The following is a 69995-nucleotide window of genomic DNA, read 5'->3' as shown; positions in this document are numbered from 1 at the left end:
AAACTCATAAAAAGATTGATTCAATAGTTTGAACTTTGTGCCCTCCTGCAATTACATCGTACATGTATAACATGAAAGTGATATGGTGCACTCATTTGCATCTACAGGCCGAAGGTACCGTACACGACTGAAGAGGAACCTGCTCATGGACCGACAATGGTGCTGTTGACGGTCTTCTCCTTTCTGGACGCAATCCTCATGCACTTGGCTGGCCTTTCCTCCTCATTTTTAATGACATCTTCCTGTTTGACATATGTAAAGTAGTTCCTGGTTTGCTGCTGTGCCATGGCTCAAGTGCACCAATGATCTGATGATGACATCATCGCCTCCTCAGATTGACCCCCTCGCAGTCTGGCCTTTTTCAGCTGGACTGTAGTTTTTATTCCTCTATGCTGGAAGTTTGCCGAGTATCACCGCTGCTTAATTCCATCCTAGCAAGTCAGTCTCCATCTCATGTACCCTAAAAATATAGGCTTTGGTAAGCATCGACGAAACTTCCCCTCAATCACTGGTGGTCTGCTTTCCTTTGATGGCACTGTACTCACAGAAAATTTAGTACGACAGTTGGACAGGCAAGATTGCACAAGTACGTATCTGGACGAATACAGGGAAAAGTGAATAAACCTCACAGCGACACAGGATTTCCATGAACAAACACTTTGGTTTTTATTGAAGTATCCAGCGCAGGTACATGTACACATTATACATCACTGAGTGCAGAGCAAAATGTTCTTGTACCTCATGTGTTGTATCTCACTACACATCCACGTTGGATACAGAAAGCTCTTTCCATGTATTTTAGGGGGGTTCGATGCTTGTAAAAAGCAGTCTCGTTCCAATCACTTTTTAATGTTGTTACTCTGTTACGTGTCAGTTTGTTCACAATCCAGTTCCTTTGTGTTCAATAAAGGCTTGATTAAATTTCACTGTATAAGTTACTTGTGGTTTCATCGCTGAGTGACTAACACTTTTTATTCCAATAGGGATAAAAGGTAGATCGTGTATGTACATGTATGTCATTTTGCATCTACACTTCACAATGTTAGACTCTGAGCTAAACACTCTAAACCAATCAAATGAAGTGATTATACATGTGACTCATTAATTCATGCACTGAATCCCAAAAGCTGATTTACATGCAAACAAAAGCAAATGGCATGATTTGAACAAAAATTCATGCCGAACGGGAATGTAAGACCCATAGTCTTTACCATCACCGTATGTAATGAAGGGGTCACAGGAGGGCATTAATTTGCCGTTACACATGTGTGAACAGTGGTTTAAAAAATCAGATGAAAAAAATGGGGAATAAATAATTCTCCTGCCATTTTCTAAAAAAAAGATTTCCATGTAAATTAGTTACTAAAAAAAATCATTTGCTCTAAAGAGCAATTTAAATTGGTGATTTTTATGGCCAAGCCCCGCAAGCTGGTACATATACAAATATGGCTTGTACTTGCCATTAACTTGGTGTACACTGACGACAGTTTTCCAACACTTCTTGTCCTTTTATGGTCATTCCCCAGCCATTCAGATAAGCAAATTACGAGAGAAAGCCTAAAGAAAACTGGACTTCTGCGCTACGGCAATTTACCCCATTACTTATGGAAAGACCCAGGTGCACAAGCAAACAGCAATCTCAGCTTTGGCCAACACTTGGGGCTATGTTTAATACTTCAAATATTATGACTGGCAAAAAATGACATGGACCTTGTACACAAAGTGCCAACAATTAAGACCACTGTGCCAAAATGCCTGATCACTTTCACACAGTTAAGTTCTGCGGATACATACCCTCTCACAAAAACGTAAAACAGCTTGAGAAATTGTTTTCACGGCCCTCCATCTTGATTTCCAAAAGCAAAAGTACCAGGTCCATGTGACATTAAAATGTATCCAACACTGTTTCAAAGTTGGACAAACTTTTCTACTAACCTGTCAGATCAAAGGTCTGGGGCTCTGAAGACGAGAGGCCATAGTGTGCTGGATCAAGCTCAGGTGTTGGCCTGGGGTGAAGGAAAATACAAAAGTATGTAACCAAACAGTTGAATATGCATTTCATTGACTTTCGCACTTCCAACTATTCAGTTTTAAAAACAAATATTTTGAATATGTTATACACATCTGGCCAGTCCGTGTGTTTTATGACATACCTCAACACTCTTTCAGACTTTTAACTGTTTTAATTCAACTTGCAATAGCACTTCCAAAACTGCCAAAAAATGGAAGGTTCATTTTAGTGTCCCTCTCTGCAGTCTAATTTTGAGTTGCTGTATACAACTAGGAAACGAAATCTTCCTGTGTTTCAATTGTACCAATTCAACATTTCACTCAACACCAATTCAAAATTTGCAAAAATGGAAGGCTCATGTTAGTTTTCATAGATGCCGTCTAATTTGAGTGATTGTATGCAACTAGGAAAAGACACCTTCTAGACTTTTAACTCATGAGGATGCAACAACTAGTCAAAAATTTTCAAGACTAGTACATGTATCTGATTAGGCACAGTCTCTGGAACTGATGCGCACGCAATGTCTAGGTGTGTGTCGAGTCACGCTGAGGCCAAATTCATGTACTAGCCCATATTAGTGAACCACACGTGACAGTATTTCAGCCAACCAGGATAAAGAACCAGGAAGGTCTGTTATAAACTGTAATAATCATTCAAATTTCCGAGTATTCAAGTATTCAACACAGCTGTAGTGCTGGACTAACGGGGGCTGTGGCACCATGGTGACTGAGAAGATGTATTTACGCCTCTGGAGAAGTCCCAGTCGCTGTATCAACACTCTTGAGGATTAATTTGTGTAAATTCTGTGCCTACACGCAACTGTTCTGCAAAGTACATTCACAGGACATTGCATAGATACAAGTCAAATTCACAACTCCTGTAACTGATCTGAAGCTTTATACTGTATGTACGGTTTTTAGGACTGTTCGCTCTTGTTCAATCTAAACTGACATCAACGCTGCCTGTATTTCAAGGGCATGGTAGTGAGTGCTGAACTATCTATCAATAATTTGATGTGAAAAAAGGGTGATTGTGAACTCACTTGGGCCTCTGCATGTCTAACGCATCCACTTTGGCCTTCTTGTGGCCATAGTAGCGGTAAGCCTCCACCAACTGGACCAGAGCAGCACTGTGGACACGATTTCTCTGGACATCTGGGCAGACTAGGTAGGAAACAGAGGGTGTGGAAAAGAAAAATAGGCTTCGCTCTAGCTTGTAACAAACTATGATTTGAATTTAAATATCCCATTCAGTAGTCTGGCGATGCACACATATGACCTATGGTACTGGTAGTAACCTGGTAAAGGTACCAGGATGTATAGAAATACATACAGTTTATAGTGCAGGGTGTGTTTGACACAATCCACCTCGAGCAGAAGCACCCCCTCATCGGTTAAAAAGAGCCATATTGGTCGGGAGTGTTCATTTTGTTGGTAACGACGCATCCGTAATGCGTGTATGTGACAGTTGTTCGTGAACCAGCGAAGTTCAGTTCTGACTTAAGGAGCCTCTGTTGCTAAGAAAATTGCGCCCTCTCTTGGTTCAGCTGGAGGCTCATACCCTTCTGTAGGCTTGTAGTGGCTACTGTTATGTAGGCAGTACATTTAGCTGTTGCCGGAAAATCCAACAAACGATATTTTGCCGGGCACATGTGCAGTGACTTTTTTTTTTCACACTTAAAAATGTTTTACCAGTACCACGAGAAATCTTAGTCTGGTTCTGGGCCAATATAGCAATTGTGACTTCACATTCATGAGGTGGGAGATGAATCAGACTAAATTACAATTGTAGACTTTTCCGCCAGAGGAAATATCCTCCCGAGCCATGAATGAGAAAAAAAAATATTAACAAAGAAAGAAATTTTTCATTTTGGGGGACGAAAAAGAAAGGAAGACAGCTGGGAATGGAACCCAGCTGGGAGTATATCTTGTAATCTTAAGATGTACGTGCTGTCCGACCCAACATGTCCCTGGAATGAGTTGGGAATTCAATCATTTTCATAGGTGTACACACACGCACAGATAAATGCATTAAAGAGGGTGCTTTCTTCTTTTAGCGAGTTACGTGTAAGTACCATTTATTTAAATTTGCTGGCAACAGCTACAATATAATCAGTCAGTTTCTTTCTTTTATAATAATTATAATAATTTATTCATTTATAAAGCGCATATTTCATATAGATTGGGCCGGGAATCGAACCCAGGACCACAGAGGTGGAAGGGGAGGAAAGAACTACCAAGCCACCTTGACTTGCCAACCTGACTCCCCAATACATTTCTCTTTTTAAACAGGTTTTAGAGCCTATTTTCAGGCTACAGGGAGCTCTATATCAATATGACATCCAACCTCCCCATACATATATACATCCCTATTATACCTGAGGTTTCTGCAGTGCAGTTTTGCATCCAGGCCGACGGTCTGTAGCCGTACACTCCATGATCTTCATGGTAGCGGGCAATGACCACACATCTCGCTGGCCAGCAGTGACGAGCACCAGCAGGCAAGCAACCAATGATGCGAGTCAGCATGCTTCACGCTGAATGTGAGAATCCACAGAAAAAAAATTGGAATGCTGTAAATTGAAGTGGAACTTGGGAACATTAATCCTAATTCTCAAGGCTACTTTTGGCTAGAAACCCTGTATAAAACCACTTTTTTGATGTACATGTAATTTTGTTCAGAAGTATTTTTTAAGAATGCAGTTAACTTTTGAAAGAAGTTAAATGAATGAACCTTATTGGCACAGAAAATGCAATTCCGACTTTTAATGACCGTCTGATTGCATGTGATCTTCTTATTAAACAGCAACCACATGTACATGTACATGTACTCTACACGTACTTGGTCTTGTCGGTGTTGATGTTCTCCACAATTTTTATTTTGCTGCACTACCATTTTCTGCTTAATTCAATGGCATTGAGGACATTTCATTTAAAGTAAAATAATCCTTTCAGTTCCTTTGTAAATTTCATTGTTTTGTTCACTTTTACTCATAATCCTTTCACTTTCATTGTACTTTTCATTTTATTTTTGTTTATTATTCATGTATGTAAATTACATGTACAGGTATGTGTGCCTCCAGATAATCTATTTGTAGCAGGTATTCGGCATGACCAACAAATTCATCACTTGCTGAAAAGAATTCCAGGGTATAGTTATCAATGAAAAATGAAATGAAAAATATACTGGTAAGTACAACGTACATGTACAGGTAGTGCTCACTAATACGCAACCATTTGGCATAGTGTTCAACAAGAAAAATGCTGATATTGCTGCACACAAGAACCTGCCATGGTAGGATTTGGTACAGATGATTAATCCCAAATGGTGTCACAATGCACAGGGTACAAGTGTGGCATCAAGGTGATCAGTTTTAGCCCTTAAGAAAACTTGAAAACCAGATGAATCTAACAGCTACCGGACGCATGTACATGTACACATGACTGTGTATGTTTGATCATGCGTCTAGACAACGTAGTCCAGACAGTCCAGTCCAGAGCCTGGCGTTCAGAAATTTTCAAGATTGCTTTTTTGGCTAAGAAGATGTACATACACATGTACATGTAGGACGATGTTTGTTTCATGTACAACATGTACAATGTACCACAACAAACATACGCTTACCCCTAGAACGGGGGGGTTCAACGTCTGCTGTGCTCCCATACAGGAGCGCAGCGGATGACCAACCACACAATTCTGGCGTTACAGTACATGCACACTGTACGCTAAGGTGGCGCAGCTTACTTTGATTTGTTGCCTCTAATGCACCTTGAAATTTCACAGCAGGCTGAAGTGAAATTTCATTCGGTTCTTACATTTCCCAAAAGCTTGAGTTAACCAGTACATCCTGTTACCCACCCAGGATTAGCAGCTAACCCCAATCGGCATATGTCCTTGTGGTGCGCCCCCTGGGATTCCTAACCTCCAGCAATGCCTGAAGCTGGTGACAGGGCTGGTAACTACTACAATTTGTTCCAGTTTTTAAAATTTTGGCCTGATTTTCCAACTTGCCTTTCAAAGTGCACAAACTGCAACCAAAAAAGGAAAACAAGGTATTTTTAGAAAAAAATTCCACAGAAGCTACCTACAGTGCACGTGTACAGGTACGTAACACCCCGAGCACAAACCCTTGCTAAGTTTAGTTCATTTTTCCTACTGGTACATGTACATTTATACTTTTCAGCACCATCGTGGATTGTACAAGTGTTGAGAATCAGACAAAGTGAAGAGGGGATCATTAAAAAGCAATATTTATAAAGTTGCTATGTATTGAGCCCCTTTTCATGTTTCTAAATGAATATCTCAATATTTTGATTTTTAAATTTGATGGTAATAATTCCATACAGAAATTACTAATTTTGGGAAGAGTTACCCATATAATACAGACAACCCTTCAGGCCTTGTGCACAAACTTCTGAGACTTGTCTGAAAACTTAAGTGTTAACTTTTTAGAGCATGTTATTACTTTCTGTCAACTGTGATAACATTTAAAGGGAAAATTAGTGTTGGTTGTCCGTGTATGGAACGCTTTCCCTTATTTTCCCCTTGCAGTGTTTTTTACCATCAGAAAATGATGACAATGTCCTGAAAAAAAGTCAAATTTAGCAGGAGGAAATACTGAAGGCAAGCATTTACTTGATACTTAGACATGTTAGAAAACACCATTTTTTCAGACCAGTTCTCATGGGGTTTGTGCAGGATATGCCAAGTGATGATTTGCTAATGAAGGATTTTCAGAAAATTTGTTCGAAGTGTGCCACACATGTTATTATGGGAAAATTTCCGGAAAAAATGTTGCATCCTGACTCATCATATATCATCTCAATAAAAAATCAGTCAATACAGAAATGCTGGAAAGACACGAATTCTGGACTGAGAAACATTTACCGATGTTGTTGGGAAATACTTCGAAAATTTTCTTCACTCCCCATAGACTTTGTACACAACTGCAGAAGTGAAGTCAGGATGCAACATTTTTTCAAAATTTCCTTGCTCAATGGGAAGACTGATTTGCAGTTTATAGGACGTCAGTCTTCATTCATGTAGTCTTTGTAAGCCTAGGCTACAGCTACATGGCAAGGCCAAAAGTATAGCCTGTGTTATGTGTACATTGCCTTCATGAACTTCATAATGCAACTTCATTCTGTTACAATACAAATAAATGTACTAAATAACAATACCAGTAAATGTACTACATGTACATGTACTTGGCACCTAGTACTACCAGTGCGTTTAAGGTCAGGTAGTCCACAGTGGGCTAGAACTCAGTTGCATGTGCCCAATTTCCGGACGCAACCGCTCATATTCCACTTTCGGACTAATTTTCATGACACTGCAATCGTTCCCAAAGGTTCAACAGCATGTACATGTTTTATAAAGTAACAGTGTTCAACTGAAAAGTTCGAAGTTTTTTACACAAATAGGTTTGGCAACACTGCGTGAGCATGATGAGAAAAGTCCAACTTCGAAGTAGGCCTAGGCCTACATGTACTGTACATGTACAGTACATGTACATTCCGACCCTCGCGCTCAATGTCAACGGGTACACGCCTTAAACAGAACTTACGCTGAAAACGTTTATTGCAGACTAACAGTTACTTCTGAGGATGCCAATTAGAGCAACATAGGAGTCTTACTTCACGTGAAATGCATGAAATGGTTTCAATGGTCTCGTCTATTCGTCCGTAGTCCGAGTTTTTCCTTTCTCCTTACACTCGGCACGTCTACATTGCTTGTATGATACGAGGTGTTTTGAATGAACCTCGTGCGTACCGTGTGGGTCACTTTTCATAAATTTGGTCGTGGCTTTAACGAGATTGCCGTTGTGACTCGACTGCAGCCCCTTCCCTTAGCGCCGTGTGTAGTTTCAAGCCGTACCCAAGAAATTCGGACACCGCCTACGGCTCTTTCATTGATCTCAGCCTTTGATGCAGAGCATTAATATTGACTGCTTCGAGGGCCTATAGTAAAACTGGCCATCCGAGGTGATCCATGGAGCATTCTCTTTTCCCGAGGCAAAGCTGAAGGAAAATAAAGAGCTCCATGGATCACTGAGGGAGGATAGGTTTATTGTACCGTGACATAAAGCAGTCAATATTTGTTTCATAATACCTCCCCACAGATTCTGCAAAATTTAAGCTAAAAATCAATAATGAAACACTAAACTGGAATATACATTCATCAAATTCATTTCAAGAATTCCAAGGGAACATGACAACGACGCTTGAAAAAATTCATTGACCAATGTTGTTCACTATGAGCCGAAATACACACCTATGCTTTCGTTGCTACGGATATAGTTCTTTGGTTGCTACAGGTAAGTTCTTTTTCAGAATGAGGCCTGCTGCATGGTATAGTCTTTTTGAAGCAGTGGTATAAAAAAGTAAAATTAGCAAGCGCCACATGACACACTTTCGGCCAATCAAGATACAGAATCTGTGGGTGAGGCGTTATAATGGTTTCTACAAATAATTACAGGCTCGGCCCTTACACCGACGTACATGTATTCATAAACACTGCATCAGAGGCGGATAAAGGAATTTTTCCGGGGGGGGGGACCGGAGTCAGGCAGGTTTTTTTAATGTCTCATTTTTGCAGAAAGAGGAAACAATGATGAAACATTGCATGATTTACATTGTTTACAATGGTTTTGGTGCACTCACGGCTGAGTTTCGTAGCTCGAAGCCTTAAAAACTACAATGACCATCTTCTGCCATCTCCAGTTAAAACGCATTTTGGAGGAACCATTTTACAAAAATACCAAGCCGCACCGAAAAGAAGGTATTGATTTCAGCCACGATGGAGCCCAGTGGTCGGAGAAGCTCTAGATCCTCCATCCCCGCTGAAACACAGTTTATACGCAGGCCGCTCGGCAAGTCTCCTCCACGCACGCCCTGGACCGGCGTAGAACTTCACCACAGCTGCACGAGCCCACGTGCGGCATATCTGACAGCGGTTCCCCCTTTGACGAGCATACATGGGTACAATTCCTGATCTCATCAGCTGTCTCTTGTTCATGGGTGGTTTTTTTTTCAGGATGACGTTCAGCAAGATTGAACACATAAGTTCATTTGTAGAAAAAATGTGAACTCCTCTGTTTCCAAGACTAGCCTCGGCGACCATAAAAAATGTTACTCAAGACTAGGAGTTGCTTGCGGCTTCACACATGTAAACATTTAAATTGAAAACAAACGCTCCATAAAAACCACCAAGCAACCATCAGATTGGCCAATGAACACAGATTCAGCAAACACAATAGAAACACCTGCAACAAAGAAAAGATTCATTTTATTTCTTAGAGTTCATGTGGTATGTTAAACTTTCTGTTTACTCTGTACGCACAATGACTGCCTCATCAGACGCACTTGAGAAGCAAAACGTCTTGCATGGAGGTAAAACAATCCGTGCATGTGACGGTATATACATGTATGCTTACCAGAAACAAGGACAGAATATTATTGATACTAGAAATGGATATGGTTTGATCATAAGTGTACAGGATTGGCCACTTTAAAGCACCAGTTTCTAGAAAATTTTCCAGGTGGGGGTATCAAGAATGTCAGATTTTTTCTATGTCCGACTGTTGCGACCGACGGTCACATACATCAGGGAGGCAGGAAAACATAGGGAACACGTTACACTATAACTAACGCACTTTATACCTGCAGTAGGATATGATTTTTTTTTCTTATTACTATTACTATTATTTATTTTTTTAAAATTATTTTTTTGGCGCCAGAGTGGGGGGGAGAGGGATATGACCCAACCAACTCTATCTGGATCTGCACCTGCTATCTGAGAACACATCAATTCATTATGTCAATGCATGCTGCTGTATATGACATTACATATACCATGCATTAGTTTTCGAATTGCTTCACAATATTGAAATATATTTAATGTACAATAATTCTTGGACACAGAGACGGTTTATGGTATTAAATATTTTCTGGCGAAAGACATTCAAGCAAAGTTGTTAAGACCTCAACAGGGCAGACCATTTCAGTTATTGTCGAAGATATTCAGAAATGGAAACAATACATGTACATGAACCATTACACCGTATGCTGTAATGAGAAAACACAGATGATACACGCACAGGACTGGACTTGTGACTGTCATCAGAAGTGATGTAGTTCAGACCTTTTGACTTTTTCCCCAATTACTAAACTTATTGGAACCAAAATAAGCAGTGGCATATCCAGGTCTTGGATGGGGGGGGGTTGATGAATATTTCTACAAAAATGACTCTTCAAATTTTTTCAACATAAGAAAAAATCCACATATCCACCCCTCCCCGTCCAAGGTGGTAGTAACATTTCTGAATTGCTGGCATTTTCAATTCAAAGGCAATGCATCAACAATATACAACTGAAGTTAAGCTCCGAAAGAACCATTTTGGGGGTCAACATTAACTTCCAATAAAAACAGTTTTCACTGACGTTTTACTGTTCTCGTTTCCAGTGAAGGATCTCAACCAATCCTAATAAACATTTGAGAAGCAAGTCTCTCGTAAACTGTTTTGAAACCCCCTTAAATTTAAATCATCAAATACATTGTAACAGCACTTAGAATACATTGTATTTGCATGGTCATAGTAGAGGTGACCAGTAACTGACGTTATATAACTACATATACATATGCAAATTAGCCATGCCAAAAATCAAAACTTAGATTCTCAGATGCCTTAACAGTAAGTCATTTCAATTTCCACAATGGTCTTCTAGAATAGTACTCAGTTTGTACATGAATCATTTGAAACTTACAGCATTAACCTTTGGCAAAAGCAGACCTTCTTGAATCATGAAAAGTTGTTAACTGTGCACTGCAGGCTACTGGTGATATCGGGCTTTGGAAGCTACAGAGGCTGGGTTTTTTACCTTCCTCACATCAACGAAAATTCTCCAAATTCTCTGGGTGTATTTTTAGGGATTTGCAAGGTTCAATGAATGGTTCATTGGTTCAATGAATGGAACATCAGTGTAAGTGAATTTCAGTCCACTGTGATATGCTGCAATCTCGTCAAACCACATGAAAATGGCACTGAAAACTTCATCTGTGACCGTTTTATTGCCAGACATATTTTAAATATTCATAATTTTGTGATACACTTCTCCATTCTGTTCGACACACGGTTTTCCAGTCGCATATTGAGTTAAATTAATAAAATTTCATGTTTATTTTTTTCATGCTACGCACATGTAAAGTTCAATCCTTTAATATTCACACCTGCTATTTGGAAAGTGGATCTCAATCACCCACAGTGCAGATTAGAGACAGTACGAGCAATACTGTAGGCTCTTTGTAGGGTATTAATGTAATGCAGAGATGTTTTCACCTGACAGGTGCATTTACACTTGCTTGATGGGGGCATGTCGAGGTCCCACTTTTGACATGTTTATGACTCATGATACAGAGGTTACAATAATACAATTTGATATGCAAGATGCACACCATGAACTTAGATTGGGGGTGCTGACACAAGTGACCCGGTAGACAGAGGTGCACAGTATTTACGTAGAAGATAGGCAAGGCTTCAAATGGCAAAAGGTGTGAGTGAAATGAAGAGCCAGACCCCACTGTGGCACCGGCAGATAACAACAATTGCACGTGGCACAAGTGTGAATCACATTGCCAGTTGATGGAGAGTTCACTATTATTTAACTTGAAAATAAGCTTCACTGTCTACATACATGTACATGTACATGTAGTTTACATGTACAACCCAGGAAATATGGTTGCAAACTTGTGTGTGCTTCTCCAGTGGTGGCCAACCTTGGAGAACTTGTGTGGTCATGTGGTATACTTTGGTGTCTTTTGACAAGACCCTCTGGCATGACTCTTTTCGTCGGAATTTGTACAAATTAGTTGCTTCTCGGTGGGAGCATTGGACGGAAAGTGAGCAACGGTGCTCCCTTATGTCTTCGCCTGGGCCTGATTTACATGTACATGTGCATGGCTCTGCCAGGAAATAACACATGCCCTTATGCAAGCCACATCCACATAGATGTTTCGTACTCCTGGCTGAAGCCAACTGGTTCAGATATGATCTCTTTGTCACAAGCAGTGGGCAGTTGTGCTCCAAGTCCATCTTCAGCACAATGTTTTACAGCATTCACAGATCATCAAAATTCATCATCATCTTCTTCGTCATCATCCAGAGGGTTACCATCCAAATCGGCAAAATCGTCAAAGTCGGGCTCATCACTGCTCAGAGACGACAGCAAATCCTCGTCATCCTCATCATCATCCAAGAAGTCCCAGTCGTCATCTTCCATGTCCTCTATGTCCTCCACGTCACCCAACCCAAACCCAAAGAATCTACGGAAGGCAGGCCCGCCCACGCGATGCTGGAGGATTTCCAGGAATTCGTCCACCTCACTGCTGTCACTGTCGAAGGAGTCATCAAAATCGTCATCGTCGGGGTCCAGATCATCCAGAGAGTGGTTGGCTAGGTTGCCCCATGTGCGGCCCCCTTGCTGCAGCTCCTTTTCCTGGTCTGCATTCAGAACAAGAAGTTTACACAGACAAAAAGAGTTGTGTACGTCACTGATTTTTTGCACAAAGTCTGGCAGGATTTCAGTGCTTCAGTGGGACACAAATAAATTACATGCAACAATGCATAAAGAACCAAGTACTAAAAACGGACCTAATTCCAGGTGAATTTTTTTCCTTTTCTGCTGAATTTGTTAAGTTTGTGACGTTGTCTTCAAAGACTTTGTCATGTGCATAAACTATAAGAATTTTTTGTTTCTAAGAGAAAGAATATTTTGTGGTTTCACACATAACTTGGACAAGAAAGGTTTCAATGTGGATACTTGGTATTGGCGACAGCTCAACAGGAAATTGTTATCACGGAACTTGCTTTAACACATTTGTAAATTGAGAACAATCAATACTATAGACAGTCTAGCATGAAAAATTAATTTTTGAAACACCACATACTTTTAATGCATGTATAAGTTCCCCACTGGAATACGTACATCCCTACATCATCTTACCAGCACCTGTTCTTATTCTCAGGGATAGACCCATAAGTAATCTAATAAAATCAAACTTATATGGCACTCAATATAATTGCACATTGTTTGAGCACGATTCATCACTGAAACCTAATTAAAGCATAACATGCTGTCTGTTCTGTAAAAAACCAAGAGAAATAAAGTGCCTTCAGTTCTGATGGGTTTGGGGCCATCAGGGTTCAACAATGGGCCTCGTACGAGTAACCAAATGGCTAGCTTCACCTTGTCTGTTCCTGACAGTCTCAGCTCGCTTCTTTTCTGCCTCCCGGCCCACCAGCCGGACAAACTTGGCCAGGAAGGTGTCCAGCTTGGGGAGGGGGTTTCGGGAAGAGATATTGGCTCGGCATATGGGGCAGCGGTCAGTCCGCCTCTTCCACTGGGTGATGCAGAAGCTGCAGAAGGTGTGCGAGCAGTTCAGCACCACTGCCTACATTCACAAGAAGAAATGTGGTTAAACAAATCTTCAAACATGTCCCCTTGTGCGAAACAAAAACACATGTACACAGAAGATGTTTTACCACTTGCAGCCGGGTGGTTTGAAAAATGCACACCCGACCCATTTGTGAGCGTCAATGTCTCGTAATGATTCAACTGGAAGTTTTACAACTCACTGATATAAAGAGTTCTGAGCAGATGCTGCATCGAAGCTCACTGTCCAGCAGTTGATACAACTCTGTCAGGGTCTTCTGCTTGGTTTCTCTGTATACGGTTGCTCCACTGGGTGGGCTCTGTAAAGTGAGAAGAGTTAAAGCACAGTGCATACGCTTTGTCAAAAGGTACACTTGTCCAAACATTTTTTTGTTTTATACTGGTATTTTAATACCTCCTTTGGGGTTTTTCACGCGATTGTTTACAACCTACATGTACCATACAGGCAGATGCGGACTGCACATTATAATGCACAGCAATACGTTCATGTGTGTACACGTACATGTATTGTACATGTACATTTATGAATCAATTTTGGAAAACTAGCAAAACAGCATCTCACTTCCAATTGATATAGCTTTCATACCATGCATAATGGCGTTTTCACAGTGCATTTCTTAAAATGCTCCCCACAAAGTTTTGTCAAATGCTTTTCTTTTTTTTAATGCTCTGGGCCAAAAACATGTACATGTGTGCCTAGTGACCAACATTTGAATACATGAAGAACTCAATGAATACCCTGGAAAGTATGCTGTTACATGTATTTCTGAATCTTTGTCAACTCAAACATAATCCCTGCAGTCTCCTGACAATGAACAGAGCATACAGACCAAAACATGGAGTCTCCTACAGTTTTTCAGAACAACACATGTACATGGTCACAAAAAAGATATTTACATGGTGCTACTAGAAATTGTTACCAGTATTTATCCTGAAGGATTCTTTTCTGGGTCTATTACTGCGTAGTAAAGAATCCATCATCAAAGTATATGTAAATGTACTTACCTGTGTATTTACACGTGCACCATCTTGCTTGTTGGAGGCTTCTGGCCCTTTCTTATTTATCTTCCGAGTTACACAATAAATGTTTGCCTTCTGTCGTGGGGCCTGACGTAGACTGTACTTGTGCTTCCCAGCTGCGGTTCTCCAGGTCACTCCGTTCCACTGTAGGCCGTTTCTGGCCATTTCCATCTCCAGTCTGTCTCTCACCTCTTGAACTCGATGGAGCTGGGCAGTCCAGTCCTTCTGCAGCTGCCCCAGTAGTTGTCTCTTCTCCGCCTCGTAGGCCCGCGCCTGCTCCCGTAAGGTTAGCCGGGCCCGCCGCACATCTCCCTTTCGGCACCGGAACTGCTCCCTCCACTCCTGAGCCAGCCGGGTCCTCATGGCTAGCCGCTCGCCCTCTGCCTGGCGCCTGCCGGCTGCCAGCCGCCTCCGGATGCGATGGTCCTCAGCCCGCAGACGCCTTCGGTCCTCCGACTGGACCTTCTCCCGCAGCTTGGCAAGCTCCTTGTGGATGCGGATCCGGCGGCAGCTCAGCGAGGCCCGGGCAGAGCTCTGGTTGCGGGCCAATTCCTCCCGCAGCCCCTGCACTCTGGCCTGCTCCTCCAGTATGCGCCGTCGCATCAGGCTAATCCTGGCTTTGATCGTCTCATGGTTGTTTGAAAAGGCCAGTGCATCATCTCCGCTGTCCTTGTGAGGTGTGGCAGGGATGTTGGACACAGACGTTCTTTCAGCTGTCTCACTGCTTGCCCTATGTAGCGTTTCCTGAGTAGACAAACATGTGCATGTGTCTTCTGCTGGAATGTCTCTCTTGTTCCTCTTCTTGGACTTGACTGGTACACGTCTTCCCGAACACTTTCTGGTTTTGGAGTGTCTCAAACTTTTGCTCGAAGCTTTTCTGTGCTTCAAATCTTTCCCAGTATGGCACTCTTTGGGGTAGAAAATGCCCGAAAATGACGCTTGGTCAACAAGTGCTGGGCCTCTGTTGTAAATTCGGTTTGACTTCATTTTGTTCTCGGGGCCACGATTGATTTGGAGTTGTACGTTTTCCTTTGACCTGAGCGCAGTCTGAGATCGCGTGCACCTTCCTGTGTCACTTTGGCCCGACAGTGATAATTTTCCAGTTCTTGATGGTGCTATGTGTAGTTTTGCCTGACTCTTGCCCCGTGTGTCTCCCGAGGGCTGGCTTTCAGACGACCGAAAACTCGCCATTTTGCATGTTCTTCTCGGTGGTGTCATTACGACTGCTGAGAAATCAAATTAAAATATTTGATGTCTTACATTGTAGATGTCGCAAAGACACTTACAGCTTAGCATTGGCCCTCTAAGATCCCTCAAAAACCAACAAGTTTTTGAAGGAATTCGGCAGTGTTGAGGAAGGGTTCAAATTTTGCCGTGGACCACTAGACCGTGTCCACTGATTTTGATGTCAGTGTCATGCAGCCTATAACAATACATGTCTGGTGAACTAGCTAACACCCCCAGACTACATGTAAAAGTGGAATATAACGCATGCTTACATATTTGGTGTTCATCTTGTGAGGGCATATTAAAATGGATATTCTTTAAATTCATCCGAAAGACCAAAAACTGTAGCTGGTGTCAAATGTATCTATATGTAGGAAGACGGTCTTGTAAAACTGGTTTCTGGCCAGTAAATCTTACGAGTTACTGGACCAGTAGTCCAACAACTTGAGAGTGGTTCATTGACTTCACGGAAAATTTGCGTTTGATCTTTAAAATCAATATCATTTTACCCTAGTTTTAACGTCCTTTAGCATTGGCCAGGCATCTTGTCAACCACAAAGTTTAATCCCTTAGCGTTGGTTGATTTGACTGAACATGTGGCTAAGGGTACTCCACAATGACATACATGTAGCATGCCACGGGGCCTATGCCACTGCATACCCCCAGCATGCCCAGCCATGCCAGCCACTGCAGATCAGTCTGTCAAGTCTACGGTCTGTCAAATCTAAGGTCTGTCAAGTCTACGGTCTGTCAAGTCTATGGTCTGTCAAGTCTACGGTCTGTCAAGTCTACGGTCTGTCAAATCTAAGGTCTGTCAAGTCTACGGTCTGTCAAGTCTACGGTCTGTCAAGTCTACGGTCTGTCAAGTCTACGGTCTGTCAAGTCTACGGTCTGTCAAGTCTACGGTCTGTCAAGTCTACGGTCTGTCAAATCTAAGGTCTGTCAAGTCTACGGTCTGTCAAGTCTACGGTCTGTCAAGTCTACGGTCTGTCAAGTCTACGGTCTGTCAAATCTAAGGTCTGTCAAAGCAAAGGTCAAAGATGAATCATGCAAATTAGTGATTGAAACTGAATCCTGGTCCTTGCCTTAAGCTTGGTTCACTTCCCCATTTGATCTTGGATCGAGCACCTGTCAAGTTGACCATCTGACCATAAGCCTACATGTAGCTAGGGACCATCTGGCTTTGACCGAGTTGACCCACACCATGCGTAAACAAAACAATCTAATGTCATGATGAACATGGTACATCTACATCACTGACAAAGTGACAGTCAAGATTTAGATGTCACAGAAGGTCCCATTGATGGCCAGGTGGACTTCCCGACCATGCTGACCATGGCATCCATTGCCATTGTTATCTCCAGCTATTACATCAGTCCCAACATGCCCAACCATAGTTGGGCATATCCCAACTAGAGGGCTATAGTTGGGCCAGCCCAACTACAGCACAGAGGTCCAGAGTGCATGTGTCCAGCATGTGCCAAAGTCATATCGTTTACAGTGTCATGCCATGAAGTGCCATATTTTAGATGAATTGTGTCAAGTGTTAGATGCATAATTTGGATATGGTTGAGAAAATTTCGATAGAAATTGGTCAACAATACTAGTTGGGCCACTCAACTGCAGCACTACCTGACTACAGTTGGGAGTGTCCCAGCTGTAGTTGGGACAGACGCTATAGTTGGGGCATAACACAAACACCACCCATCATTATCAATCGTCAATTGCCGGCCGCACCAGTAGGTAGTAGTACTGGTACATGTAGTATGATTACCAGGCCTATCATGTGAAAAAATTATAGGCCTAGGCTACTATCAATTATCATTTGATAGGCCTACCTTATTACCGGTACTCAGTACTATTTCACGCGACCTATAACTAGGCCTCAGTAAAACAAACCCTACAAACATGGTTGTTATTTTGATAACACGAATGAATCACGAGAACACTTTACGTACATTGTAGTGTTTCTCAATTTAAACGACACAAAGTTTTGACACCTGCAGTAATTTCAGTGAGTCCGTCACATAAAGCGTCGGTACTGAGGTCAACACTGTCTCACCTTTAACTTACACCAAGACGTGTAGTGAGGGTCGGGATCTGACTACTTTATTGTCGTAAATGAAAAAAATATAGAGGGCGGGCATTCAACGGCTCTGCTCCAACGTTTGTAGACCAACTTACAAACACCCAAAAAATATAAATAAAAATAAAAAATACAAGTTTTTCAAGTGTTCACACATCGAATGCAAGCTCATTCTTCATCTGTCAATTTTCTTTCAATTTCTAGTTGGTTAGTGGAGGACTTTCGAAGACATTTCTAGCCAAAGAATTATGACCCCTAAAAACCAGTCTGGAGAAGGCTGAAGCCCTCGCTAGTTTGAAACTATTGAAACCTACACCGTATTCCGCTGCAAAGGCCCCATTTAGTTCAGTACTTTCAGAAACAGAAGCTACAGTCCTGCCTGTAGCTTCCACTTCCCCCCAAAGTATCCAATATCCAGGCTACCCGCCTATTAATTAACCTGCTGCTTTAATAGCAGCGAATTTAACAGGATGGAGGACGTGATTTATACTAGCCAGTAACCTCCCACCAGAAGCGTTGGAGTACGTATTCCCTCTTCCGGCACAATCTGGTCTAGATAGTCTCTGTTACTATTTAGTCAGCAAATATCGTTAAAAATAGGCATCTTCTTCCATGCATCAAACTCCGCAAGTTAATATAAAAGTACAAGCCTTTTAAATAGTATTTGTAATGTAGAGTTACTTTTATTTCATCTCATGGCACATCCATGTACAACTCAAGGGCATACATAAAATTGTGGTGATCCTTATCTGTATATAATAGGCCCTAATGATTAAGAGAGAGAGAAAAAAAAACCAATTATTGTGAATATCGAGAAATGCATGGAACCCACAAAAACGCAAGCTTCTCGAGTGTAAGTCCCGCGCTGAACAGCTAGCATAAAAAAAACAGGGTACGTAACAGAAAATGAGCAAGATAAACTTTAGATGAATGCATGTAAATAACATTGAGGACGATTATAAATTAGCGTAGTGATATGTGTTCCAAATGTGAATTTAATTTTGTAAATGTATATGTAGCTGGGCCTGATAAATTTTAAAGGTGATGTCTTTAAACAAGCTGGCTTTAAGGAAATTTAAAGTTGCGTACATGCTTATAGCAAAATAATGTAAGAAATAAACTGAATGCAGTCCTCTGTAGTGGAGACGTGGGGACAATACGAATTGATTTTGAAATTAGTCGAAGATGGAGTGGGTATTAAAAACTAGTTGTCCATCTTGTGAGGGGACAATTAAATAAAAAAACAATAATTGTTAGGGAAGGCATCTTTGTTGAATAAACATCAGCACTGTTATTGAAAGCACTAAAACGAAATTACCCACATTTCAGTGGTCTTACACAAACCCAAATAAAACAAAACAAACTAAGCAAATTATAGTCAAATTGAATTCACTGTAATCCCCTTCTGTAACACGGGCAATGCTTTCCATTATACCAGCTGCTATGAACGCCATTCATCATCCATCGTCTTAACTTGACTATAACGGTCGTCGGAAACCCGGTGATTATCACCCACTCTTTACACGGACTTTATGCGGACTGACAATCATTCAGCTGTCACGTCCAAAGCAATTCCGACAGAGAATGTCAGTGACAGAGATACAGAAGCATGAGCGAGAAAGTTCTAGACGTCCAAAGCAAAGCAATTCTGACAAAGATTGTCAGTGACGCAATTAAATAATTTACAAAGATGCAGAAGAATGATGCCAGCGAGAATTCTTCTAGAACGAAGGCTTTTAGAAGTGATGTCTGAGACTCTAACGAAACGACAAAGGTAATCCGAGGTCACGCCAATGGTGTTTGTTTTCGAACGGACGTCATTCTGACGTAGGCTGGAATTATTTTACCGTGCGATATAATTACTGAGTTGGATGTAACCTTCGCTTCCAGTACGTTCTAGCTTCATAGTATATTCAAAGATGTGCCCGATGCCTCGGCTTGAAGCATTCAGCTAACCGAACTACAAAAAGGTGAGTCCCCATGTATAGCTGTGTACAAAAATTGAACTGATGGGATGGGTCGTGGTAAAAGTAAACATTGATATCATAATTAAAGGTTATGCTTATTATTCAAGGGATTTATTTGTTACTTGCTTAATACAGGAAGAAATTAAGAGAAATCCACAAGATTTGGCCGACAATTGGAAACAGCAGTATATTCCAAAGCTTGATTTTTCTGCGTACGCCGATGGGAAGATTATCTGTATCAATGCTATATTTTGTTTTTCTAAGTCAAAAAGACGGAATTAAAGAGATGATGGAAAATTGGATAGGGCCTACGAACAACATGTTGGCATTGAGACCTTTTGACATGGGAATTACACCTCTGTAATTTTGATATCAAGAAAGTGTTGAGAAACTGTTTTGGGACTTGCAATCCAGGTAAGGGGAAATATGATCTTTGTTATTTCGCTATTTTTGTATACTATTTGGTGAAGCGTGGTGTACTTTAGAGTGAATATAGTTATAGTTTACAGCAGACTGTTTGGAATTAGTTGTTCGAAATCTATTCGATTGGTATGGATTATGCACGGATTTTGCTTTGCCATTACTTTATTTATTTATTGAATTTTTTTGTAGGGGGGCGTGTGTTGTATAATTTATATAGCGTCATTTCAAAGAAATATTTATTTCACGGTCAAGGAGAACAACCCTAAATGCTGAAAAAATAAAGCACTTAACAACAAACAAAAAGTCCAAAGCATATCGATTTGAAAAAATAGCAACAAAAGCAGCAATATCAAAAGCAGAAATAAAAAGCAGCAACGGACCTTGAATACCATACACACAACAGAAACCAGCCACGCTAACGCAGCGGCATTTTACATGGACGATGCAGCTTTACTCGCTCAGGTAAAGTCTGACCATGTGTCTTGTCAGGGTTAAAACCTTGTCCTTTGCCTGGCAGGTTCTTGTTCTCTTCACCCACTGATACGCCAGACCCCCCCCCCCGCTTGCCCCTATTGCGTGTTTGATTTAAGGACAACACAACGATATTAAATAGTTTCCACAATGGCGACAACTGGGCCTACTGTAATTCCTCCCCCCCCCAAAAAAAAATCAACCTCCCCCTTGCAGTAAAAATCCTGGATCCGCACTTGGAGAGATACATTTTCCCTTGTTCTTGTTTTTTCCCACAACTGGTCATTTAATAACTTTAAAAACCAGAAATTCCCACTAAAATATACCCACTAGCAGGCATGCTTGCTATTTTAGGGTACTCGCCCCCATTTTGTAAATGCAGGACGCTAACTCCCACCATTATGCCGGATCCACTGCCATCTACGCAAAATCCTACCACTAAGATGGTACCCTGCGTCTGAAGAAATTTCCGCCGACGTCACGGATGCGATCCTTTTTGTAAAGTCATGATGGTGTTTTTGAAGTAACGACCGATCAGACTTACTCCATTACAAATAAATGCATTTCATTAACAGCGGCCTTGAGCGAGGGCACGACTCGAATTCGCAGGATATTTGGAAAATGGATTTATTGTACCCTCGAATATGTCTTCGCCTTTCGGTAACTCACAAGCAGACTGACGCACAGCCAATTGGATCTATATATAGCAGCAACACACGAATTATTGCTTGACATGGTGGGGACAACTCAAATACATCTTACATTTCATTTTTATTGATGCGTTCGTTTCTTTGCTAATTGGTTTTGTGCGAAACATTCTCAGAAGGAAAAAAATCGCAAAGGGGGCTACAAAGAGTGTACGTGCCTGTGTCCCAATCCTCCGAAGAGTTGAACTCAATAATACTTGCGAAATTATGATAAAAGAGCCTGTTATTGAACAGTGTCACTGAATCACACAGACCGACCCAACGCTTCTCGAATTTTTTTTCCAAAGCCAGCATCGAATTTCCAATTTTTTTCGGTAACGCCGCCCAACTTCTCGACTAGGCTTTCTCTCACTGTTGGAATAAAATATCAAGAACTGATCAGTGTCGACGTCAAATACAGACAATCTGGAACAAACTATTTGTATACATTTATAGGAGAAGCCAGAAACTGCTTGACCTTCTTGCAAATCGAGATTACTGGCACCTATCTCTAGTTTATTCTTTCATCTGATCTGTAGATTACGGTGCCATGGGTGTGGTGTGCTCTTCAAATACCAGCGACCACAGAATAAGGGACACCGGCAATACCAGCCCGTGCAGGAAGCAAGCAACGCCTCGGCAACGACCCCTACGAACACATATCGTGCCCATCTTCGCCTTCTCGACAACGTCCCGTGTGAGACCCAGACCAACCAAGAGCTCCCATGCCGGCAGGCGTGGCAGAGGCAGAGGGGCACAAACGTTATAGCACTCGAGGGAAGATGGGCTGAAATTGAGCTTAAATGTGCTTTGGATTCGGGGATTTCAGCTTCGATCTTGTTTCAGACGGACTAGCAATATGCTACTGTGTTTTAATAGGCGCGTTGCGGAGTGGTGCGGACGTGCATTGAATGGTTAAAGTAACGACGGAACTGACTGTTATGCAGAACAACAACCACTTTTCTTACTTCACTCTAATACGTGTATCTTGCAACTGGTCATGTATGTGACGAGTAATCAGTCACGTTGGTTTTTTGGCTACCCGAATCATACTTCACTGAATATTGCTAACGGACAAACTCTTCCTTATCTAAAGTTATTAAAGTACATCTTTGTTGAACAGTAAATTTGTTTGAGAGCGCTAAAAATTGACTTGATGTGTTCTGGTCACATGAAAGGTATCACCAAACGCCATTTTGTTTACTTCAGTATGTGGCACTTTCTGAAGCCTATAGGGGGCCTACCTTTTATGGAGCCCTAACTAATTTGAGATATTTTCGAGCTATGAATGGCAAGACAACCCCAGTTATTCTAGGAATCTCCTCTGCCCATTCTATCGAACACACGGTCTTTCGTTAATGGCCATGGCATTGCCAAGCAACAGAAATCGCTGGGCTCTGCAGACGTGGGACTCCTGGACACTGCTTTGTGGATCCATTAATTAACAAGGCCTTATGCACCAGTATCAATACATACTGTATGTTCGAACCGCACTCGTTATCTTCCCTTAAGTTCATTGATGCATAGCTTGTCGTTAGCCTTAGATCATATCGCCACTCCAGTTTCTAAAACTGTAATAGTTGAACGGGTAAAAAAATTACTTCTCTTATAAGAGAACTGTTATGGTCGGTTGCTTCACTGCACACATTTCTACTGTATTTCAGTTAGAGCGCACTGCCTTAGCAATGTACAGTACACACAGTGCATGTTTAAGAGTATAGTGGTAGAGTAATTTCACACACCCACACAAAGTTCATTTGGTGATGGATTAAAACGTTCCATTTCACTCAGTTTCACTGAAGGAAACCATTCTTGCCGTTGCACCATTTAAACATTGATTATTTGTATATCACCGTGTCAGCGATGACAGTGTAAGCGAGCGTTTACGAGGGACGATTTGTGACTCAGGGTGTTGACATATGTTCGATAATCAAAACCTTGTTTTGAGTAATTGGCGACTGAAGTTGGATATACGTAAAAATCATGTCAAAAGCGATTTTCTGCATTTTTAGATTTTTAGATAGGTTAGGCGTCAAATATTTCCTCTAGCTATGCCATTTATGTAAGAAAATCAAGCAAAGGTGATAAAAAGTAGAATTTCTGGAGTGATGACTCGAGTTTATTTCAATCTTTTCTTAAATTTATAGTATTTACCTTTTACATGACGAATTTTTGTCCATATTCCGAACGCGTTTTTGGGCAGTTCGACTGTTGTCCCTGCGTAAAGTTTGGTACTATTGGAAAAGGCTTTCCCTAGAGAGACTATTTATAGCGGTGATATCATTGACTTGATGACCTCTAGCCTGTTCCAGGCCTCAAAAGGAGATAAGCAAATGACGTGACATGTTTCACAGACGTATACGTCTGTAAAACATGTCACGTCATTTGTACAGGGCATTGACCGTCAGGTCTTAGACGTAAAACTTGTGGGTCAAAGCCTTGGCCTTGAGGATCAAACCCTTTGCTCCAACACTGGCTTGTACTCAGACTGTTATATGAAATGGCATAAACGATGACGCGATCATGTGATGCATAAAATTTGAATGTTCAGTGACAACCTATCTTGCATCAAGTTACATTTTGACAATCTGAATTTGCAACAAAGGATAGCTACAATCAATTTCTTTTAATGTAAACTTTCAAAGGGCACCTTTCTGTCTCAGTTAACCTTACTTTCAACTTTGTCTCAAGATTTTCAAAGGGTGTTTTATTGCACTTTTCGTGTTCATGCTACGAGTATTTCCATATTCATGGCACATGATGCTACCCCGGGAGAAAGCCTCAATGCAAGATAGTATTGATAAGAAGAAGCGCACTGACATTTCACACACACTGAAAATATTATAACTTAATGTGCACATGTTAAAAAAGAATTATAACATGACAGGAAAAGTGCCTACTTTCCAACTACGACTTTATAGAGATGAAATTTACAGTAATGAGGCACCATTCACGTGGCAGGCCAATGTGTCTTGAGAACTACACCACAGATCAGATCCACCACTTAATAACATAACATGCTAACATGACCTATTGGGTCCTGATTCAACCTTCGGCTGTCATTTTGTGCAAGCAAAGAAAACGAAAGAAAAAGCCCTCCTCCACCCCAAAAAGGGAAAAATGGCGTACATTAACGTAATCTTAATGACAGAGTTCATGCACGTAGACGGGTGTCCAGACGTGATCCGGAGACTTGCCCTTATTAACGCGCGCATTCGGAGAAGCTGTCAGGAAGAACATGAACATTTCGTGTTGACGACCGTTGTTTCTGTGTATGTATAATTTTTGCTACGTAATGCACTATTGTAGCATTTTGGTCACTCAGTCTTACGCAGAAACATTCTCTACAGTAAGGTTAATGGTTTTGTTATCTCCTTGATATGAACAACGAAAAGTAACTTCTTTGAAATGGCTAAATGGTTAAGGTCGCAGTTTTCACATCGTTAGTCGGTGGGTTCGAATCCCAGCGGTATCTTTTTCTTTTCCCAACGCTTGCTGTCAGTCAGTAGCTATAAAAGACTTTAATTCACCCCGTCAAATACCATCAGTACCTTAGCCTACTGGGTAAGCTCTTCTGTTGGGACTGTCCGCGAAGTCCAGGTGAGCGCCTTAGTACAGGTTCGAGACGTATGGCCGACTCGGCGGCCAGGGCTTAGGGGCTTGTCTCGTTCCTCCCTTGCATGGTCGCTCAAACCCTTTTGGGTTAAATGGATGGGCAGGGAGGAAGTGCGGTGGGCCGGGAACCCGAGACCCAGAAGAGTCCTATATGGAAGCCGGTAACTGCGATTCGTAGCGAATTTCAGGAGTCCGTGCGCCTGAATGCTTGGTCAACACCGCATAACTTTTGTTTTTTTCCCCCCTCGCCGCATTTTTTTTCACGTCCCTGGGGACCCAGAACCCACAAGGCAATTTTCTAGGTTTGAATACAGTGAGCTAAAGGATTGGTGCTGATTTACTTCATTTATAATCTTAATTTCCTACATTTTCGACAATACAAGGGATCCCAACCGTTTTCGATTTTCATTTCTTCTATAGTAATCTCAATATAAAAGCAAAAATGTACCTAGTGATTGTTTATGGTTCAGAAGTAACAGATCCAAGGGTGGCACAGTTGGGCGGAGTAAAGTAATCACGTACATATAACGGACAGCTTTGTTTTTACTGGCACTCAACAAAGTTGAGAAACCGCTCAGAATACCTTTTCTCATGCATATGTAATGTTTTCAATGAGGAATCTTTTATTTTATTGTAAAGTATAATTACAGATGAAATTCATTTTTTCCCTCAAGTAAGCGCCATTTAATAACTTATCAAATTTCATTTCCATGTTCAAGCCTGATAGATCGGGAAAGAACCACTGGCTTGCCTGAAGGCATTTGGTCGATTTAAATATGTTGACTGGTGGGTGCAATGTGCTATTACAAGATAGGAGAGCGAAGGGCTGCTTGCCCAAATTTTTAAACTCAAGAGGTCTGATTGGTCCAGCATAGAGTTTCAGTTTCCAAACACGAGTACTATACTGCGTCCAACCCCGGTCGAGGGCAAACCCTGTGTGCGAATTTCGAACCTACAGTCGGTCAAACCTAACCCTTGTCAACAGAAATTAACCCAAGTTTGCGGTCGCAGGCGATTATTTCCAGCAGTTGAAAAAGTTGGAAATTCACAGACGTTTAATATCAAAACTACGCACTTATGCACTATCAGCCCTACTCAAGGTCATAGGCCCAAAACCTGGATGAGAGAGCCTTTTCCAATTGTTCACCTCAAACCGATTTTGGAACCTTTTTTCACTCTGCTTTACACGTTTTCGTGCAAAACAGAGGTTTTCTAAAGGGGTTTCCGAAAGGATGTAGGCCAGTAAAGAGGCCGAAAATTGCTCGCGCGGGCCAAATCACAATCCTCTACGAAAAAGAGCATTTTGTTGCCTAGGAACTTGAAGATTTGAAAACGGTCTGTTTTTGGAGAAGTGTACGCATCGATATTTCAAAATGGCGAGGGGCATCAATACTGCATTTTAGGGGTGACTTCCGTGGAAGTAAATATCTTCAGAAGTCATCAATTAATGAATGGAAATTTGAAAACAAAAGTGAAAAAATCATGAACTGGGTTCTAATTCGAAGTGCGTTTCAAACGCCTGAGAATCTCGTGAATAATTTTCCTGATTTTGTGAAGTTTGAGTATAGGTTTTTATCACTGTTGGCTATGGCAGTTTATTTAATGGCCTGTGACCCATAGGGGTGCATACCACCCAATGGTTGTATTTCTTTCGGGCCTATTTTAGATAGAGGCGGGCGGCTACATTCAGAGATGAGCACATAGTTTTACTGCTATTTTGGGGGTATCTTTGGGAAAGGCCAAAAAAAATTTCGGCGAATTCCCATAAAATTGACACAAAAAATGATCTTCTGGCCATACTCTTGAATTTCCAGTGAAAAACCGAGGCCAACCTCTTCACGAGAGTCAACAGGCGGCGCTATTTCGGTCTGATTTTGCACTGTTTTACAGAGACTACGCTCTTGTGCCCTCTATTGTCGGTCTATGGATATTTTTCATGAGTCTGTAGGAACAGGGCGACGTCTGTAAGGGTGCGTCTATTTTCCACAAATGTGAGGCGACAGCAGGACAAAGACTCTACACTGCAATAGCACGACACGACAGCTCGCCGGCATGACGCAAACGTGCGTTGCGACGGCACAACGCAACAGCAAAATATGCAAACAAGACGGCACGACGCAAGGCTCTAACGGACGCCAAAGTGCGACACGACGGCAGGATAATACGATGCAACGGCACGACGCGTAGGCACAATTATATACTGCATAACAGACACATAGCATGGCGACAAGCGACGATTTGATTTCACTGTAATAAAATAACAAATAGGCTGGCATTGAGAACAACTGCCAATCCGACGATACTCAAGTCATGACTGTTACTGAACGTCATCGTCAGTGCACTGGTATTAGACCTTACTTTTTAAAAGAATATTGCTACTATCCCTGAACGAACCAGGTTTTTCTTTTCGGACCATCTCACAGGCGGTGTTTGTGTATGTGGGTGGAGGGGAGGGGGATAAGCCCCAAGAACTCGACCGTCCCATGCTAGATCAATCTAAAACTAGGGGTGCATTCAAAAACATGGCGTTTGAGTGCATTTGATTTATTTTTTAGAAGCTGTATTTCAACACAACGTGATGTTTGTTGTTATGGTTCGCAACCTCAAGAGCGTCGGAAAGCGTCCGTTGAACACGTAAATGGGAAAAGTTCACATTAAATTTTGGTGGACATGTCTCGGGGGAAAAGGTGTTGCGAAAATCGTGAGTCCAATTTTCATAAAATTGAAATCGATGGGTTTTACAGAAAATGTATTCGCAACAATATCAATGAAAATGTGGGGGAGGGGTCGGGTTCCAACCCGGCTGTGTAAAGGTTAAAGGGATCGGCGTTTACTTACTTGCTATACGGTAAACCTCGGCTAATAAGTCAGAATTTTAAACCTAGGAAAACTTGACAATATGCTCATCGTGTCATGCATGCACATTACAATGCAGCTATACTTTTTATGGCATGAGTTCTGTACCATTATTATGAAAATTCTCACTTTTACCGGACCCTCCAGTTTCAAGTCACTAGGTATTTGTCAACCCACTTCTTGGTCCGTCCCATTACAAAATTCGATGAAAATAATTACATATACATGTATTGTCAAAATACCGGTACGTGATCAACGAGAGTTAAATTATAAGGGTGCTCTGGTCAAGTGAGTTCATGGACATTTCGGCTCTGAATGTGAAAATGGCACAAAGAACTCCGTATCAAAAACAGCAAGACTTTGGATATTCCCCAGCAATGATATCTTACATTTCTCTAGTTTTTACTTTAATTGTAGCTTTGGTACCTTGTATGTGTATTTGTTTTTTCGGGGGAGGGGGTGTAAACTTGTGGCTCAAAAACGGTCAGAAAGTGAAGGGAGTCGGGATGTATCGCCCATCTCAAGTATATAAGCATACATGTGTATTGAGCAATATTAGAAATAAGGCAGCACTTTAGGATAGGTTAAAATAGACCCAAGTATCTAGCCAAAACCTCCACACCCGGCAACGGTTTTTGAATCAATCATTTTCGTATACAGTATATCCGAAATTCAGTGGTTATGTCGGGGTGGGTAGGACCGAATGGTATTGCTGGTTCCAAATGTCCGATTCTGGGTATCAAAACGGGCCAAATTGCTCGTTCCTATGACGACTGATAAAATCAACGACAAGCAGACCTCAGGTGGCCGTCATCATCGAATCCTCAATTGCGTTTGGAAGCAAGGAATTAAAAAATCAGAAGCGACCACGGTATGTGGTAAAAATGTTATGGACGAGCTTGAGGGTGCACCTTTATATTTTCAAATTTTGTGTACGCATGCATTTAAAAAGCATTTTGAAAACAACATAAAAACGGTGAAAGCAAATGGGTGGGCGTGGCTTTCGACATGACCGACAATTAAAACAACTACGGTAATACATGTGTAAATTACAAGATAGTGGTCGTTAATGGAACTTTTAAAAGTCTCCGATTTTAATGTATGCGTTTGTAGCATGAGTCCTCTACAGTCACTTGTAAAACGGAAGGATGCAAAAAATTTATCTTATTTTCCAGTTTTGATGATTGGTGATTGAAGTTTTAATGCTAAGTAATAAAAGACAAACGCTTTGGCAAACGTTTCATGCACAACGGCTGTTGTTACGGGGTCCTGTCCGTCTCATCTGAACTATTACATGTATACATGTTTTTCAAAAGTTAACTTGATACTTGAAATAGATACCACACTATTATACACTCAAGCTGTATTGAGACTGTAAACAATTTATTTACATCATTTTGTAAACAACTTCGTAAAAAGGCTGTACACAGGCTTACACTGCCTGACTGAAAACGAAACATGGAAATTCGTTTATAAAGTAAGTTTAATGACAAGGAACGAGGTTGATATTTTCAGCCAATGTTTATATTGTGTAGACAATTTCAGCTACGTCTGGCAGTTTATCGCACGTTACTGCATGCATTATTATACCATATAATATGTTATTAATATAAGAACATGTAAGCACAACCTTTTTAAAGAGTCATGCAATGCCAAGTTGGATGCTGTTCCTACAAATGGATATTTTTACCTTTCGCAAATTTTGTTTACTTTGGTAAATTGTTGGCGCTGAAGTAAATCTTTTCCATTGTGCACCTTTTTGGATGCACGAATTAGAAAATGACATCACAGCTGCAGTATTCTCATTGGGCAGGGAAGACGTGGGCAATTTCAAATTTGTTGAAGTGCACTTTTAATTTATAGGGCAACCTAAATGATGGCACATAGCTTTCTTATACGTCTAAGAGTTGTGACAAGTTGCACAGAACATAACGTTCCTGGTGAAAGCTCATCATCAACTCTTTTTTAACGGGCGAGAGTGTGTAATTTCATAAAGTAAAGAAGCAGAGGTAAAGTGTGGTTGACAGGTTTGGTGCCGTTTTTTGAAAGTGGGTATCTTTGTATTTAATGCATAGGCCTCATAAAGTGTATAATGTGTTAACCTTATTGTCACGTCCTCTAACGGATATTTGTAGGTTCCCAACTTGCCCTGAAAGTTTGATGGCAACATGGCAGACTCGTAATTATGGCGATACTCCATGCTTTTTCGGTCACACACGCTCTATAAAGTACATTTAGATCGAGAAAATAATAAGGCATACCTTTGTTGTATCAAAGTATAGTTACAGTGACATTCGAAACTCGATGCGTCTTGTCTGTGTTTTTCACGAGCCTCAACCTGCAAATTTGAACCTGTACAGTAACGACATTACACGAAGTTTTGATGTTGTCAGCGAGCATGAATTACTGCCAAACCTGGTTAAAACCTGAAATGGAGTTTGATCTAAATAATTAGAAATAAAAAAAGAAAAAGGAACGCGCTCGAGACCACTGTAAGTTTTTGTGAATACTTGAAGATGGCGCAGTGTTGAAAGTGGATAACCAGGGGTTGGGGATTTTCCCTTGCGGGAAGATCAAACGGAACCACCGGCAGCAGAAATGGGAAAACCGATTTGTGGCAGCCATAACATTCTTTATAAGTTCTTTTCAGAGGGGACTTTCGAGTACAAAAAACAAAACAAAATTGCATGGCATTTTATATGGTATGCACCAAATTAACCCATTAGCACCTGTACATATACACAATATTGATATCTGCTCATTAGAGAATATAGTGGAAAATAGGAACTAAAGGGTTAAATGGATATAAATACTTTCTGCAGAACAGCTTCAGGGGAAAGGTGTGCGAATAGAAATTTGAAAAGCTTTCAAAACTTTCCTTAATGGTCTGTCCTTTAATGTATCCTTAAAATCGCCCGAAATGGATTTTAATGGTCTTAGTATCAGGAAGGATTATGGCTCAGCGACTTGATATGCGACAGTGTAACTCAATTATCAAACCCACTAGAAGTCTGAAATGCGATGACGGAGATGTCCAGCGGGAAGGGGGCAAACCGTTTTGTGAAAACTGAAAACTCCAGCACTTTAGAAGTATGGTAATGGCCCTTTTGTTGAGGATGTATTTGATCATTTAGTTAAAAAAGAACAATCATTCAAGAAAAAGAATCCCAATTTTACTCCCATGGACTAGAGAATGGTTTCCGCATCGATGTAAGAAACGCAGAGAGCAACGCAATCAAGACGCAAACCGCAACGCAGACAAATGGAAACATTTGGTGCGTTCGATTAGCTTCCCTGAATACACCAGTGTTAAACGCAAGGGAAGCCTCGAAATGAGGGTTATCGAACGCTACAGTGTACTCGCCAAAGCATTCTGGGAAAAGGTCAAGTCCCCACCACGTTCTATCATGTACGTCCATGCACGAACAGTCCATCCGTGACGTCATTACACTCCGGCAACCTCCAGAGACCCGCTCGCCAGCCGGGGTAGTAGTGGCTGACACCAGGGCAGGCACGAGGATCACGTGATGGCTAAACGAACGCTCTCGTGTAAGTTTGACTTACACGTGTAAGCTAATCGAGTAAGCGTACATATTGCTGCATAAAAAGATAGAATGGATCCACAGCGAGCAGACAATGCCAGAATAAAAAGCGGTATTGCCAATCAATGCCAGACTGTTATTTTACTAGGAAAGTTAATGCTAGAAATTTGAAGTTTATATTTATTCACACTTTCAAATATAACTAAAAGGAAAAACTGGAGCTGGCCCTCAATTAGTCAGTAAGTATCTTGGCCTTTTTCGCATCTTCCTTTGTATGAACCATGCGGACTTCTTGTTGCAGTTTCTCTGGACCGAGTCCTGTGTAAAATATGGGCACATTCTCCCCTTTGGCTTCCCCCGTCTCTTCGCTGGGTTCTGCCCCGGTCCCCTCACCGCGAATTTGCAGTGCATAAGGGGTCCTTGAGAGCGATTTGACAGCGGGGAGTTCCGTGGCGGACCTGCTGCACCCCGCCTGGTCCATTCCTTCGTTTTTTGGCAAGCTATCGGGTGCTGAATTGGCGGCTGATGGATCGTCAGTCGGCTTTGTGACCTCGTCTCTTCCACCTCTGACCGAATGGAGTTGCTGCTGTCGGCGAGTAAGAAGCAAGCTCTGCTTGGCCCGCAGATGTGCAGGCGTAGTGACGACCTCATCGATGTGGCGCAGCAAACCACTTCGGTGCCGGTCCAAGCTCTCCAGTGACTTCTTGAACTGTCTCTTCTGGCGGTCCATGACGGCGGTGCTGTAGGCCCGCTCCCCGTCGATGCGCCGCATGACGTTGCTCAGCCGGCTACGCTCCACGTCGTTCAGCACGGAGACACGTGACGCAGTGCGTCTGGTCTGACGCACAATGTTCATGTACTTGCTGTACGTGGCCGACTCTGATTTGCCGATGTTCACGCCGCTTTCACCACTAAGCGCGCAGGCCTTTAGAGGATCCAGATAAGTTCCTGTAATGTGAAAAGAGAACAATCTTGATTCATATCGGTGCTCACAAAATTGAATGTTTCGGTCATGTGATGCCAACCTTCAACAAATTGGATCCTCTTTTGCCCTGCACAATCTCTTGAAAAACACGTAATGATGAGTATAAACCGAATAATAGCGACAGATGCTGAAGTACCGTATATATGTACATGTGTGTATTTGGGAAGCCTGCAGGATATGGGTCGGATATACCGCAAGATCTATACTCGAGCTCCACATGAAAAAAGAGTTACAGGTATAAAGAAATAATGGCTTTGGAAATCACATATGTGGTTTTCACCTTTTTTAACTTTCAGTCTCAATTTCAACTTTACCATCCAGTGACAGATTTCTCCTAGCCCTTACAACACAAGCAGGGGCATAAATCTGAGTTTGGGAGGTGGTGGCAATAATCCTAAAACTTGCCAACCGTGGAAATTTCCCCCGAAATGTGTATGTGTATGTAATGGGGGAGCTCTAACGCTGGGGGCGCTGTTGTCTGTGTGCATGTCGGTGTATGCATGCACGCATGCAGTAGTTGCCTGCGCCGTTTTGTCAATTATGCTCTACCTGTAATTTTCCATGACGTTGGCATTTTCGTATTAATTCCTAGCTTCCTCTTTCATTCTTCGTTTCTAAAATTTTCACTCTACAAATCTAGAGAATGACCCTTTGGTACACCCTGTCAAAATGGCATAGAGATAATCCCCAATCTCCTCGTGAAATACGCCATTCATCAAACACACTTTAAGATTATTACAATAAAACTCACAGAGACGACAGCACACACGACAGAAAGCAGAGGGGTGGATGACGATTTGTAAAACGCAAGAGGCGACTCCTGCAATGAGCCGGGCTCTGTTCTCTTGTATCGCTGTTCTCAAAATATTAATCGTTTAGCTGGAATAGTTTGGTCACCACATGCGATGGAGGATTTGCCTCTTCATTCGCGAGAAATGATTTATGATTAATTCACGACCTATCTCAGCATATCTCATTACAACGCTCCTGTTACACCATTTGATTTATTTATGCTTCGTACAATCAAGGCTGTACATTTGTTGTGACTAAAGAGGCTTTTCACTCTATCGGTTTAGCAGATGGCATCTGAAATGCAATTGACTTGTACTTGATATGCATTCTATTCACCTGAAACAACATACAATCCAAAGGTCGAAGTTTAAAGAATAATTTTTTGAATTTCATTTTATACATGCAATAATTCAGAAAATCTCTGTCACCCACACCGATTTTGAGTTTTTTTAAAAGTTGGCTTGACCAAAGTGACCAAAGACACAGAAAAGGATGTAACTAAGCACATGCTTTTAGTAAAAACAAGTGAACTTGACCCACTCTGTATCTCGCACCCCTACAAATTAATGACGGAAATGAAGTACACGTATTTACTGCCAACGTTTAATAAGAATTCAGTTCACGTTCCCAAAATGAACTATTGATGATGTGATAGTATGCCTTGCAAATGGCATACTGTTTACCTTGGATAACACACTTCCACAATGCATATGCTTTTTTTCAAAATGTATTACGAGTCATTACCTATATTCCCTCGCATTTCAAGGTCCAAAGTCTTTCTTCGGTTCTTCCGGACTTCCATTCGACCAGAACAATGGCGTTAGGCTAACCGTCATTACATTGGGACTGATGTAAACCAAACCACACTCCAATTTACACGTAGTTCTGTGCAATGAAAACAGACGGTATGATCCGTGCGGTTAGATGGACAGTCATTTTCTCGCCGGTCGTTACATCTACACGTACTCTCAACAGGATCCTCTTAAGCAGACGAGAGGAAATGCCGCACATTATGATGATGATTCACTCGTCCATCTTCTGCGGAGAGCACAGGACGACAAGTGCACGCACGTACTTATACGCTCTCAGTTCAAATGAATCTCTTTGCTACTGCTTTCCCTCATCACTATATGCTGTAGTTATTTCCACTCAGCGCGGCTAATCTCCCCCAGGAGCATCCTTGAGACGCGAATCTCCATCCAGCCTATTATTAAAGGATTCTTTACAGGTAAATCCTATTCACCATGAGCTTATACCCTCATACATCATCGCCCCCATGCATGCAAAGCATCAGGGGCCAGCAACGATGCATGCATCCATGATTGCACATGGAGGATACGGGGCTTAACCCTAAATTGGATGTCACATTTCCAGATCACTCTTTTCTGTCTTTTCAAATCCACAACCTTGTATTCACATCTCGTAATTTGACAGACTTGGGAGTTCTGTTTCCAAATTCGGTAGCAGAGTGCTTCGATGTGGCATCTTGTGTCCGTGGACAGGGTTTATGTCCTTCACTTGCCGGAGCGCAACCTGATGGATGATGACATCCCGGAGGAATGGGACTCCCCCCTCCCCCCACACACACAAATTGATATGGATGCTAACAGCTACCTGACAACGCAGGTCATCGAGGAAGGAACAATTTTCTTCTCCATGGGCAGATGCTGAAAATCTTGCAAACGAACACTGTCCCCTTGTGGAGGATACAGACTCTAAATAAATCCGACAACTCCGTCGTGGTAGTACGCAGTTCAATTCAATTTAATTCCAAAACAACATTTGTTTCCATACTTTCATTAACATACGAATCAAAGAATACACGTAAAATAAATATGAACCATAAACACAGTGTAATATAATAAGAGAAAATAGAGAAACTTTAAAAGATAGAAAGTTTCTTAGGCCGCGTGAGGTCGCTCTTTGCCTTGACGTCATGCACGGAGTGCCTGGCTTTTAGCCTCAACCACATGTACATGTACACACCTGCAGACATTGCCAAATCAAGGGTGAGGCTAAAAGGCAGGCACTCGGTGCACTACTCGTGTGGCTCCGGTCAACTGCCCATGTAAGAATACCTAATTGTAATTCATCGTGCACGCGTGACCTAGTCGTGAGCGTGTTGTTCCTTCCTCCATGTTTACAGTGTAGTCCGTAGTCGGTCCACCATATCTGTGTTAAGTAAATGGGTTTTTATGCAGTGATGTTTTGCGTAGTGACGTCATGCACGGAGTGCCTGGCTTGTAGCCTCACCCATGTACATGTACGTACGCGGTACGTACTAGGTCAGCGAGCAGCTAATGCGCGCTGCGCTGCGACGACTGACAAACGCCTTGACCAAGGCTATATTCTCCCTGACGTGCTGTTGCAAAGCCGCCAGTATAACGCTTGACCTGACTCATGTCACTAGAAGCAGTCACAGTCACTGATGATGTAATATTTTTTTCCCCATTGTGTTGCATTTTCAAAAAATAAATCAATAAACTGGTTTAAAGTTTAAAAACGAATCACTATTGTAATTTGTGAAGCTTTAAAAAGTAACTTCAAAACTGCGCCAGAGATCCGAGGTTCAACCCTTTCAGACAGCCAGTGCAGATCAAAATTGTTCTCTCAATCTTTGTCTTCCATTTTTGAGATGTCAACGTCTGCGTTTCTTGAACAAGAACTGCTATTCAGTGTTGGAGATAGTTCACTGATTTCAAACCCAACTTCCGTATTGGTGAAGGCATTCATTTGCCAGGCAAAGATTTCAAGCATGGGTTTACCTGCATGTTAACTGGCAACTTCCTGCGGGGAATGAATGGGATATGTGCCGCGTGTGAACAGAACAATGAGAATACATTATCATGCAGGCCTTAAAACAGACCGAAAACTGCATGCGCTAGCGAAGTCATGATTTGCATATTAGAACATTTTGTGGCATTTGAACTGCGTGGTTTGTTAAAAAGACGCCACCAAATGGATTGCCAGTTTGTATTTCCGAAATAAATAAATGCACTGGAGAGAAGGCATTGATTTTCGAAATGGTGATGGCTTCACACCTTTTTTTCTAGAAAGATCATCCAGTTTGCAGGGGGGGGGGCTAGAAATATCTTTATTAGTCGTCAGCCAAGCCTGCTCTAAAATTCAAAAGAAAAAGAAAGATGAAGAAATTAGCTCTTCTAGTTTGATGTGTGCTTTCAAAACTAGCGAAACTTCTTTGTATTTTTCCAGAGTGTTTGAGGCACTTGTCACTGTCTTCTACTGCAGCTTACAGAGTGGTCTTGAAACACATGTTTACATGCTGTTGGTAGAGGCAGGACAAAACTAGGCTTGCGACATGAAGCATACATCACAGAAGCGCTGCGGGATACGTTGTGCGTTTTATAACAACACTATCAAAACATCTCGTTTAACGAAGCGCTATTGTAAGGATGTACGAAGCAATTAGGGGTCACGGAGAGATTCCTTTCACGTTTTGATAAATGCGTCATTTGCAACTGACATCGTCCCAACAACCCGCCGGGAAGCAGAATCGATTTGTGACTGCGCAGCCTGAGTTAGCATAAAAAACTATACGGAGTTTTGACGGCAAAACGCTCCAGTCGGCACTTCCCCCCTTTTATTCCAAAGGAGCTGTGTGGAGAAATGTAATGTGCATATGTTGTTACGGCCAATAATGTTACAATCGGTCAATGATGTAATACCAGCCGATAATGTGATAACACGGAGGCCGATAATGTAATTACTGTAGATTTGCTTATTTCTTAGAAAGCTTTGGGGGACTTTGGTTTTCTTCGAGTTTACACTGCAGATCCCTCTTAGGCCCTATACTAAAGAAACTATAGAAAGCTCAAAAACAAGCTATGTGTACATGAGAACAATGAAGAACATAATAAGGTGGAAAAGGAGTAGCTTGAGCCAGGATGAGATTTTGACAGGTTTGTACAAGGATATTTTTCACTTTCATGTGTTTTTCGAGGTTAGAGGGTAGGAATCATAGTATATACTGTTGAACTGAGAGTTCGGATGCTGACCTGCTAGGGGACACCCTGGCTTGCTTCTTAGGGAGTATTGTATTCATTTTGACGTGATAAGCTCCTCATTAAATTGAGCTAATGTTCGTATATAACACAAGAGTTTCGCACTACACGCAAAGATTCAAGCCAGTCGGACATGTACTTCAGAAGATGCAGGGCTTTAAAAGATACATCTCTAATGTCACCCGATATGTTAACTGATAACGTCATCGTGACATGAGGTCAGTTTTCGTCTATAGCATATCCCTTTTGCGATGTCTTCAAAGTCTTTACCCAACTTGACACGTTTTTAGAAAACATATGGGGCTTTAATTAAAGGTTACACCTTTCATGTCACGCGATTTGTCAACTGATGACGTCATCATGACATGACGTCAGTTTTCTTCCTCAACACTTCTCTTTCTAGCTACATGTATTTGCAAAATTTCAACCCAGTGGAACATGTACTTAAGGGGATAGATGCATAGAGCTTTGAAGTTTGCACATTTAATGCTAATCAAGCCCAATGGGTGACTGTGCTGTTAATTGAAATCACCTAAACACTAAATAAAAGAACAAGATTTATGCCATGGGGTCACCATAATTCATCTGAGTGTTACATATACCTTGGGAAAAGATGATAACCATTCAGTTATAATTTGATGACAAAAATTTTGAAAAATTGTCACTTCAAAAGCAATAAGGTAAAATAAGAAGGATATGCAGGGAAAATTCGAAGCAAACCTAAGTACCCCAAAGGCTTCTAAGAAACAAGCAAATTTACGGTTATTACGTTATCACCCTCCATGCTATTACATTATCACCCTTCATGTTATCACATTATCACCCTCCATGTTATTACATTATCACCCTCCATGTTATTACATTAGCACCCTCCATGTTATTACATTATCACCCTCCATGTTATTACATTATCACCCTCCATGCTATTACATTATCACCCTCCATGTTATCACATTATCACCCTCCATGTTATCACATTATCACCCTCCATGTTATTACATTATCACCCTCCATGTTATTACATTATCACCCTCCATGTTATTACATTATCACCCTCCATGTTATTACATTAGCACCCTCCATGTTATCACATTATCACCCTCCATGTTATTACATTATCACCCTCCATGTTATTACATTATCACCCTCCATGTTATTACATTATCACCCTCCATGTTATCACATTATCACCCTCCATGTTATCACATTAGCACCCTCCATGTTATCACATTATCCCCCTCCATGTTATTACATTATCACCCTCCATGTTATTACATTATCACCCTCCATGTTATTACATTATCGGCCGGTGTTGGGTAATTACATTATTGGTCTATTGTTATTACATTATGGGTCGTTTGGGTTATTACATTATTGGTCGATTGTTATTACATTATGGGTCAGTATTACATTATTGGCTGATTGTTACATTATCGGCCGTAACATGTGTACCACTTAATTAATGTGCATGTGGGAGACAAAACGCAGGAAGTGAAGATGAGTGGACTTCGCCACTTTCACACGAAGTTCCACCCTCTCTGAAGAGGTTTAGAGCATTACTGGGTACGGGAAGGAACATTCAAGGAAACCGTCAACAAAATCCAACAAAAAAGGTCAGTGATCAAGTGGTGAAGACATCCGTACCAGTAAGAAGGAAATTGTGACTTCTTTTACACAAGCGCTCAGATAAGCACTGAATATACACCGTGCAGTGTTTATGAATATACTCCAGTGTAAGGGTAAACTCAATAAAAATCCATTTCAACTGTAGTGTTCAAAAGTCAAAACGAGTTCGTTCACCATAGTTTCTTCACTATACATTAGACGAAAACACGGAATGTCCACAACAGAATGTATACAAAGATGTGAAGGCGTGGCATACATAGTGTGGACCTCTGCACAAAAGAAGTCCACATAATGTAGGGTGTGGGTGGGTGTGTGTGTGGGTGTGTGCGCGGTGGGCGGCAACAGCAAGCACTTCTGCATTCAATCAATATAAACTAAAACATTACAGAAATGTAAATCGATTACTTCGTAAACACCAGCAAATTTACTTTTTCGTATTTGTTTCAAAGATTAGTTTTCCGGAAATCGGCTTTTCAAAACGACTTCTACCTCTTTCACCCAGATTTGGGACGAACGTCCCAGATTCATATCTAAGGAAGATGACGTGCGCCAGACCAAGCCTTACGCATGACTGGACATTAAGTTCAGATTAATTACTCTTCCCTCGAAAAATACTAATCTCGGCTCCTTAAATCGAAACCTCACCTCTCCCCCAGTTTCTTCAATCAGAACAAGAACCTTTCAGCCTTGTCCTGTTCAAACGAACGTGAGATGACACATGCCGGAGATTCCAGTTTTCAACCGTGTCCGGTAAAAAAATTCAAAACGGTCCACGTCAACCTCTCAATTCGGTGTTGAACAATTACAAAGTGCTCACCTCTAGGTTTCGAAGTTGCATTTATGGCATTTGTGCGTCCGTCCGACGATGTTTCCATGGCGATGCGTGTCTGTTAGATCCCCATCACCCGCGAGGTTTAGAAACCGTCCCGCACACTTCGTCCTCAGAGGCCCCGGTGTGTTCTGTTCGGTAAATATGGAGATTTTGGATCGTGAAACTGTTGAACGCACACCCTTCCTGCACTAGCATATCAGCCGCAAACCAAGGTAAAAAGTGCAGTCTGTCATACTAGGCCTGTCATGTCTGCGTGCATCTGTCCACTGCAGAGTTGATACAGATGTTCCTTCCTCCATGATCCAATCAGCACCGTCATGGGTACAGTACGTATACGTTGATATGCATACCGGGTACTATTCGCGATACCCAACGTAGCTTACACGCTTGACGTGTCTGATAGAATGCTGAACAAAACAGGGCACAATACTCCCAATCATTTTCATTTTGATGGCCTGCTCCCTCAATAAACCCCAGCAATGAATAAAAAGGGGGGGGGGGTATTTAGACGGTAACCCGTGGTGACGTTTGGCATGTTTGGAGAGGAAATGATGCACCCAGATCATTTTTATCAACGCTGTCGGGTTATATGTCAGGCGCTTGTACTTGACGACTGAATCACTTAGTTGATTGACTGGGTTATTTATTTATATGCAAACCTACAGATGTATTGTACACGGTGCAATACTGGACAGGCCATTGCAAGGACTGACAAAAACACACGCGCGTTGACCTGTTTCCATGTTCAGAGCGCGCCTTAACTGTGAATTATGCAGGTAAACAGAACCAAGCGGTATCTGTTAAAGGAATACATGTAATATAAATGGATTACTAAAATCCTTGAAACTACACTTCAGTGTTTCAGTTAGCCTTATTTTCAATTTTTGTTTTGCTTCTTTTTTATCTGTACTGGAAAACTTTTTAAAATGTGAAGAGCCCCATTTTCACATCTTTAAATGTGTTGGCTTTCAACGGCACTCCCTCAGCCTGAGTCTCTTATTTAGTCCTTTTTGGAAGCAGCACGTTGGAGACATTTCGCCGTCCTAGCCCAAGTATTTTAATAATAAAAATAATATAGATTTATATTACACAGAAAACCAATCAAGGCGCAATTCTGTACTCGGTGTGTTGGTTCGCTTACTTGGATTAACCGGATAGATCTCTAATACAGTTGTCTAACTTACGCATTTTCAACATTTTATGAAGCCCGCCCCGTGCAGTTTGGTTTTGATCAAAACAGCGAGTCTGAGGAAACCCGAAGCATGCATTCTCAGGACGTAACCACAAGTGCACCTGAACTCGGTCAGGCATGTACCAATGGAGCAGGTTTGAGTGGAGGTTTTGATACGCATAAACAGGACTACAGGAAATGACACGAAAACTCCTTTGCCTAACGGAGGAACAAGTACTTGAACTTCAAAGCAAAGATGTCACCGTGCTGTAAATAAACAGGAATTTCCATTATTTTGATTACAAATGCTACAGGCGTATTTCCCACGAATGCAATTTGACTTCACTTAGGTGGTACATTAAGATCGAATGAATTGAACGAGTATCCAAAAGAAACAACTGGAGTGGAATAGCATTCCCATCCATGAAATTCACTCTAGACAGTCTTATCCCTAGATTCAACCGCAACGTTGTGAAGAAGAAAAAAATTAACTATTTGGAAATAACAGACCGCTTTATACTTACAAACACTTCGATACCTATAAATGTCAGATTGCAATCTTGACCTCGCTCACCTCACAGTGCAGAAATTCACAGTATACAGGTCTCAACTTCTAAAACCATCCACGGATAAATATGAATGTTCGGCCATTCAGCTTAAAACTGTGTGTTCGGATATACTTCCAGAATTAAGTTCTACAGCCATTCAGTATCTGATTTCATCCTTGCATCGTATTTGCTAGGAAACAACAACGAACCCGCTTTATCTCTGAGCTACATTTCAAGTGCAAAGACTGAACAGTTACATATCCACATGAATATATACACGTAGGTTGAAATAGGCATTCGATACGGTTTGACTGTTTGACAAAGGGTCAAGAGATATTGAACTATCCCTCGTCCTTAATAACAGACAATGCACAGAGAGTATAGCTTCCAAACTCCAAAGGTTGGCCATGCACTTAACCTGCTCCTCGGCAATGGAGTGTCAGTAACCATTTTTTAAACAAAAAGGGGCTCTTTTTAAAAAATAAGTAATGGGTCGTTGGCTTCGAAGCGCGTGGGCAAGTGAACAGCCTGTCGCTCATATTCCATGAAACGGTTGCCTGATAATGCAATTTGTCATGGCCAGTTTCGTCGAATTTATATTTTCAACAGCAACGGCGGAGAAAAGAACGACCAGTGGCTTTGTAACAGACGACGAAGATACTCGCAAAACTTGACATGCCCTGAAGCCAAAACCATCAATGTCGCTGCAATGAATTTTTCAAGACACACTTATTCTTCAACTTTATATTTTTCTTCATTGTATGAAAACGGTTTGTTTTACTTTCCAACGTGGTTAACTGCTTTGAAATTGCATGTTTTTAAATAACCAAAATTATCCATATTTTTTCCGACAGCTAAGGGCGTTTTAGTCATGTGGGAAAGACATAGTTCAGAGCACGGTGTTTTTATTCAAATTGTGATCCCAGAATTACCATATTTCTGAGAGAGGGACTGGTGCTTTCTTATCGCTAAGCACATAAACAGCACTGAGAGAGAAAACTGGGTCCAGGAAAATCTATAAGAATGCAGGACACCCTCTTTACAAACCAATGCAACATTGAGGCTTCTTCCTAATATGACGTCACAGTTTTGTTCATGAATAAGGAAATCTCATCAGCATAAACACCAAGACGGCCGTAAAATATCCCGTGAAAATCAGATTAAGTGAGACGCAAAGGTTTGTATTCGACAAATTGATTCATTGTAGCCACCCTTTAAATGATATTTTTCTTCATCTTCCCGTCTTTGCTGTGAATACGGACGCAGAGTCACAGATTATAAGTCTATTAAATACAGGTAGTTGCCCTCTTGTACTGATAGACTCGGCCCGGGGGGGGGGGAGTTGGATAGGCATTACGACTCCCCAAATATTAATGTTTTAAATGGAAGTCAACTCGGGGGACCATTTTCATATCTTTTCGAAAGCGTATAAAAGTCCCCAATTTTTGACTCACACCTCGGAGAGGCCACACAAATTCCATAAATCTTCCATTTTTGCCTCCCCCCCGGAAATTAAAGCTTGGCGTTTGGTCCATCTTTGCTCGATATGTTTTTACCATTCATTGCCAGCCAGCATCAGTGGATGCTTGTGTGATTTTCTAGTTTGCATTTTGGTTTACAAATAGGGCAAGCGTGTATGATATGGAAATACATGTAGAGGAGTACACCTCAGTGAGTTGGTCAGTCAGTCCCAGCAGGTGCCCGTAGCCTGCCTGGTTAATGTTTGGGTATTGTCGTATGTGCCAACGGAAATTCAGGAAATTTCATAGCGACCATGGGGACACGCCGAGTAACCCCCCACACACGCATTCAGTAAAGTTAATGACTCCTGATGGGTCGCAAATCCAAGTACTCTTGGAGTGCAGTAAAGCCTCCGTGTGGAGGCCGTCGTGACAATGGGCATGATTTTCGGCGGAACAGGGTTCGGAAAAGCTAGCCGCTGCTTTAACACTCGTTTGAGACCGGCCACGTAACGGTCTCTCCACTATAGTATAGTGATGTGGTATATTGTGGTGAAGCAAACATGATGAAACAGTCGTATTGTAAATCGTACGTTCGAGATATAAGTCATATTTACGTCGTAGGTACGAGACACAACTTGTATGACTTCAAGTCGCGTACATACGAGTTAGATTGAAAACAAGATAATTTTTTTCACCATGACCTAATGCAGTTTTTCAGTCAACAAAAAGGAATGGCTGGCTATGTAAATTTAAGTAGTTTAGGAATTTGCTGTTATAAATTCCCGTCTTAAATTTCATAACATTAGTTTACGCGAGTGAACTTCCAGCACGGTAATGACGTTTCTAGGACAGGGCTATTGGTATGATTGAATAAATCCCAGGGATGGAGTACCAGTATACACCCCTCCACACTTCATGACGGAAAGAAGTTAAAAATCATTAATATCTCCATGCGAAATAAGGTCCTGTTTAGAGCTTGAAAGTAAAAGGTCACGCAGCGAGCTTTCGGAACCCTTGTGCCGTCCTGCTATGGGGATTTTACGTTGAGCCGTCATATCCTGTTCGATAATATTTGGAAGAATATTTCCTAACGGAAACCACCCCATGAAACACTCAACTTGGAATTTTACCTTTGTCTTCCTCAAGTAATATTTAGGAAAAGTTACATTGATATATGTAAAAAAATTTTCTTAACGACCTTTCACTTCCGGCGATATCGTACCTAGGTCTCCATGCATGTTCACGCACGTTTGTTGTCACTGCCCGTGCTTACGTGAAAACGAGATTGTACAACTTTGCAAAGATTTGCCTACTTGCAGTCGATGGGTTCCATATTCCGTTTAGTTGACATCACGCAGTTGTTGTCAACAAAGGTTAAATAACAGATTTGAATCTTTCGTAATTGAAGTAGAACTTTGTTTTAAGTTTACTACAATGTGAAATATTTTGATCTGTTTTTATTTCGGTTTTTACCAACGGACTAGCATAAAATTTCAAACCGTAAATATTCATCTGAGTACGAGACTGCCGCATTGCACTGTTCTTCATGTATTTTAGATTTTCGGAAGTGATGGGTTATTTTTTGGCAGGATATTTCTCTTTCAGGTCAAGTGATTTTTCAGTTTCTATATAAATTGATATACTAGCAAATATCTTCCAAATTCCCCTTTCCGAGTTGGATTTTTAAAGAAATAACTGAACAAAAATATTACAAATTCTAAAATCTGTGCACGTTATTTTTCCTATCCAAGGGTTTCGGAAGTGCGCCATCAGGGGTCAACTTTCAGGCTCTATTGCAGATTTGTACCACATTATGAACATCGTCATATATATGATATCAGCACCTCCCTTTCTCAGTCGACACCCTAGCTCCTGACAGAAATTTAAACCACTTGGCTATTGTAGTTAACAGCCTAGTAGGGTCCAATGTTAAATCCAGACCAAGAGCTCGGTCAGATTCCATCGTAGGATCATCTTGTTATACACAATGTAAATACACGCCATCTCCCATTCCCCAAACGTACGGTTCGCGTTTTCAAAACAGTTTCGTGTCAAATCTGCCTGTTTGTCAGAAACAGCCGCGATGCCGAAGGCATGATCGTTCTGACAAAGACTATCAATAATAATGAATTCATCACACTACACGGACCCTCGTGTTCCTTTCATCACAGTCTTCACACCAAGCACTCCATAGGCTATGCACACCTTTATACTGCATATACTGTTCATCTAAAGTGAATTCTATGAAGAAATCATATTTATTATATTTGATGCCATTGGGAAATGACCATGGCCATATCAGTGTGTTTGTACTTAAAGCGCAGTCGAAGTGAAATTTCAGAGGGGACAAGGGGCGCGTATCCAGGTGAGGGAGGTGCCCCATGAATAAACGCAGGCACACACACCTCCAAATCCAACAAACTAGTTTTACACTGAGTGTGTACATTTCACATGGAGTAAGGGTTGGTGGAAGGCATCAAGGGAAATATGTTTAATTAAAAAGAGTCCGGCTGCTAATTCATAATAAGTGGGTTCTTTGTCCGATATGGTGTTGATCATACCTGTATCTGTTCCTTGCTGTATGGTCTGATCATGGTCTAATGCATTATGTGTAGGCCTTCTTCGCTGTCGTACTTGTTCACACTCGTATTCGCCGTGTAATATTTGACAGGCATATTCGCTTGAAGAAGTGTCTACCTTTTGGGACTTACGATGCGTAAGTTAGTCTCCCTGTCTTGTTGGCAAGGATTTTATACATTAGATTTGTGAGTCGACAGAAATTAAACAGATCTAAATAGGTCTTTCCATAAAACACAAATCACACAAGACTCACCGTAGCTCCGGACTTGCTGCAATGATTGTTTCTGAAGTCGAACGTTTTTCTTCACCGTGGGAGGCAAGTTCCGTGACCTGGGATCAGTCAAGGACTTTTTGGCCACATGCTTAACTCACTGCGGAGTCACGGTGAGTCTAGTTCCTAGTAGTCATGCTAGTGTGGCGGTATTCGGACTGTTTTGTCTTAGCCCGTATACCCGAGCTGTCACCTCTACTGTCGACATCGTCGCCTTGGCAACTTGAACTCAGGGGTTACGGGTGGAACGTGTAAATGCTCGGGGCCATTTATCGCCGGAGTGGTCTCATCGAAGCTCGAGTGCAAGACTGACACATTTGTGATTTAATTTTGCTAATATGTAATTGAGCACGTGGCTATTGCTGAAAAGTATTTGTCGGGTGGCTTTGTAATAGGTGGCTTTGTCTTAAATTTACGGTTACACGGCAGATAGAAGCACCGTGCGTATGTGGCATATGATCAGATTCCTCTGGGCATATTGATGTTACCCAAGGAGCCCTCAGTGGTTTGAAAACAATGTTGTAATTTCAAGATGGCCATCATTAATAATAAAAAAAAAATCACTTCTCGTGTATTCGGGGCCATAAGAATCTCATTGGTTGTAAAATATTAGGCCACTGAACAAAATGAATTTCATTTTGAAGAATTAAAGGATTAATTAGGCCTATGCATCACATTTCCCTAATACACGGGGGCCTATTGTATGCACCTAATTAATATTTTGCAGTGTATATAAACAGGTCGAAATCCTTTTGCGGTCTGTTAGAGTGTAAAGCTATGTTTATGTTTACACTCCATGTAAATGCATGTAGATCCCTTCAGGCATAATACGCACGAATAATTCAGTAGGTAAACCATGCAGAGATCATGTAGACCCCGTCTTGTGGCACCTTCTCATTCCAACGAGTTACACTCCAGTTGATTTAAACTTGAGACAAGACGAAATCATGAAACGTACTCACTCGAAGATCAAAATGCCGGTCGAGATTTTCACTGGACTGAGATGTCCTTTTGCAATTTTTAGATCTCAGCTTGGAGTGATTTTCACTCTTTGGGAGAGGCTACAAAATTTTGATTAAAACATAATTTCCCTTATTGCTAAGGTTTTGATTCCTTCGGTTTCCCATTTACTTTACCCCGACTTCGGTAAACTACAGTTCTCTGCATGCTTGATTAAAGTTTGCCCTGTGTCGCCTTAAAATACAGTCTTCATAAAAAGGAGTAGTAGTTTCCTTGTTCGAACGGCATCATTGTACAAGAACCCGGTGGTACAAGCTAATCTTTCGTTTTGTCATCAACCTTGAACTAAGCTGTGTTATACAAAGGGTAGCAGTAATCCATTTGGTTTAATACAGACTTTCAAAATGCACCTTTCAGTTAACTTTATTTTCAACTTTTGTTTCACTAATTCAAAGAGTATTTTACTGCCTTTTTGGTTTTTATGCTGATGAGTATATATATTCATGAGCGAAATTCAATTGTGATTTCGTTCCAGGAAGAAGCCTTAAGTTTGCACTGGTTTGTGTTTATACATTTTGCTGGACTAGGTTTTCTCTTCTTTGCTGATTCATATTTATTTATGTGCAGTAAGCAAGTATCAATTTCTTTCTAAGAAATGCTTTCAGTACGTAACTTAAAATTCTGGGTTCACAGTTTGAACAGTAAACCTGTGCAGTGAACCATGTTTTCCCCGGACGACTTCACAGCAATAGCGCCCTCGGTTGTACAGGGAAGCATGGATGATTTTTGATTGTTTTAAAAAGTGCACTTTTCAATGAATTTAACCAAGATAGGAATGACAAAGAGTTTTCATACACTGGAGAAGAACATAACATTGAAGAAGAATTGTGTCTAAGAAAAATTCATTGCATATACACTTTAAAACAAATTTGCTGGTCAACAATAATTTCGTCAATTAATGTTGGATAATTGCAAAATATTATGACGGATTGTACCTTTAATTGATTTAACTAATTAATGAATCCCTCCGATGCCCGACCTGACATTTTACTGATCATGGACCGTCAACTTGTGAAGGCCACTTACAATACAATCATGCCCCAACCCCAAATACCTTTTAATGGCATTTAAATTGATTTAAGGGTGTCTGCCAATGCCTACCAATAAAAAGAGAGAAAAAAAGGTCAGAATAAGGTCGCAGTAGCTTTTATCCAGTAAAGGGGGGCACCAAGTCAACAAAATTGTGACACCCCCCACAACATGAAACAACCCAGACAGCTGTCTAGACAGCTGAGAGACACATCAGAGAGACCGACAATGATGTATGGCAGGCTCTGCCTGGCCAGGGCAGCCTTTGTGTAAAAAATCCCATAGGGCCATGTGGCAAAGAGATTAGTATGTATTCCTATGGGACTTGGCAAGAGGCTGGCTCTGGCTGGCTCTGGTGAAAAGGATACCAGCCAAGGGGAAATCCCTACCTCCAAGGCGACTGAACTAGGTTATTCAACATCGGGAGAGGTAGGATTAGATGTAAGGTCATTGCATTTGGCCGTAAAGAAAATTAATTAAGAAATTTAAAAAAATGGCCTTCAGCAGCTGACGGACCGGAGGGCGCTCATATCACACGTAAACCCATTAACACGTGGAATACATGTACATAGTGAAGGCGGTTCTTTACGAAGTGTTGAATTAGTATGAAGGCGGTTTTTCACAAATATATATATATATATATATATATCCATATGTATCTCCTATATCTCCAGTGAAAATGTTGGTGTAGTCTATCTCTTTACCTACCTAAACTGTAAAAACTCGGGTGTTAAAATCAACACTTTTGGGTGTTATCAGATGACCACACCACAGGGTGTTACTTTAACACTTATGATATTACGTTGCACACCTATAAGTGTTACAGTGCACTAGAAGGTGTTACAAGTAATACCAAATAACACAAAAATCTTAACACCAGTGAAAATGTTGGTGTAGTCTTCTGATAACACCACGGGTGTTAAATTTAACACCCCAGTTTTTGCAGTGTGTACTTCCTATTGCTAAGAAATAATGACCGACAGAAAAGACAGTTGAGTTTTCGTAAGTCAAATAATTACACACAATGCAATATTACTGAAGCACACCGATCTTTAAGTATTTTGGTTTTAAAAAATACTTAAATCTGTAAGATACCATTGCGAACGATTTATTATTTCCTTATCATTCAACTCAATGAAGTATTTCACCATGTTTTTTGGCTAATTTCCATGAAGTCAGTTAAGGAAAAAAATACCAAGACTGAGGGTGAAAGACCGCATTTGCCATGCTCTTTCTTGCGAACGCACACTTTAAAAATGACTGCTCTGGAAAAAATGTAGCCAGGATGCTAGGTAACGTATAGGTTCCAATCTATAACTTGTTCACATAACGGAAACCTCATCAATATTGGAAACCATTGGAGGAGACGATCTGTGATGATAATAATGATATGCCGTCATGAGCTCCCTTTGTCAGCTGCGCCAAATTTTTCATATCGGCATACACATAAATTTTACGTTGAACGCTGCCACTTAGACGTCGTTTCAAATCTGGTGAGCAAACATTGGAAGGGAATGGTATACGACAGTTTTTTTAAACCAATTTCATGTGATCTTCATTTCACTTCCTTTCCTATTGTCACTCCATTCCCTGTTTTAATATCAGAAATAAGTAACCACCAAAAAGTCCTTCACCATCCGTTGTTCAAGCAGGAAGTTCAGCCCCAATCTTAGTGTGACTGTCAAAACCAATACGAGCTCCTTTCCTTGAGTACTAGTACGAGTACTTTGGTAAGAGTATGAGTGCGAGTAGAGGGCAAGTTTTTCTTGAAAGTACGAGTACCAGTACAAGTAGATTCTCATGAGTACCGAGTACAGAAAGAAGTATAAGAATATAAGAACGGGTACGAGGACGAGTGCGAGTTTTAATACGTACTGCACAATTGGACATTGGCTTTTCCAAATTAAGGTGTTTCCCTCCGTTGCGTCGTCTAGGATTAGCGCTTCCGTAGGTGGAACACTAGACACAATGAATGGTATTAATAATTAAGACCTGCTGGCGTAGATGGGAGACTGAATAGAATGGATAGAATTGGTAACTAAGACCTGCGTAATTGAGCCTGCACAACATACACCATACAATACCTTTTCGGGTAGCAAAACATTTATTAGGTAGGCGATCACGACCACAGTTGTGTCATTTCCTGGAATGAAACGCGATTGATAGGTTCCCATTTTGCCTGCTCCTTTGGAATTAGGTGTCTTCTGGCGTTTAGCTTGTTTACCCTTGAAATTTACAGGACCGGAGCTTGTTTGGACGTCAGCTACTTTGGGCTGAAACTTTCTCGAAGTTGAACTTGTTCGGACTTGAGACCTTTGGAATAGAATTCGTTTGGGCTGGAGATAGCCCAAACACAAGTTCATTGGCTGGAGTTCGTTTGAACGCAAGAAGATTCGTACTTCAGGTCATTTGCATTTCACTTGTTATCCTATGGAAGACTTTTATTACAGCCAGCACTTGAAGTTGATAGGTAAGCTAAATGTTAAATAACTCCTTTTCGTTTGAGTTCAGCGCCATCATTCGTTCGATATTCATTGATCTAATGGACAAGGTTTGGATAGCCTATGTAAGTCGTTCAAGTAAAATAAAGTCATTCAAGTTCACACGAAATGCAATAGATTCAAATTTGCTACATTCAAATTGTTACAGCTGAAAGATGCAGTTACCACTTTCGGCCCCGATTGCATCGGAATTGCATCCAAATTGTTCCTAATTGGAAGACTTAAGTTCAGGCTAGGGGTTCAGTGCCATATTTCTGAAATTCCTCAATTCTTTTGCTCTCACAACTCTCTAATGTAGGACATTTTGACTGTATAACTCATTAATGAGCTAGACGGACGCATTTGTGGCCCTTTTACAGGGATGCACCCTTAGATTCTCCGATATATACATGTAGTCGGAGTGCATAAATAGGCTTTGGAGGCACTGGGACCCGCAAAAGAAATCTCCCGACACAGCTTCCAGGTAGTTTACGACAGAGCAATACCCCTTGCAATGTCAGGCTTGTGGTGTATGAAATCGGGCATGTGGGTGTTCTCCAATACACGTGAGGGGCAACAAATTGTATGTACACAACGATGAAGCCCAACGTGGAAGTCTTTGCATGTCTAATAAATTCAAAAATGATTCACTTCAATTGTAAAAGAAAGACTACAGATTTACACAAGTGGAACCGAACATTACATGAATCAAGCTCAGACACATTATCGTTTGACGCGATCCTATGTAGGCCTTATAATGTTAAACGGTAAAACAAAAGTCAGGTTCATCGTAGCCCAGTATGTATTGATAAATTATGGATAAAAGAGTAATAATCGATAACTCCAATTGCTTAACCCTTAGAAGGTGTCATTATTCAAATTTTCCCGAAGTGTGACCTCTTTCCTCAGAATATACAGAGAAACATGATATAAGTTTGCTTTCACAACTGTGCAAATACAGTATGTATCGATAAAATATCCATAAAACATAAATAATCGATAACTCAAATTGCCCCACCATGACAGGGTGTCATCCTTCGAATTCTTCAAGAATATGACATCCTTATCCAGAATATGCAAAGAAACATTGTATAGGCCTATCCAACAAAACATGGTGTGATCTGGACATTGCCTTGTTTTCAAAACCCCTACCCTGCCCTAATTAAGTTTAGTCTAGTCAATTTTAGTCTAGACAACCTAGATTCATGTTGTAGACAATACCGAATCATAAATGGGGGTGGGGTACATCTATTGGTAAACAAATCTTGAGCGTGTCCATGGTAACTGGAAGTTTATATGCACCACAATGATAAATATTACCATGTAAAGAGTTTTCGCAGATTGTATAACTTGTATTTGTTGACATTTCGTCGTTCGAGATACAAATTGGGAATGGGAGCATCTTATTTATTTTATTTCTATTAGTAGTTGCTGGCGGGGAATGTGCTTCAGGTTAGGGCGCGGTCGGTAGCACGGCAGATGTAAGCTGATTGAGCAGTCGCGTTTACCTGCGAGTCGACAGTTTGTGGGCAAATCGACCTTTCATTTAGGAACACTGACTGCGTTTGAAGTCAAAAACAGGCAACCCGTGCAGGCGTTTCCGTGGCTATACGGTCACAAAGTTGGCTTTCATTGTCTTAACTTAAGGAAGGACGAAAACTGAAAAGTAGATGTGACGGAGCCCCGATTTTGCGTCTTTGGCTAATGAATGTGACAGCTAGCACGCTAATCGAACTGAAGCTTAATTAATTTAAACACGAATTATGCTAGCCTATTTCAGGAACTTTCACGCACAGAAGAAGGACAAAACACACACAAAACGAAATTAAAAAACAAACCAAACAAAAACTCAAGCAAAGCCCAAAGGATGGCGACAATTTAGTTTTGAATGACCACACGATTCTGGAATGACTAAAACGCACGCGGGTGTCCTGAGCATGAAACTGAATATGACAATGGGGAAAATGAAAAAAAATAAACAGAATAAAATAATTATTTCTGAAAATAGCAGGCGAATGTACTTAGGTAGCTTTTGGTTTTTCTTTTCTTCTCTTATTGGGTTTATAATCTTTTTGAGGGTCTATTTTTCTCTGTTGTGGTTAACAATAAAGTCAAAAACGGAAACACCATAATATTTCCTTCCAAAGTATTGACTTATTCGTCGTAAGAATGCGGCGAGGGGCCCCCGTTCACCTACAGATAAATGAATAATTTATTAAATAATTTATTGCCGGTATTCGTGGGTAATTTGCAAAAGCATTATAAGACAAATTACCGGGGTAATTTTCGTGATAGATTTCGATTTTTTTTCGATGAATTCCCGCTTCGCAATTTGTCTACTATTGTCAATTGATTTTTTTCTTTGTGTCGGCGCCACAGTCAATGCACAAATATTAATTAATTTTTGGCTTGCTTAGTTGATGGCTTCCTGGATTATCGGTTATAATAGGACTCCGCAATAAGTGTTCCGTGTCACAAACCACACATTATGTATCTACATGGCGAGTCTGTCCAATCCTGGTTTTTTCTCATCAACCACAAGTAATATTGCAAAAGCAATAATCACTGAAACATTAAATTTCCTAATAAAGGCAAGGCCACAGCTTGTTGAACAAAGGAGAGGAAAAATAACTTTAGATTGGTGATTAATTTTCGACATTACCAAGTGATGATGGGCAGCAAATAATCTTTATTTTGTGAAGAATTAATTTTAAGCTGCAACAAAAAGTACTCGCAACTCTTCCCTACATAAAGGTGAGGCGATATTAATTATTATTTTATTACATGCAGTTTCAAAGGAAATTGTCAACAAGACTAATCCAAGGACAAATTAGAAACTACTGTGACAGTGGCCCTGAGATATATGCCAGTGAACCCTCATAATAAAAGGTAGATTGAATTATAAAAACAAAACCCTTCTTTTTGTAAACTTGTTTTATTTTTTTTTCAACAAATATAAAAAAACTAAACGTGACTCTAATGACTCATCTTAGATGTTAGCCTTACAGGTCGCTACGTATGTCAATGGTTTAACAATATGGGCGGCCATCCCCAACAACATAAAAAATGAAAACAAAATTAGATTTAAAATATCAGTAATAAAAAAAGACTAAAAAATAAAGAAACGGAAATAAAACAAAAACAGGAAAACACAAATAATTTAATAACAACAAATAAAAATAAAATAATGAAAAATAAAACAATCAAAAATAAATAAATTGAAGGTCGAATAAAATCAAAAGATCAAACTATAAAGCTAAAAAAAAGAACAAAACACCAGAAAATATAAATAATTAAAAGATAAACAAAAAAGAGAAGAAAACAAAAGAGAGGTCTATTACAAAAATGACAGAACAAACCAGATTTATTATTTTCAAAGAAGTAAAAACAAAGCAATCTCGCAAAACAAAATTGTAACTTGCAAGACAAAAATGTATCTCACAAAACAAATTTTATTCCCGTAAAATAACTGACCTACTACGAACGTTGGGCGTGTGTAGTGCTTTGGGCTGCCTGCCTGCGACGCGACTACGCTTTATTATCACGTACAAGCTTACACAGTGCAGGCAGCACAGGCAGAAGTATGGTGTACTATTTACTATGGTGTACCATTCACGACAAACATTTCTCTCTCTCTCTTGCCTTCCCTCGCAACCAGACGACACAACGGCTCCCTTGCGTTGTGCCGTTGGGTCGAACTGCCGCCTTCTTGCCATTTCGTTTGTACACACACGACGCGTTGCGTCGTACGTTTCGTCGTGCCGTCGCCCTTCTCGTCGTGCTGACTTGGGTCCTTTCCTTGTTGCATTTTTTTCTGCCTAAACGTCGACCCTTCCGTCGCACGACACGACGCACGACGCGACGCGTCGTGTGTGTACAAACGTAATGGCAAAAAGGCTACGTGCCGTCGCGTCGTGTAGTTGCGTCGCCTTGAGGGAGGCCAGAGAGAGAGAGAGAGAGAGAGAGAGAGAGAGAGAGAGAGAGAGAGAGAGAGAGAGAGAGAGAGAGAGAGAGAGAAACGTGTGTTGTAAATAGTTCACCATACAGAAGAGCGTGTGGTCGCACACCGCTCTGGTGTACGCTCGTTTAACTTGGCCTTAAGTTGGCCTGCCTTGCTTTAAATGTAAAAAAAACAAACAAACCCATAAACAAAAAAACAAAAAAAAAACAACAACCGTGAATGGAAAAGGTCTGCATTAGAATCATAAGTAAATTTAATTCACATCTTCATTGAACATGAAAATATCCAACATACATCAAGATGAAAATAACAGTTTAACAGACTTTTTAGACAGTTTTCGACAAGTAAGCTCCACGGGGTGTAAGTATCATCATAATTTTTCTGATAAATACGTTCACGGGGATTGCCAGTAATTTTGTGTTCGGGGTCTTTTTACCAGAAATTTCAAACCCCATTTGGGGAGATGAGGATTTCTCTTTTGTTTCTGGCACCATTTTACATGTAACAGCATGATTTTGATCTTTCCTACATCAGTATTCAGGTTTGCCATTGTTGAAAGTCAACAGAAATAATGGTTCAGAGCTGGGTTGGGATTTTGACCCCCTGCCCCCCAAAGGAGCTGATGGTGGACTGCTTTAATTCTCCCCACAAGCTTTTAAAATGCATAATGTGCAGAATGTATTTCAGCTGTCATCGTTAATAAGCATCATTCATTGATAAATAATACTCAAACTCTACCAGGACACAAGATACACTTAACTCTCTGAGGGGGTGCTGTGCCTAAGTGATGATAGCCACTTGAGAAAGGTTTACTCCTTTATTGCTCTATCAAAATTTTCCTAATTTCAAAAGGAGCATGCAACATCAGTGAGGATCTAATGATATCTTCATATACACCTGTACATACATCAATTGTATACCTTTGGAATACAACCATATTGAATTTATGAATTGACAAGTTTTGAAGCCGCATATAGCTGTTGACAACATTTTAAAAAATATGATTTCTTAAAAGTTACAATAATAATTGTGATGCTTGTGGACTTGTGAGGCCAATGAAAAATTCCAGTAGCTTACTCCTTCACTGCCTCACTGAAAGGTGGGCTAGTATCAATTGTCCAGTGTCCATGCACTTGTGATGGAATGGGCCCCATGAAGAACATCATGTTTTTAAGCGTGAGTTTCAGGAAAAAAAAGTTACAGGTTTGCAGCCCTGTACACAGAGAACCCTGCTACTTGTAGCACTGTTGTGTATTAAAGTTCCTTCATCCATGGCTCATCATCCAGGTGGTAAGGAACCTTCTACATAATTTCAAGGCAGTTAGATGGCCTAGTCAAGGCATAAATGGAGTAAGCTTGAACCATTCAATAAGCTACAAGATGTAACAAGATCACATTGAGTTGTTTTTGGGCTGTTCAACTTTTGAAATCGGTGTGCTTTATTTAATCAGCCCCACATGACAGCAATTCCACATGGCTTTTCGTAGACTGCCCCATCACGCTGGTCATGGCATTTCATCTATGAAACCACTGTTGTCTCACCGTATGGCATACTGCTTCATCAGCATCTGGCAATTTAACGATAAGAAAAATGTGGGCATCATTAGGACATATATCAGTATTTCCCAGAAAGATTTTATTAAAAGTCCCTTCATGCCCTCCAAATGTAATTTAGAGACAGAATAACGAAAGCTTTAAAAACATTCATAAGTCATATAAATCAGAAATTAAAAGTAGGATATGATCCCATAAGTTACAGTCAAAGGGGAAAATAAATATATATAAACCACAGCCACGAACCAATGCAAATTACCACACAAACAGGCATTTTTAATTTCGACATGAAATCTTTTAACTTAAATTTTCACACAGGTATTCAAGTTCACGTTGAGAAGGAACACCCCCGTGTGTGCACGTGTAAAGTTTACTATTGCCTTGCCAGAGCCATCAGTACCATCGTTGTACACTTGCATGCCTTAGCTCACTTAGTAGAGCTAGTCCAAAATCGAAAAAGAGGAATACTAACTACGCTCCATTCTGTAGAGCAATGCATGCCTAGGCATAAGAGGAATTAGAGGAAAACAAACGTGTCCTCGTTACCTTGTGTGCTATTATTCGAAGATTTTAGCGGCCAAGTCAAAGGGCATGGATACTCTGTGAATCATTGTTACTAAGGAAATGGAAAAACTTCGTAGAATTTTAACAACGGAAATATTCCACCGTCGGCACGGCACGTTTGACTAGCGAGGTTCAACGAGCAAACGCGCGCAGCACACAGCTTCGCACGCCCCCAACGTTTAGAGTTGGTCAGTCTGTTTACGAGAATTGTTTTTGTTTTGCGAGTTTCAATTTTGTTTTGCGAGTTACATTTTTGTTTTGCTACTTTTTATTCATTGTCCTTAATTTTAGTTCTTTATTTTATATATATTTTTTATTATTCTCCAACTCTATGTGCACAAACCACACATTGACACCACGTTTTGGTTTTTGGCAAAGATTTCGAGCGGCAAGTTTATTTGTTTTTGCTGATTTCAACACCACTTTCTATTGCCACACTTGGCAGAAATTCTGTAAGATTTCTTGGCACACTTGCCATACTTGCCACACTTGGCAGAAACTTAGGCACACTTGCCAAAGAGATACTTGCCACACTTGGCAGAAAAACAGGAACAAACTCGCCAAAGGCTTGCCACACTTGGCAGAAAAAAGCAAGGTTGTTAGCAGAAAGACTTGCCACACTTGGCATAACAGGTTGGAATTCCTTGGCACACTTGCCATGCAGACAAACCCCACCGGAACAAGTAGGTGCTTGTCCTATAATGAATAGTCATGTGATTCTATTTATCCTTTACAACTTAAGAAAAACTTACATAAGGCACGCCGTTTTTTCCACCGCTTGAACAGGCGGTTAGAATAAGCCCCACCAGAACAAGAGGGTGCTTGGCGTAGTGTTGAAGAAAAACGAAATGAAACATTACTAACAACTAACTTTACGTTATAATCACTGCGAGATAATTCGCCTAAATTGTTTATTTGTTTACTTCGGAAACTGCGTGTCGCTCCCAGGTAGTTCCCGCCATTAAACCAGTAAAAGCTAAATTCATAGTCCAAAATTATGGTGGAGATGGGGAGGTGGTGGGTTTAATTTGTGTGTTGCCGCCTTGAAAATCTAAGCCGAAGTGGCCCATTTTTAGTGCCAAACTTGCTGTGGTTCAACCGTTATTTCCTTGTGGCCTTCTGGCTTCACCAATTATTCCCCTCGAGACAGTTTAGGTGTCTGAGCCCGGAAGAAGTACTACATTCTCTGAACCCTCTGAGGCCTCTGTTGATTGATGTAAGGCCATGCAGCCACTTTGCTGATCCCATTAAGCCAGCTAGTGCAAGACCGTGATGGGTGAGACAGTAGTGCCTTGTTCACCATGGTATAAGCCAGATGACCAGGACTGTTTCAATGACTAAACGACGTGCGTTGTGGTGAATAATGCATTTTATCCCATAGCGATAAAATAAATTATTCTCCAACTCTATGTGCACAAACCACACATTGACACCACGTTTTGGTTTTTGGCAAAGATTTCGAGCGGCAAGTTTATTTGTTTTTGCTGATTTCAACACCACTTTCTATTGCCACACTTGGCAGAAATTCTGTAAGATTTCTTGGCACACTTGCCATACTTGCCACACTTGGCAGAAACTTAGGCACACTTGCCAAAGAGATACTTGCCACACTTGGCAGAAAAACAGGAACAAACTCGCCAAAGGCTTGCCACACTTGGCAGAAAAAAGCAAGGTTGTTAGCAGAAAGACTTGCCACACTTGGCATAACAGGTTGGAATTCCTTGGCACACTTGCCATGCAGACAAACCCCACCGGAACAAGTAGGTGCTTGTCCTATAATGAATAGTCATGTGATTCTATTTATCCTTTACAACTTAAGAAAAACTTACATAAGGCACGCCGTTTTTTCCACCGCTTGAACAGGCGGTTAGAATAAGCCCCACCAGAACAAGAGGGTGCTTGGCGTAGTGTTGAAGAAAAACGAAATGAAACATTACTAACAACTAACTTTACGTTATAATCACTGCGAGATAATTCGCCTAAATTGTTTATTTGTTTACTTCGGAAACTGCGTGTCGCTCCCAGGTAGTTCCCGCCAGACGCGCAACGCGCGCCCCACTGGGACGACCGCCCGGACTTCGAGCCTCCCTTTTCAAACACTTGCACAATGCCACCCATTAGGCCCACATCCCGGGAAACGATTCTATTTTTCCAAGGCAGTAATGATGTAGTCTTCTAAGTTGGCCCTAAAATACGCGTTGCCCATGTCAGATAAGTGGACACCATCGTAACGATACAATGCGAACTCCGACCATCGGAACTGAGGGTGGTGCAGCACTGACACTCCCAGTCGACTACCGAGCGAACATGCCCACCTGTTGATCGCGCGGCGTTTCTTTTCCATTTTTGATGGATTAGTAGACCCAAAGTAACAGGCGCGCGGTAAAATATCTGACCAAACCAACTGCGCCTCTGGGTAAGTGTCAAGACACTCTCGCATAAAAAGTGCCAGCCTTTGTCGGAAACAGAAAAAATCGGTCTGAACCAACTCGTTAGTGCCTAAGTGGACGATTAGCATGGCCGGACAAGGCCATCTTGCTGCGAGTTCCGCCATTAATTTGGTTACGTCACCATATTTCGCTCCACCCAGGCCATTCCAGCGGACGTCGTGCCTAGTCCGGAGTGTGGTCTCTGCTCGACTTATGATGGAATCTCCAAGTATCCAAACATCCCCTGTGAACAAAGGGGAGAGGAACCAGGAATGTTCCGGTGCCGTTGTTGCTGTTAAATATGAGTATTACTTTCAGTAGTTTATACATATGTATATATCGATATATATGGGTGTTTTTTTTTTTTTTTAATTTTTATTTTTATTTATTATGAGTAATAGTGGTAGTATTATTCTTATTATTATTATTATTTTTTTTTTTTATTTATTTATCCTTAATAATATCATCCAAAAGGTGGAAAGTTCTAGGCTATGCACACAAGACCAGCAATTGTCTCTGGCTGACTACACGTCGGGAAAATGACACGATATCAGCGGGCGAATATAACGCTGTGCGGCCTCCGAACGCCAGCGGCCCATTGTCTTGATCTGCTCAAGGGGAAAACCCAAGGCGAATGCGGTTGACGCCGCTCCGATGCGAAAGGAGTGGGAGCGAAAGTGGGTGTCTGCAAGCCCTAAAAAACAAAGAATTTTTCTTAAAGTGGCATTGAATTGATACTGTGTCAGTGGCTCGCCCCCAAAGTGGCAAAAGAACGCGCCGGGCGATGTGGGGCGAATCCGTGAGAAGTTTGTCAGCGCGCGGACCGGGCAGACACGTTCATCAACTGAGCGCACCAAGCGAATAACTTGAGGACGGCCAGTTTGATTAGCTTTCGTATGCCGGAGGGAAATGAACACCGCTGCATTGTCATCATCTGCCTCCTGAATATGTACGTCAGACACATGGAGGAGTGATTGTTGGATGTTAGACTTGGCAACTGCAGCGAACTCGCTTATGCGCATAAACCCAAAGAATGCGCATAACATGGCAGCCCGGAAAAGCGCAGCTTCATAGCTTGTGGGGCACACATGCTGAAGTGCGTTAATGATATCGGTCAATAACGGTAAGGTCATTGGCCACCGTTCATCGCCACCCGGTTTGTCCCGGCGACAACCTGTCAATAATTTCGCCACCAGAAAATCCCGCGTGGGATCGGGCCAACCTTGAAGCTTATGAAAATAGCCCACCGCCGATACATAAGTAGCTATAGTTGACGCGGCAAGACGCTGGAGGGACAGCCATGCTATAAACTGCCGAACATCGTTGCTTGAAGCACAGTTAGTTTCATTAGGTCGTTGGCCCATAAATGAACAAAACGCACGCCAACCCGTCCGGTAAGTTTTGTGCGTGTTTGCTGTTGAAGCAGCCACCAATAACCGATGCATCTCACCTTCTATTACACCCGGAGAAGGTCGGGGAGCGGTGTCATTGCTATGTCCGCCTGTGGGGCCAAGGCCCGGAAGCGATGCACCTGGAAACGTGAGAGGGAATCGGCAATTTCATTGTGTACTCCGGGGATATGCACGGCCTTAAATGTGATATTGAACCGCAGACACTGACACACAAAAGCTCGCACTAACTGCATGATCTGGTCGCAAGTGGATGACTGTTTGTTGATGATGTGCACTACTGCTTCGTTGTCTGTGCGGAAAAGCACTTTGCGCTGAGCTAACTGGGAACCCCAACAATGCACTGCAATCACTAGTGGATAAAACTCGCAGTATGCTATCGACGGGGATAGCGCCCTAAACTCAGGGGACCAACGCCCGTGAAACCATCGACCGCTGAAGTACCCACCAAACCCAATGCTTGCAGCAGCGTCTGTAAATAACTCTAAAGCGTCATTGTCGCGCCAGATCCGATCTCGGAATGGGGAAACCCCGTTGAAGTGCTTAAGGAAGGTTAACCACATACGTAAATCAAGTTTCGCGCCGTGAGATAGGCGGGCTTTGTGATGGGGCTTCCGCAGCCCGCGGGACATACCAGTCAACCGACGCGTAAACGCCCGTCCTGGCGCAATTGCGCGGCATACAAAATTAAGGGAACCCACCACGGACTGGATTTCTTTCAGGGACAATTTATGCCGACCCAAAAATGACTGAATCTCCTCCCGGAGGGCAAGCACTTTGTTGTGTGGTACTCGGACTTCGCGCTTAACCGTATCGATCTCTAGACCGAGATAAGTAATTACCTGGCTGGGGCCCTCGGTCTTCTCTGCAGCTAGCGGCACTCGCAACTGGGCGCACATGTCCTGGAAGGTATTAAGCAGCACTTGGCAGTAGCGCTTGGACTGCCCAATAAACAAGAAATCGTCTAAATAATGGGTGACAGTTTGAGTGTTCGACAGTTGCTTAAAGTGAAATTCCAGAAAGGTGCTAAATGCCTCAAAAAGCCTGCAGGACACCGAACATCCCATGGGTAAGCACTTATCATAATAAAACTGATTGTGAAACTTGAAGCCAAGCAATTCATAATCAGAAGGGGCGACGGGAAGCAACCGAAAAGCCGACTTAATGTCCGTTTTTGCTAGCCATGTTGCTGAATCGGCGGACATCGCTAAATCGACAGCCGTATCGAATGATGCATAACGAACTACACACTCGTCCTTATCAATGAAGTCATTCACAGACTCACCTAGTGGATAGGAGAGATGGTGAATAAGGCGAAAAGAGCCCTGTCGGTGCTTTGGCACGAGACCAATAGGTGAACACTGAAGATTTGGAAATGGCCGGTCCGAGAAGGGACCTGCAATCCTGCCTAATGCAATTTCATCGCGTAATTTCTGGAGGACGATTTCTGGCCTACCCTTCGCGGACTTAAGGCAATCAGAATCTTTACGTACCCTCGGACCATGATAGCTCAGCGAGAAACCGTTTGCAAAACCGTTATACAGCAAATTAGCCGCCGATTTATCTGTATAACCCGACAACCATTGCTTGAGGACTACGATATTAACGGGTGTTGGGGGGACGAAAAGTAGTATTTCTGTCCCCGTTAGCAGTACCCGCCGATTGGCGGTTGTTATCGCTCACATTGTGCGTGTCCAGCCTTGTTACTGTACTGGGTAAAGCCGGCCGAGCCGCTTGCCGTGCGCCTGACGCTGCCAACGGCGTCTTCGTGTAACGCGTATACGCATGTGAAGCGCGACCGGGACCAATCGGCTGGTGCGCGGGACCGGGGGTGGCTGGAAATGCGGGCCCGAGCCCCAAAGCTATTCTGCAGTCGGACGCCCCGTGTCCAGAACGGCCACATCGAGTGCAGCTATGGACGTACCGGCACGAGGCCCACCGGCAACCCGTTGGGGAGTTAAAGGGAAAACAGACACGTTTATTGTACTGTTGGGTCCGAGCGACTGCCGCTGGGGCTGACGCTGAAGATAACGTACCAACGGCTGCAACAGTAACCCACAGTTCCATGTCGATGGTAGCCCAAGAACGAGAGGGGTTTACTTCCATACGCAAACGGAACTGTTCGTCATAATTGCGCCAGCCTAGGCCGGGGAATTGCGCGGCGGCAGTGCGGATAATTTCCGCATACTTCAATAAATCGAATATGCGGCTGGGGTGACGCACTGCATAAATTGCCATAAACACATGAAAGGCACTGAGCCATTTATCAACGGACTCGATTTTACGCGGGTGCGTCGTCGCTGGCTTAAAAACTACACGGCCTTGTTCGACAGCTAAGGTCAGCTCGGAAGCGGCCCCCAGCGCTTTAAGAGCGTTGTCACGATATAGTAACGCCATATCCACATATTTTCCGTTCCAAATCTTCTCTTTGGCTGACTGCGGAACGTGAATATCAAGGGGAGCCCCTTCTCCCATGGCGAGCAGTGGGACAGGTCTAGTGTTTCCGAAATCGTTAGGAATAGCGGGCAGGGCTACTGGAGAATTGAGAGAATTGTTGGCCATCGCCCAAGTTGGAAAAGGGGAGTTGCTTAAGCCTGTACTTGAGATCTGATGAGCCTGGGCCTGAGTAATTGCCACGTTATCGGTTTCGATCTGAGGCTGGCCTGGGCCTAAAGCCGTGTTTAGAGCAAGCCCTACAGCCGGGGAATCCCCAGCATTGTCCTGGCGTGTCGTTGCGTCAGGTTGCAGTCCTAATGCAACTGAACTGAACTCACCACCTGAAGAGGTGAAAGTTCCGGGCAATCCGCTTCCGGCGGAACCTGCGCTGCGACTCCCGGCCTGTCCGCTCGTCACTGGGGTGGGGGACGTCGCTGAACCGGTATCCTCCGCCCTCGATCTGCCGACTGATGGGTTGGCTGGATCCGTTTCGACCGTAGTGGTGAAGGCACTGGCACTCGTAGGCGCAGACCTGGACTCAGCAGCCGAGGACTTGCGGGGCCGGCCGCGGGGACGAGGGGCATACGGTGTAGGCGACCGTTGGGCCCGGCGTTTCCGTGGCTGCTGCTGTCGGGACATACTACGCCGTGACTGGTGCTCGGCAACCCAGCTGGGGAAAGGTGCTGGCAACCTCAGCAGCTTGTCCGCGCCAAGGAAATGTCGCAAACCTCTCGCACGCAGTCCCAGTAAACCAATCCGCAAGCCGACGCCTGTAATTTCAAGTAGTAACTTCAGCAATCCATATGGGTTGCCTCTTCCATGTGTAAAGGAAATGTCAGACACAGAACAAGGGAATCCCCCCTTGGCTGAAACAGCACGGCGATAGAGAACAACCGTTGTTCAAAAGCAGCATTCAAACCAGCAGAGTTTAATTTGTGTGTTGCCGCCTTGAAAATCTAAGCCGAAGTGGCCCATTTTTAGTGCCAAACTTGCTGTGGTTCAACCGTTATTTCCTTGTGGCCTTCTGGCTTCACCAATTATTCCCCTCGAGACAGTTTAGGTGTCTGAGCCCGGAAGAAGTACTACATTCTCTGAACCCTCTGAGGCCTCTGTTGATTGATGTAAGGCCATGCAGCCACTTTGCTGATCCCATTAAGCCAGCTAGTGCAAGACCGTGATGGGTGAGACAGTAGTGCCTTGTTCACCATGGTATAAGCCAGATGACCAGGACTGTTTCAATGACTAAACGACGTGCGTTGTGGTGAATAATGCATTTTATCCCATAGCGATAAAATAAATTATATTTTGTCAATTGTTAAAATGTAACTTTGTTTCACTTTTTGTGCTGTCTTTTTGCACAGATAGCCGCCCATATAACAATGCGTGTGGAAAATAAAAATGAATAAGCATGCTCCCTGAAACAAAAGAATGTTGCCGGGCTTGAGATTCCAATCACAGGATCAGACAAGCGCTTTGTGAAAGTGTAGATATACATGTACATGTATATTTATTTTGTCAGTAAATCCCTGGACAAGTTTGCTTCATGGCAATCGTCACTCTTCATACCCCCATGAAAATTACTGCGAAAAGGAACCATAATTAAAGCCCTTTACTTAGAACCAGGTACGTTTTACCACTGACCTCAATTTACAGAGTAAAAACAACATGCAGTATGGAATGGCAGTTGGAATTGAATCAGCATATTACAGACATGCTTTTCTTCGTGTACTTGTACAACGAAATGTAACATGTCTTCTGTCCTAATGTAAGTCCTTCACAGTTACAGAAACCTACATAGAAAAATATGCCGTATATGCAGAATGCACATGTACTACACATGGATTCGTTTCAATTCTTATAATAGCAACATTTAACTATAAATAAAACTTGTTTTTGTTTTTCTACTAAACATGAAGACATTCATGACAGACAATTATTCATAACTCATGCCTCATTGCCATCAAGTTACCGGTACCGTTGAAATCCCAAAGACTCGACATGATGGCGAAAAGCCTGTCACTGGGCCAAAACCAGTTCCATGGCTCTCCTAAATTCCAAAGTTGGACAATTTGCATCACTGTTGCAGAGATGATCTCAGCCAACCTTTTACTCCACGTGTTCGTCTCAAATCCGAATTCCTAACTGGAAGCAGAGGCATTCAGAATTTAGTAATACAACCTGGCGTAAAACAGAAAAAAAACTGTAGAATTCACAATAATAGGTTAACGAACTACTTAACATCCAAAAAGGAAAGAATTGTAGATTAAACCACTCTGGGTATAATTTACAATATTTGCAGGCACTCTGATTCTTGTCCCGTCTCAGTGTAGATAGGTAAACTCCAGAGGAATAGAACAAGACATTCGGTGTAAATTTCCAAAGAATTTTAAATAATTTGAATAAATTTGAACACAATCCCCATCCTTCACGGTCACATTTCCGACGCGAGCCTCTCACAGAGGTTCTGTTCATTTTTGGAGACTCTACAGAATATTTTTCTCCCACGTATTCCTGACGCATTATTGAGATATTGCACTCTCCGTGGCTTTACTTCCTGGAGGGGAAAGGCAAAGAAAGTGGCCTAGTGATAGGGGTTCCAGACCACTTGGGTCGCTCAACGAACTGACTGCTAAAGTGGTCTACTGTTAGAGATGGCCAATGCTTCCATTAGGGAAGATGCAGAGACTCATCATTGAGCCGAGGGCTACAATCCTGGGCAAAAATTGTTGGGACTCGTGTCCATGGCAACGCCCTTCCCGGGTTGCACAGACCATAACCCATGCATGTTTCAGGGTGCAGTGCCCCAATTCAAGGAAAATTCTCCGCCTGGCGGAGGTGCACATAAAGTACCCCCCACGGATTCTTTCGAAAAGAGGGGTCTGAAATGGTAGGATTGTGCCAGTATGGCCCGGGATCATCTCTGTAGATTCAAGGGGCACCCATCTGGGGGCAAAGCAGACAAAAATGTGATTGAAAATTTGTCAGAAGAGCTCGAGGAAGGTGAGGGATGTCATTTGAATAATGGCCGCTGAGAAGACTTGGGAGCATTGACTTTTTAGGGGTGAGTTTGTTTTTGGTGGATAATTGAAAAAATCATTGGTTAACTTACTAAAAATAGTAAATCAAATGAAATCTGAAGGACCAAACAACATATCGTTTTTTGTTTGAGAGGCCTTAGGGACTTCAGCTGCATGCCATGGGGCTCCAAACTTAGTTGATTTTGCACTATTTTCAATGGAGCTTGAATTGGTTCAGTGCACCCTTCGGAGGGAAATTATTAACTGCGCATGTCTCATTTTTAGGGCCATTTGCATACGTAATGAGGGCAACGAGAATTCTTGCCAGGGAAGCAACTGCTTCATTTCATGAAATGTATGTCTTGTTTTCACTTTTCGGAAATAAAAATACCTGAAAAAAATATTTTCATGGTAAGATAAGGCCTTCTGCTTACGTGTTTTGTGAAAATGAAATTGAAAAATAGTACCTGAGTGGTCAAAAGTAGTGATTTTTGTGGAAAGCGTTTCGTAAGAAGTAGTTTCGATTTTTGAAGGCTTGAAGCACAGAATTTGAAGTTTTCCTGAGGTTTCAAAAGTGGGCTGTGGTGGAGAAAGGTGTGAAGCTTTTAGATTTACTGACAGTTTTCCACTAGATGTTTTTTCTCTTCCTGACCGGATGCGTTTTGCATATCGACCTGACTCAGCACCGATTCCGTTTATCCCGATTAATCTATACGTCCTTGCGAGCGTAAGATTCAGTGACTCGGGAACGAAGGACGAACGCAAAAGTACAGTAAGTTAAAATGACACCAAGTTATTGAAACCAAGGTCTATCTGTCGTTTTGACATTGCCCGGAAATGTTGAAATTCACGATTATAATCACCGGCTCCGATACACGCGGTGCAGGCCGTTGCTCGGCGCAGTGTACCATATGTACCGTGCACAATACGTGGCTTGATTGGTTTTGTGCATGTAAAGCACGTAGATCGTGCAGCGTGGGAGTGTCTGTATTAACTCAGTTTTAGTAAAAAGATCTAGCTAGATAAAACCGACTGTATTGTGTGGTTGAGATTCTGGCCTGTCGCATGCGGTGTCTCATTGTTCTGGGTAGACTTCTAAAATTGAGAAATTTAGTGGAAAAAAGACCAAGATATCTATTGAAAATGGAAATATTTATCACCTTAGCAACTACTTTGAGGCTAAGTTTCATTTTTATGTAGCATTTCTTTTCATGATTCTGTGGTGTTTTATTTGGTGTAAGCCTTCTAGAGCACATACAATGGGTTTCAACGTGATCGTTTGTTAATTTTGTGCAACCAAAGTCTTCAAAACGAAAAGGCTCAACAGAAGATTGGCAAGTTACTAAGGACATGTCCGCATGGTTCATAAGGGTCTGGTCAAGTAACTGCCACGCAGGGTCGATGCCGTTAATTTCCACACGTCGAATGGGAGTGATACATACTGTACGTGCGGAATTGACACTAGCATCGAACAGTTTTCACGGGCGGAAAGGTCATCAACATACGATCAACTCTGCTGCAACCCACCCCATGGCAACAGCTTAAGCTTGGCCTTTTTTTTGGCTAGTTGGCCCAGCCAATCAGCTTTGCCTCGTGGTGCTGCATGACAAGCACTCCATACGGCCTGAGATCGCTACAGCAAGTGCAAACACCTCCGCCACTGTGATCATTATCCATTTTATGTTCGTAAAATGAGGCCATCTATAACTCTTAACTGCCAATAGGCCACCGTTTTTATCTTACCAGTTTGCCCACTTCCTCACCAGACATGGTATCGAGGACTGTGTAACTGCCCGATCCAATCAACAGAAGACCACATTCTTTATCAACACTAAGCGTCGTGCTCAGATGTCACAGTTTCAGACTGGTGAGTGGGCTAGAGTTAAACAACGATTACCCCCCGCATGCACAGGACCAGCGAACTGAACTCAGGGACAGGTGGACACTCGCATTCTAACTTTTGTGTCAATTGGCCTGAGCAGCCGTTTATTGAACTTGACACAGTTCAGGTTGTTCCCGCCCGAAGCTCGTGACGTGGAACTGCAAAAATTACTTTGCGCACAATCAAAGTATAGCTACTCAGCAATATGTGGAAATAGTTCCCGCCCGAAGCTGGTGACGCGGAACTGCAAGTATATCTTACATTGCGTTTCAGGCAAAGTGTAGCTATTCAGCAAAAATTACAGAGATTGTTCCCGCTCGAGCCTGGTGACGCGGAACAGCAACACATATCAGCAAAAGTACCGGTACTATGGCAATCAGCAAATGTCAGCAATTGTTCCCGCCCGAGCCTGGTGACACGGAACAGCAACTCATATCAGCAAATACATAGAGCTATCAGCAAAAATGTATGAAAAGCAATTATCATATCAGCATTTGTTTCCGCCCAAAGCACAAGAAGCGGTAAATTAATACTGGAATGTACCTGTTCGGTACAAAGCCTTCGATATGCAAATTCAAACAGCAATTACATCTGGCAGAATGCAAAATTACCCAACTTTCATGAACAAATTAGCAAGGACTTATCCAGCATACAATAACTTTGAGCCAACCACCAAACGCTGGGATCAGACAGCAATTTCCACGAGGTGCGGCCCGACTTGGGCTTACACTGGGTTGCTGGAATAATGGGCAACTAATGAGCATTTTCAACAACCACTTACAGCTATTTATGTCAAACGGCAGAAATTAGTGAGTACGAAATGGCTTTTCTTAATTTGGCCCTTAATAATCTAGTGACTCCTTCGACAAAGGAAGGGATCAGGTCTTTCCTTTCGGCACATTCCCATAAGTGTCGTAAATAAGAATACAGTACCTTTAAACCGAGGTCAATTTGCGGTCCCTGAATGAAATTCACGCCAAACGGGCTTGTTCCTGAATGAAGTCAGCAACATGACCGCCGCCAAATAGACCTCAGGTGGTGGTATTAAGGGGAGATGCAACAGGCAAACAATATGGCGCCAGGGCTTGGTAGAAGTTGTCAAGAATGAGCGAACAACTATCATCAGTCAAATGAAATTCGTCCGCATGAAATAACGCCGCGGACGACCACTGGATCTGGGGGTGCCAAATAACACCCCCATGAGCGTTTCGAAATAATGAATGAACGTACGCGTTCAGCGAACGTCGCGTACGCTCGAGGGAACTCTGCTTTAGGGCGTGAGGGTAAGTTTGGCGGGGCAGTAACTCGGAATAAAAAATGACAGTATGCGGCAGTGCTTCTCTGGTCAAATTGATGCACTGCCGTGCTAGAATACTCAGTAAATGTTTGTGTACAAGCCCCAGGTCGTTGGCGCCAAACTGCACGATGATGACGTCAGGTAAGATCGGAACTGCCGACCACGCTTCCAACAGGAAATCGGAGAACTGGAACATCTGGAGTCTTCGCCGTCCCATCCAGTGGATATAGGCCAGCCGATTAAGACGCTCTCCCCAGGGCGATGACCCCGCCACCCGAGCACACCAGCACACAGAGCCGTCCCCAATGACCCACACAGTTGGCTTGGCAGGGGCCAATTCTTGCAAGAAAAAATGAAAAGAAAATCGGAACAAAACACGAGCAAAGTACGTAAGCTAATACAACATGTAGCGTTCAATGGAAAATAGCAAGGGGAATCCGAATGTAACGTCGGTAAGCCCCAGACTTCCAACGCCCCAAAATTTTAACATCATCCTCAGACATACCTGCCATAGCTGCAGACGTAGCTGCCCCTATGCGAAAAGAATGAGAGGTAAATCTGGCGTCGTAAAGCCCTATAAACTCAAGGGCACGACGGAGTATCGCGACAAACTGGTAACGCGTGACAGGACGCACATGGAAATGTGACAAAAACCGGCCACTGGGGGATGTGGAGCAGGCAAGATAAGACAAAGTCGCCCGGACGGGGCACAATGTTTTGCCGGCTATGCGCTACTGGGATGGAAACTACATACCCATGGCCATATTGATCTGTTTTCGAGTGACGTAGGATAAGTTCGACCTTTAAAGGGGAGTCTTTGACGGTAACATCAGACTGACACAACGGGCTAGAAGATTGGTGGGATTGGGCAGTAAATTCACCAATGCGAAGGAACCAAAAAAAAACCGCAAGTACGAAAGCCACTCGGAAAAGCCGAACCTCGAAATTACTCGAGCAAACGGCCTGCAAGGCTAGGACAATACGACATAAAATTTCATAGGTGATAGGGCGCCGTCGGTCGCGACGACTACTACGCCTACGACATCCCTCCAGTAAACGTTTGACCAGAAAATGCTTAGTTAAATCAGGATAACTCATTAACTGCAAATTGGAGGAAACCTCCGAGACGTAAGAGGTAATCGTTTAAAAATGCAATAAATCGAACTATATGAAGCAGGGAGGGGGAGTGCGCGGCGTCGAAACCATGGGTTTGACTAAACCTTTGAAAAAGATGCCAAGCCCTCTGATAAGACAAGTTCGTGCGGGGGGCCAT

At 42.1% G+C, this 69995-nt stretch overlaps 3 protein-coding genes across 15 annotated transcripts; all 3 read right to left on the bottom strand.

The window, feature by feature from the left end:
- Nucleotides 1-33: 33 nt before the first annotated feature.
- Nucleotides 34-7828, bottom strand: LOC147800373 (putative 2-oxoadipate dehydrogenase complex component E1 homolog). Of its 4 annotated transcripts, none has more exons than XM_087147015.1 (5): nucleotides 7648-7828; nucleotides 4389-4547; nucleotides 3054-3174; nucleotides 1936-2006; nucleotides 34-460 (listed from the first exon to the last, which is right to left on the bottom strand). In XM_087147015.1, the coding sequence occupies exons 2-5, from the start codon at nucleotides 4537-4539 to the stop codon at nucleotides 432-434; spliced, it is 372 nt and encodes a 123-aa protein (XP_087003141.1). In that variant the 5' UTR covers nucleotides 4540-4547; nucleotides 7648-7828; the 3' UTR covers nucleotides 34-431. The 4 variants fall into 4 exon arrangements, with proteins under 4 accessions (XP_087003141.1, XP_087003137.1, XP_087003145.1 ...); XM_087147011.1 differs by having other exon boundaries at nucleotides 7578-7826; XM_087147019.1 differs by lacking the exon at nucleotides 7648-7828 and adding an exon at nucleotides 7427-7541.
- A 1440-nt stretch (nucleotides 7829-9268) lies between these two features.
- LOC110979493 (uncharacterized) lies at nucleotides 9269-17849 on the bottom strand. 5 transcript variants are annotated; one of them, XM_022235335.2, is made up of 5 exons: nucleotides 17771-17849; nucleotides 14467-15707; nucleotides 13644-13760; nucleotides 13255-13459; nucleotides 9269-12509 (listed from the first exon to the last, which is right to left on the bottom strand). In XM_022235335.2, the coding sequence occupies exons 2-5, from the start codon at nucleotides 15697-15699 to the stop codon at nucleotides 12136-12138; spliced, it is 1929 nt and encodes a 642-aa protein (XP_022091027.2). In that variant the 5' UTR covers nucleotides 15700-15707; nucleotides 17771-17849; the 3' UTR covers nucleotides 9269-12135. The 5 variants fall into 5 exon arrangements, with proteins under 5 accessions (XP_022091027.2, XP_022091024.2, XP_022091025.2 ...); XM_022235332.2 differs by having other exon boundaries at nucleotides 17667-17782; XM_022235333.2 differs by having other exon boundaries at nucleotides 14467-15704; nucleotides 17667-17782.
- Nucleotides 17850-28857: 11008 nt separating this feature from the next.
- Nucleotides 28858-45762, bottom strand: LOC147800372 (uncharacterized). Of its 6 annotated transcripts, none has more exons than XM_087144353.1 (3): nucleotides 45627-45739; nucleotides 39597-39739; nucleotides 28858-32302 (listed from the first exon to the last, which is right to left on the bottom strand). In XM_087144353.1, exons 2-3 carry the CDS (start codon nucleotides 39652-39654, stop codon nucleotides 31587-31589), a joined length of 774 nt encoding a protein of 257 aa, XP_087000479.1. In that variant the 5' UTR covers nucleotides 39655-39739; nucleotides 45627-45739; the 3' UTR covers nucleotides 28858-31586. The 6 variants fall into 6 exon arrangements, with proteins under 6 accessions (XP_087000479.1, XP_087000496.1, XP_087000504.1 ...); XM_087144370.1 differs by lacking the exon at nucleotides 45627-45739 and adding an exon at nucleotides 45355-45610; XM_087144378.1 differs by lacking the exon at nucleotides 45627-45739 and adding an exon at nucleotides 41307-41696.
- Nucleotides 45763-69995: the final 24233 nt, after the last annotated feature.

Source organism: Acanthaster planci, linkage group LG01 (genome assembly GCF_054643075.1).
Source record: "Acanthaster planci isolate LZ-2023a linkage group LG01, COTS_SCS, whole genome shotgun sequence".
NCBI classification, from domain to species: domain Eukaryota; kingdom Metazoa; phylum Echinodermata; class Asteroidea; order Valvatida; family Acanthasteridae; genus Acanthaster; species Acanthaster planci.
This window is presented reverse-complemented; position numbering and strand designations above follow the sequence as displayed.

Coding starts and splice junctions, on each gene's coding strand:
- LOC147800373 (XM_087147015.1), bottom strand. CDS start 4,539: ATGCTGACTCGCATCATTGGTTGCTTGCCTGCTGGTGCTCGTCACTGC. Junction 3,175..4,388: donor CTGCACTGCAGAAACCTCAG/GTATAATAGGGA, acceptor TTTCCTACCTAG/TCTGCCCAGATGTCCAGAGA. Junction 2,007..3,053: donor TTAGACATGCAGAGGCCCAA/GTGAGTTCACAA, acceptor CCTTCACCCCAG/GCCAACACCTGAGCTTGATC.
- LOC110979493 (XM_022235335.2), bottom strand. CDS start 15,699: ATGACACCACCGAGAAGAACATGCAAAATGGCGAGTTTTCGGTCGTCT. Junction 13,761..14,466: donor GTGCACGTGTAAATACACAG/GTAAGTACATTT, acceptor CTCACTTTACAG/AGCCCACCCAGTGGAGCAAC. Junction 13,460..13,643: donor GCTCAGAACTCTTTATATCA/GTGAGTTGTAAA, acceptor TTGTGAATGTAG/GCAGTGGTGCTGAACTGCTC.
- LOC147800372 (XM_087144353.1), bottom strand. CDS start 39,654: ATGGAAACATCGTCGGACGGACGCACAAATGCCATAAATGCAACTTCG. Junction 32,303..39,596: donor TGCAACTTCGAAACCTAGAG/GTGAGCACTTTG, acceptor TTCACATTACAG/GAACTTATCTGGATCCTCTA.